Below are 64,955 nucleotides of genomic sequence, written 5' to 3'. Positions count from 1 at the left end.
ATGGTTGCACGAACACCTGGATGTGAAGGTTTGTGCAATGTATTGAAGACGTTGCGCCGACAATTTTGCGGCACAATTGGGCAAAATGTTTTATAGTCCGCACAGATCGCCAACCTTGATGATCTACTACTTGTTTAGCACTGATTTTTCCTTCCATATGCATATTTTTTAACTTTCTCACGATAATCGTCATAATCATGTCATTACTAGTTCTTTCATAGCTGTATCAAGTTTTGAATTCGGCGGTTTTGTTTTATACACTCAACGATTGTTTACAGTAGTTTATACATTGCGCCGCGCTGTTTAAAAAGGAAATTGGTAAATCTATTACGATAATTCGTTACGTAACATGACCACCGTTTCACTTTAATTGAATCTACTTCAGTTAAAGCGTTTGCTTAGGATATCGTACTTGTTTTCACAAATTAGCTCATCGTCGTTACGTTTGAGTAGTTTTTCTGTCATATCTGTGCGAGACTATAATTTATGGACGTCCTTTGAACGAATAGTCATCAATTTCTTTCGTTTCCGGACCTTATTGTATCTTGTTTCTTTTTGGAAACCTTTGTTTGATGTCTTGACAGTGCAGGAAAAGGAATTGCAACGGTCAAATTATCGATACCTCTTTGAAAGCGGCATGTAGTGCGACGAGTGCAAAGGATGGTGTCACGAAGTTTGCACGATTCTAACACTTATGGCTTTGAAGCAGTTTGTTAAATATGTTTGCATGTGATTTTGTCGGCAGTGCTGCTCGGACGCCAACAGCTTGCTAACCAAGGCCATTTTAATGGTCAGTGCTGCTAAAAAGTGTATTAGCAAACGAGGTCGAGACACATCGGACAGTAATTACTCTGTTGACACACAAATTGATGTGAAGTCACCCTACGTAAGCTCTGTAATAGTCGACTTACATGGGTTAAAGGGGGGAAGACTTGCTTCAAAGTGGTCTGTCCTAAATAAAAACAAGGAAGGAAGTTTCCTCTGTCCGCTGTGCTCTAAATGGAAGCCGGCTGGAAACGCCTAAGAAACTCGATCTCAAGGCCAGGTTTGTTTCTAGCAGGAAAAAACAACCTGATTGCCTAAGTAGTCGATAATCTTCCAGAATCCTATAGTGTTTGACGCGACTGTGGTTGCTACTACAACGGAAGTTGATGAATGGGTACAGGTCGAGAACAAGAAACGACATGACGCTATTAAAAGAAAGCTACACCCCCCAAAGAAAGCGAAGAAATCAAAGACTGATCATAATGACAGATCATTTATCTTTCATAGAATTAAGGAGAGTGAATGCTCAGAATCTAAAAGTCGTTTTGATCATGACATTAGGTTGTTAAAACAGCTACTAAAGCAGATTATGCCTCAAGATATCTCCGGTGTCACCTTGCTAAAGGTGTTTAGACTAGGTAGCCAAACGAACTTGAAACAGAATGAAACCAGGCTGCTTAAAGTAATATTTAAATCTCCCAATGAATGGGACTTAGTACTACAAAATAGACATAAACTAAAGGGGTTAGGAGTTTTAGTCCATAAGGACTTGCCGCTCTCAGGTGTTGTGAAAAGACGAGAAGCCGAAAAAGAACTAAAACTTAGGTTCAAATGCTGGCGACAAGGACCAAAAAATTGTAAATTTTCGGGTTGTGAGGCCTCGTCAAAGAACTATACTGAAGCCACTATGGGCGCGGCACGGAGCCATCTAAATAGGCTTCACAAATACCCGGAGCTTGCTCAATAAGCGGTCGGAACTAGGTGTACAGATTGACTCTACCGAGCGGATGTAATCACAGTCACAGAAACTTGGCTGAATTTGATTTTGAAGGTTTTACATTAGTAAGAGCCGACAGAGTCCAGAAGCGTAAAGGAGGGAAAGTAGCTCTTTTCATTAGGAATACTATCCCATCCACCATTATCGACAGTATCCCATGAGAGTCGGACGTGTGAATCAGTTAGTTGCCGCTTGAAATGCAAGGGACAAGAACTGCTGATTGGTTTGGTCTACCGCAGTCCAAGGTGTTTGGTAAATGAGGTCTTGCTAGACGGTCTCAATACTTGGTCACAAAGTGGTCGATGTCTAATCCTAGGAGACTTTATTTAGTGCACTCACGATAGAATGAAAAAATCTGAGAACTGGATTGTCAGAAAATTCCTTCGAGCATGAACTATTTGGTTAGGTTACCATATGTGTTCCAGCGCAACATGCAAGAGAAGCGACCAGGTACGACCCGGATTCTGAATCATCCTTACTAGATCTTGTATTGACCCATTATGAGAATGACGTCACTAACCTCGATTACATGCCATTTCTAGGTAAAAGTGATCATATAGTTCTAATCTTTGACTTCATATAATTGTCAAAAACGAGCACGCATCAGTCCGACGCAGACCTAACCTCTAGACAGAAAATATAGAAGAAATTATGCACTCAGCATCCTTAGTAGACTGGACAATAGAGCCAGAGTCGCCAATTGAAACAGCTTGGGATGTATTTCGAAATTTGTACTTAAAAGTCATCACACCGCGCATCCCTTGTACTACACCAAGGGGTCCGATAAATTCCTCCCCCTTATTCAGTAAAGAGGTTCGCATCCTTCTCCGCAAAAGAAGAATCTGGGACAGATTTAGGTTACCGGGGACTGATGAGGCAAACTATCAATATCGAGAAGCTAGGAATACTTGTGCCTCGACCTTCCGTTAGTCTGGAAGGCTGTACGAAGAAAAAATCGTTAAGGAATCTATAGAATGCCCTAAACGCTTGTATTCGTATATAAACCAAAGGACTAAAAGAAGAGGAAATATTCCAGCACTGTGGGTAGACAGTAATGCTTCATCATCAGAGGAGGTTGACTATGGTAAAGCTCAAGCATTCTCAAAGTACTTTAGAAATGTATACACTGTAGAAACACCCTTCTCGTCAGTCCATACAAATCCCCCACACACACTGGACAACGTGACCATTAAAGAATTCGGTCTTTTTGGTCTGCTAAATAAGCTGGATATAAGCAAATCCACGGGACCTGATGAAATACATCTTAGGTTACTAAAGGAACTAGCTAACTTTGTCGCGAGCCCCTTGAATATATGCTTTAATTTATCAGTAACCCAAGGTTGATTACAAAGAGACTGGAAGAATGCCATAATAAGTCTTGCCTTCAAAACAGGTACGAAACATAAACCTGAGGACCACCGACCTGTTATTAAAATTTTAAAAAAGATCATTCAAAAGAGCTGCTTAAATATCTCGATGAAGACTGAATCCTTTCGGGAAAGCAGCATGATTTTAGAATAGGTTATTCTTGTCTCACTAACTTATTAGGGCTCATGAAAGTTGGTGCGCTCTTAAAGACCACAAGTTACCTATAGACGCAGCCTACATTGACTTCAGCAAAGCTTTCGACAAGGTTCCTCACAACCGGTTGTTATATACGCTAAGAAATGTCGGGATTGGAGGCAATCTATTGATGTGGATAAAAGACTTCCTAGTTGGGCGCCAACAAAGAGTACAGGTGAACTCCAAGTTGTCTAGCTGAGAAACTGTGCTTAGCGGAGTGCCTCACGGTACAGTTTTGGGGCCAGCGCTATTCCTCTTGTATGTAAATGACCTTCATCGTCTCCTATCATAATCAGTCTTCTTATATGCTGACGATGTCAAGATATGGAGAGTGATAAGATGTAAGGGTGATAGCTTAGAACTCCAAAATGACATGGGGAAATTATCTGAATGGTCTCAAACTTCGCAGTTGCCGATAAACACTTCGGAGTTCATTGTAATGCATATTGGTCGTCAAGGTACAGATACATACATGATGAATAACATCGAGCTACCTGTTGTCCAGACATACAATGACTTAAGAGTCATCGTTAGTCAAGATTTAAAAACTACTGCAAACTGCCTTGCGATAGCCACCAAAGGCTTTAGAACCCTATGGTCAACAGATAGGGTCTATAGCCATGTTGACGCTAAGACATTTTAGACTTTGTATACAGTATTCGTGCGTTCTAAACTTGAGTACTGCATACAAGCGGCTAGCCTCTGCTTAAAAAGGACAGTGAGTTTTTGGGAAAGGTTCAGAGAACAGCAACTAAACTGATTTCCGGGGTAGCGAAGCTGTCATATGTTGTTCGACTGGCTAAACTGAACCCTTTTCTATTGTCATATCGATGAACTAGAGGTGACTTGATTAGTTTTAAAATAATTTAGTGATAAATTTACATTTGACACACCCTCATTTTTCTTGTCTTCCAAAATAGAGGATTTATAAGGACACTCCAAAAAAGTTCACAAACCCAGAACAAATTACTTGTCAGCTGACTTTCGCATCGAATCATCAACGAGTGAAATTCATTACCTCAGCTCGTGGTTGAAGTTCCATCTGTCGACTCTTTCGAAAGAAAGTTGGATCAACTAAGGGATCATCATTGCCAGGACTAACACAGGCCATCAAGCCTTCTGTCCTTTCCAAACTGAAACTGAAACAGCAACTGATTTTCAAAAAGTGTAACAGTACCACATCATGAAGAAATATTCATGTTTATTGGAGGGAACCACGTTTTCTGACCGAAATTCGGGGTTTGTATTTACTAATGAATCGTCTGGTCCTTCTGAGAGCTTTAGTACAGACTTACTCGCACAATTTACTTTGGATAAATACTCTGATCAAAGCGATTATTCTTTTTCAGATGACAGTAATCAATATTCATCACTTCTAAGGTAACTGTGTTGCAAGTGATTACTGTTACAGTTATGAGACAACCTGTGATACACAGCAAGGAACAGTTCGGGATAGTGATGATCACAAGTCAAAGCTTATAACACGGAAAGAATGTTCTGGAGTTAGTAATGTACTATCATCTCATTGTGCAAGCTCACTTTCTAACTTGGCTAGAAATCGTTCTAACAGGACAGCATCATCGAAATGTACTCCGGTATTTTATGAAAAACAAACAGATGACAGTGAAAAACGAAGGTCTGGTTCCTGTAACTTTGTGTTTGTAAGTTACAAAGAAGTACTTTAAATATTCCCAAGTAGAGATAGGGCTATTTTTGTCTACATGTATTTGTTGTCTTCACACAGGTGTTTTAGATCGTGTGTGTGTGTGAAATCTGAGTTCACGTTTTGCCTGTGTAATAGTGAAAAACCCAAAGTAGAAAAATGCATACTATTTTTGTTGCATTGTCTGTTAAACCGCCAATTAATTATTTGTATCTAATGGAACATGGTTTTATTGGTTACACATACAACTAGTGTCTAGCGCCACTTGGTTTTCTGTTGTACAGGCTCAGAAATCTTTCTGTCCATTGCCCATGGATCAGTTCTAAAATCGTATCGCGATTGATAAAAATGTATACTTTATAGCCGAATATTTATTATTGCCAACAATTACTTTCTGAGTCCTCCTTAAGAGATTAAAATTATAGGTATGACAACACTTCAATTGTTGAAATTAAGGCGGACTATAATTTGTGGACGAACTAATTAGATATAAGACGAGTCTTGGATTTTAGCACGAAATTACTGCACAGCAGTTCGTTCTGTTCTATTTTACGGTTGTGGAACGTGGCCATTAAAACCAGAAGATACTCGTAAGTTACTAGTATTTGACCACAGATGCCTTAGAAATATTGCACGCATCTGCTGGGATCACCGGGTAAGTAGTAGTGAGGTTAGACGCAGGGTATTAAAGAATGATGGTAAATCGGTTGATGAGGTCATGAATCTTCATCAACTGAGGTGGTTGGGCCACGTGTTACGTATGCCTGAACACCGATTACCAGGACGCGCAATGCTGACTAGTATTGGGGGTGGCTGGAAGAGAGTTAGTGGCGGCCAAACCAAAACGTGACATCAGTCCTTGAAGTCACTAGCTTCTAGTCTGAGCTATATTGGTAGATGCAGACTACTTGGTTAGGGTCCGCGTGACTGTCGTAACCAATGTGTATTGCTAATAAACAACCCAGCTACTCCTATTGCTTAGTATTCTTATACGATGACACTGGACAAGACCCCAAAATCAGAACACGTTGAACAGGAACGAAATTGTATTCAAAAATAACAATGGTAAGTGAACAACAATCACTGGTTTGGATAACGTTCATATATTTATAGTATATACACAAGAAGCTTCTAGATTTTTCTCCAGTAATTTGCCAAGGCTGATTGGTTTAGAATTAGCCAATCAGCGCGCACCATCACGATCATGCACATAACATGCCTTAATCCGGTTTATTTCCCGCTAACACAATGGTTGGAGACTCTAGGTGACATGGCTCAGAATCGATCACAATGGCGTCGGTGTATACACTCTCTGTCTTCCCTTAAACCATGAGATTAAGATTGCTTCATATCTTTCTTTCTTCCTGTACTATATCCTTATATACAATCTTTCTTTTATATATTACCACCATTAAATTAACTATTTCTATGAATTCTGTGTTGATCTTGTTGTGCCGATAAGGTATGGCAACTTGGACCGATGCATATATGTGCCTGGTCCTACGTTGTAGCTGACTGACTGTTACATCTCCAAAGCATGATTGATTTGGCAGAAGTGTGTGTAATTTGTCTATAAATTCCAACCGGCTCCCTTTAAAACACTGCTGTTGTCGCTGAAATAGCAACTGCAAATTGATTGGAAGGGAGAGCCATTTTCTATTTCTGTATGAATCAACAAGGTAATCCCGACCGTTGCTGCTACCTTGACGTGGTGGTCGGGCTTGCTTATCGTGGTGAACCAATCGAGCTATGCTGGCTGGAACAATCGTTCCTCGAGGTCCTACCATACCAGACAGGTCGATTGAAGAGCGGTAAGACTAAAAGCAGCGAACCCAAGGTCCGAAGGCGAAGTCGTACTGCCGACTGTACAGAGGTGTGACGGCAGTAAGGTGTTTCCTTCAGACAACCAGCATGACAGCGATGCTGCCTTCCCACGAGGAGGGGTGAAGTTAGAAAAGGTCGACCCTAAAAATGCACACCTCGCCTTATCCCACGGATTTCCGTCTCCGGCGGTAAGGTCCTTTGAAGAGCGGAGCTAACACAAAAACTACCCACAAAAAGGTCGTGTGTGACCGACCTCAAGCAGTTGTCCCTTGGGCACTGCGGTCACGCTCTCAGGTCATTAAGACCACTTCTAACCCAATTTCCTTTTCAGGTACCCCTAGAAGAACCCTTCCACGGTGTGGGCAACCGGGAAGTGATAACTGCCCTCATACCTCTAACAGCACTCAAGACCACTGTATTCATAATCAATCTCCTTCTTCAATTCCTACTATTCCTTCTACCTTGACTTTCAACACTAAACTTCCTCTCTCGGTTTCCTCCTCAAGTGTCACCATGGCCAACGATTCTAGTGCGCGAAACGCTGTCCTAGGTCTACTAAAACCTCGCTCCAAACTACACATTGGAGCCTTCAACGTACGTACCCTATGCCAAATCGGTCAACAGGCCTCCTTAGCTAAAACCCTAGAATCTCGTACCATTGATGTATGCTGTGTCTCCGAAACACGCATACAGGATCCTAGTGTGGTCATTCACTTGACCTCACCTCGCCAAAATGGACAGCCAACGAAATGCACCCTCCGTGTATCTGGCGACCCGTTGGCTAGTTCTCGTGGACTTGCAGGTGTAGGCATAGCACTAAGTACAAGGGCAGAACAGGCACTATTAGAATGGATCCCCGTTAACAGTCGCCTGTGTGCTGTCCGGCTAAATGGCTCCGTAAGAACTCGGAAGGATAGGGACACACATCGTTGCCTTTTCATCGTTTCTGCCTACGCTCCCACTGACTGCAGCCATGATGAAGTGAAAGATGACTTTTACAGAAAGCTCCCTGAGCTTCTTCAGAAAGCTAAGCGCTCAGACATAGTACTCATTTCGGGTGACTTTAATGCCCAATTAGGCAGCTTAAATCAAACAGAAAGACATTTAGGTGGGTGTTTTAGTATTCCGACTCAACGAACCGATAATGGTGATCGTCTGTTGCAACTATGCTCAGACAATCGTTTATTTTTAGCAAGCACTAATTTTAAGCATAAGGAGAGACATCGTCTAACATGGTGGCCACCTGCACCAAACCAACGATGGACTCAAATAGACCATATTGTCATCAGTCATCGTTGGAGAGGCTCAATAGAAGATTGTCGCTCGTATTGGAATACTTGTTTAGACTCTGATCACGCTTTAATACGAGCGCGCATTTGTCTGCGCCTCAATGGACGCAGGAAAAGTACACTAAGAAGACCCATTAGGATTGAACTGGAGGACGAGAAAGCCAAATGCGAATTCCAGAAACAACTGAGTTCACATCTAGGCAGTTCTGTAAACGAGACTGACCCAAATGCTGCTTGGAAAGACACACGAACAGCTGTGGAAACAGCAGTCACATCTATTAGTCGTTTAAACCATAGGGCTCCAAAAAACCAGTGGATTTCTTCTAAGTCTATTTCACTGATGGATTCGCGTAAACTCATCCCATCAGGCTCTGAACACGACGAAGAGCGTAAATAAATTAGATCTAGGTTAACTAAAAGTCTAAGGAACGATCGTGAGCAGTGGTGGGCAACGAAAGCAAAAGAGATGGAAAAGGCAGCGGCTGTAGGCAACATCAAACAACTCTTCAGACTAATAAAAGAAACCGGAATTAAGAAGTCAAGTGTAAGTGAGACAATCTCGGAAAAAGACGGAACCCTTATCTGCTCTCAACCCAAACGTTTAGAACGATGGGCGGAACACTTTAAGGAGCAGTTTAGCTGGCCTTCAGCTAATGCACAACTATCCACTATTCCCAGAAAACCTGAATGGAACGTTGAAGTAGGCCCCCCGACCCTACTTGAAGTTCAAAAGGCTATAAGTAATCTGAAACGAGGAAGAGCAGCTGGTCCTGATGGATTGGCTCCAGAGGTCTTTAAATATGGTGGTCCAATTTTAGCGATTAGGTTGACTAATATTCTGGCTAAAATCTGGGAAACGGACGTAATCCCATCTGACTGGTCACAATCTCTGATTGTCCCAATATATAAAAAGGGGTCAAAATCATCCTGTGATAACCATAGAGGGATTAGTCTGACTAACATAGCATCTAAAATACTAGCCTCAATAATTATCGGGCGCCTAACTAAGACTCGTGAACTGCAAACACGAGAAAATCAGGCTGGCTTCAGACCTGGTCGTGGCTGTATCGACCACACATTCACCATTCGTCAAGTTTTAGAGCACAGACATGCTTATCGGCGTCCGACAATGATAGTTTTTGACTTAAAAGCAGCATTTGACTTCGTAGACCAAGAGGTTCTGTGGTAGTGTCTGTCATTGAAAGGTGTACCTGAGAAGTACATAAACCTTGTGAAGGCTCTTTACTCGAACACTATTAGTCGAGTAAGAGCTTATAGCGAACTGTCATATGATTTTACAACCTCAGGTGGTGTCCGTCAAGGCTGTCCACTATCCCCGTTTTTGTTTAACTTCATTATAGACCTGTTGCTGGAAATAACACTCTCGTCGACTGAATTTTCAGGAATTGACCTTCTACCAGGAGGTTCACTTATCGACTTAGAATACGCAGATGACATAGTCCTGTTTGGTGAAGACACTGACAAAATGCAGAGTCTTCTGTTGGAACTCAGTAATAATGCCAGGATGTTTGGGATGCGTTTCTCCCCATCCAAATGTAAATTGTTACCCCAGGACTGGCCTGCGTCAACACCTGAACTAAGGATAGGGGGGGAAGTAGTCGAACGCGTGGACAACTTCACTTATCTTGGAAGTCTGATCAGCCCTAATGGGTTGGTGTCTGACGAAATCTCAGCACGGATTCAAAAAGCTCGTTTGGCTTTTGCCAACTTACGTCACCTATGGCGAAGACGAGATATCCGTCTATCAATTAAGGGACGAGTATACTGCGCAGCAGTTCGTTCTGTTCTACTTTACGGCTGTGAAACATGGCCATTAAGAGTAGAAGATACTCGTAGGTTACTAGTATTTGACCACAGATGCCTTAGAAATATTGCACGCATCTGCTGGGATAACCGGGTAAGTAATAGTGAGGTTAGACGCAGGGTATTGGTGAATGATGGTAAATCGGTTGATGAGGTCATGAATCTTCATCAACTGAGGTGGTTGGGCCACGTGTTACGTATGCCTGAACACCGATTACCAGGACGCGCAATGCTGACTAGTGTAGGGGATGGTTGGAAGAGAGTTAGTGGCGGCCAAACCAAAACATGGCATCAGTGCTTGAAGTCACTAACTTCTAGTCTGAGCCATGTTGGCAGATGCAGACTACCTGTTGGGGTCCGCGTGACTATCGTAATAAATGGTTGGAGACTCTGGGTGACATGGCTCAGAATCGATCACAATGGCGTCGGTGTATACACTCTTTATCATCCCTTAAACCTTGAGATTAAAATTGCTTCATAACTTTTTTCCTTCCTATACTATATCCTTATATACAACCTTTCTTTATATACTACCACCACTAAATTAATTACTTCTATGAATCCGGTGTTGATCTTGTTGTGCTAATGAGGTATGGCAACTTGGACCGATGCATATATGTGCCTGGTCCTACGTTGTCGCTGACTGACTGACAACAAGGTAATAAAAAACAAAGTACCACTAATTAACAACCGATGTCGTTCAAAGACACCGATAACAATTCTGTATGCTGATTGTTCGAAATAATTACACTGATTTTCGTTCAGTTACTGGCTGACTTCGGTTTTTTTTTGAAGATTGAAGCTGCAGAAATTTTTTCACCCCGTCTCCGATTTGTTATAACTTGTGGCCTTGTTCCCTATAAATGTATAATGTAATTATATCGCAACTCCGCCTGTAGATCTTCTAGAGTTACTGTCAGTCTCAAGCCCGGGCAAAGGAGGAGGGTTGGGCATGGGGTCGGCAACCCCATCCCACAGAAAAAAATCTTGCTAAGAAAACGTCAACCAGATTAAACAAATCAAACCATTTAAACTCTGCCATGGTTGTTGAAGGAAAAATTATGACGCCTCAGGGTGAAAGCCGAGATTCTTGGGAAGTCACGAGGTCAATCCCTCTTCTAACAACCAGAGCAACAATTGATATAGGTAGGTGGGATGTCCTGGCAATGTGGGAGATCGAGAGGACCAGTAAAATGGTATCGGAAATGGGTAGATACAACTTCTCAATACCCAAGCTAAACAGCAAAGGATAGATTCGAGAGAGATGCTGCTGTACTCTGGTCACAAAAAGGAAAATGATCCGCACACACAGGGAGTTGCTCTAATGCTGTACAAAGACGCACGAAATATACTTATTGGGTGGTAATCTCACGGATCCAGGATCATCAAAGCATCCTTCAAAACAAAGAAGGAGAGAATCACAATGAATGTTATCCAATATTATGCATCCACCAACGACAGCGATGACAACGACAAAGCTTAGTTTTGTGAGAGGCTGAAATCAATCATAGCGAAGTGCTCAGGAGAGATTTAAACTTAAAAGTCGGAACAGACAACATCAGGTGTAAGGATTTCATGGGACGACATGGGCTGGGAGAAAGGAATGAGATTGGTGATGGATTTGCAAATTTATATGCATTCAACAAAATGGTTATAGGCGGCACAATATTACCCCACAAACTCTTACACAAAGCTATATGAATCTCACCGAACTACACTACACAGAACCAAGTTGTCCATACTTGCATCATTAAAAAATTCAGTAGGTCAATGGAAGAAGCGGGAATCAGGAGAGCAGCTGACATAACTTCAGATCACCATCTGGTTGTGGCCAAGATGAAACTAGCAAAATAGCATTACAGTGGTTTAATACAGCCTTCCGTAGAGATACTCACAAACTCAACGAATTCAAGATAGCTCTTAACAACAGATTCCAAGCCTTACAAGATCTACTCAAAGGAGAGGAAACTACCATGGAGAACAACTGGAAACGGACCAAAGAGGCACTAACTTCAGGTGTCAGCAGGTGCTTAGGTCGCAAGAAGCATCATCATAAGGAATGGATCTCTATGGAAACCCTAGAAAAAATTCAAGAAAGGAAGAACAGAAAGGCAGCAATTAACAACAGTCGCACTGGAGCAAAGAAAGTCAAGGCACTACCTGAATACACTGAAGCAAACAAGCAAATGAAGAGGGGCATTAGAGCTGGCAAGCAGAAATACGTGGAAGAACTAGCAATGACGGCGGAAAAAGCTGCAAGAGAAGGGAATATGAAACGACTATATGACACAACGAAGAAACTGTCAAGGAAATATAGTAAACCATAGAGACCAGTTAGGGACAAAGAAGGCGAGATAATCATTGAGATTTAAGAACAGAGGAACAGATGGGTAGAATACTTCAAGGAACTACTGAATAGACCAGCTCCATTGAATCCACCGAACATCGAAGCAGCACCTACAGACCTTCTTATATCTGTCACTCCACCAACGATCGAAGAAATCAGGATGTCCACCACACAAATGAAGAATGGGTAGGCAGCAGGACCTGACAAAATACCAGCTGAAGCATTGAAGCAACTGCAAAGATGCTTTACCTTCTATTCAAGAAGGTTTGGGAGGAAGAACAAGTGCCGGTGGACTGGAAAGAAGGATGCCTCATCAAAATACCGAAGAAAGGAGATCTGAGCAAATGTGAGAATTACAGAGGCATCGGTTTTTTGTCAGTACCAGGAAAAGTTTTCAATAGAGTGTTGCTAAACCGGATGAAAGACGCAGTAGACGCTCAACTTCGAGATCAACAGGCCAGATTCCGTAAGGATCGGTCGTGCATAGACCAAATCGCAACACTACGGATCATCGTGGAACAATCAGTTAAGTGGAGTTCGTCACTATACGTCAACTTCATTGACTATGAGAAAGCGTTTGACAATCCAGACAGGAGATCATTATGGAAACTTCTTCGACACTATGGAGTTTCTGAGGAGATTGTCAACATGATCCAGAACTCGTACGACGGACTACAGTGCAAAGTGGTGCGTGGAGGACAGCTGACAGAGGCATTTCCAGTAAGGACCGGAGTCAGACAAGGTTGTCTACTCTCCCCCTTCCTCTTTCTTCTGGTGATTGACTGGATTATGAAGACTTCGACATCTGAGGGGAAGCACGGAATACAATGGACATCTCAGAATCAATTAGACGATTTGAACTTCGCAGATGACCTAGCCCACCAATCTCATACACACGAACAAATACAGACGAAGACAACAATTGTAGCAGCAGTCTCTGCATCAGTAGACCCCAGTATGCACAAAGGAAAAAGCAAGGTCCTCAAATACAACACGGAGAACACCTACTCAATCTCATTTGATGGAGAATCTGTTGAAGATGTAGAAACTTTCACGTACGTGGGAAGCGTCATCGATGAACAAGGAGGATCTGATGCAGACGTAAAGGCGAGGATTGGCAAAGTAAGGGCCGCATTCTTACAAATGAAGAACATATAGAACTCAATACAACTTTCGGTCAACCAATATCAAAGTCAGAGTCTTCAATGCGAACATTAATACAGTCCTACTGTACGGAGCTGAAACTTGGAGAACCACTACAACCATCATCAAAATTGTACAAGTATTTATAAACAATTGTCTACGCAAGATACTGAAAATCCGTTGGCAGGCTATCGTTAGCAACAGCTTACAGTGGGAGAGAACATACCGGTTTCCAGCTGAAGAAGAAATTAAGAAAAGATGTTGGAAGTGGATAGGACATACATTACAGAAATCACCAAAATGCATCACGAGGCAAGCCCTAACTTGGAATCGTGAAGGGAAATGAAAAGGAGGAAGGCCAAAGAATACACTACATTGGGAAATGGAAGCAGATATGAAAAAGATGGATAACAACTAGAAACAGCCGGAAGGGATTGCCGAGGACAGGGTTGCATGGAGAGTACTGATGGGAGGCCTATGCTCCTCCACGAGGGGTGACAGGCGTAAGTACGTTATTATACCGCCAGTTAGAGAACAATGACTTATCGACGTATAAACCCGTACGAGTAGTCCTGAGTGTTTATCGGTCCTTCTTCCTGAGTAGGCCTGCCTGAAGAAAAAGTTCCCAAAGGATCGATTCGTTAGCTTTTTCATCCAATCCACCAACATATATCGTGGCGTCTTGATTACTCTCTTCCAAATTAATTAGTAGTATAATCGCCCATAAATCAATATACGGGGCTTTTTTAAACTCTGTTCACAACTGTATTTGTAATCAGTGATAGCTCAGAATAAATTATAGCAGCTGTAATCTAGGAAATGATAAGTAGCCTTGCTTGAATTTTATACGGGTTTCTTGTAGACTTATTGTCATAAAATTAATAATTTCCTAAATTTAATACTGATAAACCATAAATTTAATTTTCACATATTTGTCGGTATTCATCAATAATTCTTGTCCCACCCTATCGTTTGGTAGCTAGGATCATGAAATGTAAAGTTAAGCCTTTTTACATTATATTCACGGATAGATGTAATTTAAATGGTATCTTATGATAGCGAATTCGTGCAATTTGGGCTTTAGTAGTGTCCAACATCATAAGTCCTACTATTACTTTGTGAATAGACGAGTTACATAATTTATAGTTTAAAAACAGAGTTTGCTGATTTACCTGGGAGGTTAAAACATGTATTCGTTATCTGTTCTTTCTTCCATGTAGGATGATAAAGGCCGTATTACTTTTTCTAGGCAGTATGAGTGTCTATGTTCCCTCTGTTTCATTTCTCGTATAACGAAATCCGAAAAATATAAGACCAGGTAAGTTTAGGGAGATTTTTCAAACATTTTACTCTATTACTTCAAAGTAGCATGATATCACTAAAAAACCATTATTATTCTTAAGTGTTCTTCAGTTTTAATGCTTCAAGGATCTTATCTTCCCACTGGTTTTATGATAATCGATTAGTTGCCCGATTTCCGAGAATGTTGAGGTTATTTATATTTGCAGTAACTGTATAAGAATGTATTATTTCCGAATTCAACTAACTTATCTGTTCACAATTCATTTGTAATCCCTTATTAACTGGGTTTTTATGAATTAGGATAGGAGGGTATCATTTATTGAGTTTGTGATATTCATAAATTCTTACTGATATGTATCATTCTTGCAAAAAGGAGTTAAGTCCCTTTGGCCTAACTTTATGGTGTGAGTGCTTCCGTCACTAAAATAACATTTCGAGTTAAGCAGGGAAACCTTGCATCTGACTGATTGTCTTTAGCGGTAGTTTCTTTACATTGTTTAGGCTGACTCGATTAGTAGAGAATACTTTGCTATGCTATGCCGGTACAATGGGATAAGTATGTTCAGTCTTATTCTCTGAATATTATAACAAGAGAATCACAGTTTTTAGCATGTAGTTTTATGTTTGCTAACTTACTGTGGTGTGTGTTACTGATGTTGACATATATAAACAGTATGTATCGTCAACTGAAAGTGAAATGCCTGGCGACAGGTTAGGAAGATCGAAGAGAAGCGAACGAGAACAGAGAATGGTTAGTGTGAAAACAAAGGAACAATCAAGTCTGAGACAATTGATTGACATTTTGCAAATGAAGTGTTCACTGTATGGTTCTCAAATTTTACCAAGAGATTCTGCAATTTTGTATTCAGATACATTCAGTTGTCCTCACTTGTACTCTCGTGGACTTCATTACCACCATTACCTTGATGGATGTTTAATCTTGTAATTATTGATTAACTGTCTAAATCTTGGGAATTTGAAATAATTTTCCCTATATATTTTGAATAGTCTTCAGCAGTGACGTCCAGAAAGAGGGATTCATTATATTTGAAAAACGTCAAATGTATGTGGCTGTATCGGAACAATTTATGCTTTATTTGGAACACCAGCAATAAAATCCGGGTTTATGCATCTGACGAACTCCAAATATATGTTCTGGGCTCTACTGCAGGTTATTTTCCACGATACAATCAAATTATAAGTAGGGATGATATCGAAACATTTGTTCAACAGCCCATATTTTAACAGAGATCGAACGCTTCACTCATAATTGTTTACCAGAAGAAAGACTTAAAACCCTTTTGAACTAATAATAAATAAAATCTGACCTATCATGGAACGTTTATCAGATAATGAATCCGATTCTCGTGTTGAGAAATATGCGACCACTCAAAGCCTTCAGATTTGTTTATTTTGAGTTTTCATTGGTTGAAATTCTGTTGGAAATGAGTTAGAAATAATACATTATTCAGGTGGATTCGACAGTCAGCGAGAGTACTATTGTATTTTCTACTTTTGGGCAACTAAGACTATTTATTCGACTGACACAAATATCAATAGTTTTATATTGATATTTTCGGTTAAAGCAAAATACATTTGATAAAGTGGAAACTGGTTGACTTATCATCTGCATTTTTTATTGTAAGTTCGTCATTTGTTATCTGGTGAACTGTACTATCTTAATTAGGCATTCTTTACACAATTATTGGGTTTGTTTTCGTTACACATTCAGTCAGTCGTCTTGGTGTTCTGTTTTCTGAAGTATATTCGGTTATCGTGAATTACGATTTCAACCACTGTAATAATTCTAGTATTTTGCCAAATAGCTAATAAAAATAATATTCACTAGTGTTAATCAGTTAAATATGGATTCAACTATGCTAGGGGAGAGATATTTAATGACCGGGGCCATTTGTCAATGGACTTCCTTATATGAAGCTGAAATTGGAGACTTATGGAGTGAGATTGCAATCCAGCAATGGTTTGCTCACTCTATAGTGCCGTGCTTCGCTAATCGTTCACATCGATAACCGTTATAATACAAATCTTAACGGTGCACAAAATTAGAAGGCAAAGAGAAGCGGCAGCTACAGTTCTATTGACAAATGACGCAGGCCAGAAAGTTATTAGCACACGAGTAAATATCAGCGAGCGAAACAAAAATGACACGCATTGGAGATGGTGGGTAAGCCAACTCGCTCTTATCAAGCGTTAATCAATATTTATAGTCAGACAAGAATAAATGACAGACATGTGATAAATAGGGTAAGAAGTGTACACACACCTACGCTCATATAAAAATGGTCAGGGTTAATAAGTGAATAATTAACAAGGTGAAAAAATGACTCACGATGGATAGGTGAATTGGCTTGTCCAGAATCTAGAATAAAGTATTGAGCTTAACCTATCAACCGACACTACAACTCTAAGGTTTGGAGGTTGTGGATGTGGCTTGTTGAGTATCTCTAACCAGCAAAGAAACAGAATTTCAGTGATCTCTGGTTTTCAATGTTATTCTGGAAGATGTAATTCAATGGAGAAAATATCCACACAAATTATTGATCTGAACAAGCAAGCATTTTATATTCAGACTGACTAGGGAATATGAGAGCAGCAAATCATTTGCTTCGAAAACCGACTGCTTAAGTTTACTCTTGATCTTATATAAGACTATGTAGAGGTCTTAACTGAGTGATTGTCATTTTAAAAAATAAATCGGCTTATCTATTTGGGTAGAAGTTGCCTACTTCTGATGTCTTCAGAATAAAATCAAGACATGCATTATGTACACAAAATATGCTATCATATAATCAAGAAGTGTATTGCACTCATACTGACTAGTGCATTCAGAGAGAAATATTCTACGACTGATAGACTTCATACTCTGGTTGAGATAAACTCTATAGAGCAAGGGGTTTTCTTCGAAATTATCTTTTTGGTTGAAATAAGGAGCGGTACGTTTGATGAAACTTTGTTGTTATTGCGTTTTATATCATAAGCTGATCAGATCTTTTTAAAATCCTTGAAATCTTTTCAGAAACATAAGGAAACAAAGCAAAACTGTGTTAGACACAGATTATCATCCTGTTAATTTAAGAAGAAAAGTATCAACCAAACAATTTAATACTAGTAATGGACAAACAGATAATCGATCATCATCCAAAGTTTCACTTCATGGTGGGTGTTCACCTACCTCAGATTTGTATAATATAACAGAATGCTTGATCAGTGAATGTGTTCGTGACCATTTATTGATCAAACCTGTGATCGCTAAAAATGACCATAACGTAACTATAAGCTCAAACAGTGATGCAGTGAATAACGCTGAATGTCTACACAATTCGAATGATAAACTGTCGGCATGGGGATGTTGGTTGTTAGAGAAAGAAAAACAGAGACGAGAACAAAGAAAACAGTCAAAAAAGAAACAGGTAAAAATGTATTATACATTATTTCTATGGGGAAAATTACTGCGAGTGATGATGATTAGCTTAAACGAGAAATGGCCTTGACTTCACAGGCTGTATGACTGACTTAGGGCAAGCAAATCATGTAACTAAGCACTAACAATCTACAGATAATATCGAACATTTCGTTTTTCCAAAATTTAATTTATTAGGAAAGAATAGCTCTAATCACTAATTGAATGTTAAAAGGAGAATCACTGAGAAAGAAGTCAAGGAGCACTCAGCGTCCGGTTTGTGGATGTTTCTACGGTTCCAGACAAACGAAAGAAATTTCTGAGAAAATCTGTTTTTGTACGCAGCTTAGTGATTCTTAATAAGATATTTAGTTACAAATAAAATATAGTGTACCCAAAAGGCGGGATACAACTCTTGACGAACTCGAATGACGTAATATAAAGTCTTTTCCTTAATAACTAAAGAATAACTACGTTTATATACTCAAGATATTAGTATGTTAATGTCTTTAACTATAGTTTGAAATGAGACTGTCGTATAAGATAGAACATTTAACATGTTTGATGTTTTTGCGCTACATATTTCGAACAACCTGGCCACATATATTTGTAAAGGCATTTTATACGAGGAGTGATAAAGGTCAGATAAATGAAAGTTCAGATAAGTGAAGTGATAATTGTAGATAAAGAAGAAAGAAACCAACAGTATGGAAAGAATAGAAAATTCTTGCACTACCCTACTGTTATAAAGGTAAGATACTTGTTATAACGCTAGGGTTTCTTGTTATAACAGTCCTTTCACTTTTTACACGTATGTGGGACGTTAATTTACCTCAGACGAATATCTAGACTACATCCTCTCCCAGTGTCTTTTCTACAGGACTTCAACACAACTCAAATCAAGAACACGAGATTAGCCTGACTAGAACGTCAATATATTTCCACACCAAAATCCGACACAATCCAACAACAAGAACAATGAATAATCAGGATAGGGGAATATATAACATATAAACACCTGTCATCTTATCTAGTGTCTGACTCAGCAAAACAACCAATCATTCTCGCCCACACATCACCTACGCCATGCAAACGACTCAAAGATCACCACGGCGAATTCGAGGTTACGGCATATTGTTTCTGTGCACAGAACGGGGGTTGAGTCTGAGAATAGTCAAAACTTCTATAGAGCTGATGTTTATCACTTTTCTCATAAAATGCCTTGACAAATATATGTGTGACCAGATTGTTCGAAATATGTAGCGCAAAAACATCACACTTTTCAGATTGATTCTATCATTTCACTGTTCTGTTAAAATGTATAAAATAGACCGATTGCTTTAATTGTTCTGCTTTGTTTTTTTTATACTATTTGGACTTGTGTCAATCTATTTATTTACTCTGAAGAAGCGACTTACATTAAGTCACGAAACGTCAGAAGTGTAAATTTCTACTTATTGGGATATCTTAAAGGTCGAATCTATATTTGAATACATTTGTTAATTATTATTATTATTATTTTTCATAACAATAATGGTGATTAATTTTGAACAATGTTTTAAAGATTGAAGAAATTCAAAAGAGGAATCAGTTATTGGTGCAAAAAATAAATCGTAGAAGGTTTGTTGAACAAAAATATAAAGAATGGATTGAAGAAAAACAAAAAGAAAGAATAAAAATAAAAAAACTTTTAGAGATAGAGAAGAAAAATGAAGAATCAAAAAAACTACAAGAATTACTTGAACACGTAAGTTATAACTTTTATTTATCCTTTTTAACATATAGATACAATACATTGACTAACATTGACTTGTTAATACTGTCTTTGACTAAGAATATATTTTACCTTTTGTGACTTTAGATTAACGATTTAGTGAAATTGATATATGTATTAAATAATTCTGTGTGTTCACTGTACAGACTTTTATTCGAGTCTGTATTTTTGTAAAATAAGTGTAAGTTATTCTCATTTCATTCTTTAGCACTTGACCGATCAATTATAAAACGTGATCATTTGATATGTCTGTTAGAAATATACCACTTCATACTATAATTCATACAGATAACCTGAATAGGATGTATTATGATCAACAAAGTTGGAACAGAAACAACTATCTGCCAGTAATATTAAATACTGATTACATTTTACTGTAAATTGACTTAGTTTGATTTTTACTCAATGATGCTTTACCTGTGAAGAGATCGGGACGCCGTAGGTTTAACCTCTTATAAATTTGTAGGTAGAGAGTGTTGAAGAGTCTCGAAATAATTGGAAACAGTTGACAAATACCCACAGAACTTTAGCGATTTTTACAGCTGATAAGTCCGTTATTAAAAATATCATACTAATTAAGAGTCAAAGGTCATAAATATCCATGAATTAAGAGTTTAGTAACCAATAGTCTCCCATACTATTGACCAGGTTATGGATGTATATGAAGTAAAAATAAGAAATGTTTAATACATATCTCCCATCACCACTAAAGGATGTAATGGTGTTAGGATAGTACTTCATGTTGTGTAAATCAGTGTGATTGAAGGACATTAAGAATGAAAAATCTAAACAACAAATCATCACACCAAAGACTGTTCACTCATCAGTTTTAAATGCTTCTGTGTACATTCAGATTCTCAAAATTATGGAATAAATAACAAGAAAGGTGAACGGTTTCCAGTAGTTGAACCCAGTTAAGCGAAATATCAGTATTTTGTCTGTTCTCTTTTTAAAAGCTTTCTCAAATCTATCTAAGTGCTTTACTCTACTGAGCAAAACTAATTCAACACACTTGTCACTATAACTCGAGTTTTCTTGTTATGAATTTGCAAGACTGATTTGATCGGTCGATATTTCTTGGTATACCATCCAATGCGACTGACAATATCTGTCTCACTGCCTAAACGGTTGAATTTATCAGTCATTGCTCTGCAATACAACTACGGATATTCTTATCAACATTAGTTAATAGTGACCATATGATTACTATTTAGATAAGAAATTTGGGAATTTTTTGTCACGGTAATGATGGTGATATTGATAAAAAGTGTTTAGCTTGGTCTGCTAAATGTTCTCCAACTAAAGTTTAATCTGACAATAAATCAGAAAACCAAAATAGCAAAAGCCCGAAGTTCACCTTAGTTTTATCAAAACAATACTTATCATAGTGGGTCATGAAGAAAGTTACATTTCATAGTTTACATCATTGACAGATTTTATTGAGACAAATATTGAAAACCATCATACGCTTGCTGGTGACTAACTTATAGTGATAATTCCTGGAGTTCTAGAGAGAAGATACGACTAGTAGAGTTCAGTCGTATCGAGCATGAGACAACCATTATCAATAACGACGGTCATAAATATCGAGGATTAATTGAAGTTAGACAAACCACTGAATGCCGGTTCAGTGGTCTGAAAGTTAAGAGCTTGGCGAGAGACTTAGAGGTCTTTGATTCCATCCTCGGTGAAGTTGTGGATGTGCACTACTGGGAAGTCCCACGCTTCGACATAAAAGCTGTCCAGTGCTTCGCGGTTACCTAAGAATCCGTGATGTAAACTACAAAATGATACTGTCGAATGGAGTCATTTCAGTCTTTTAATTTACCGGTAATTTTTATAGTCACAGTTCTGTATAAGATAAGTGTGGTGGTTTGTATAATAGTTGTAGAAAGATTAGATGCTTGGATTTATCACTAATATGATATTATTTCTACTCATTTGTTTTCTGAAGTATAAAGGGATCATTGTGTACATGAAACGCTCTTCTGCTATGGTCTCTTGAAAATTCTGTAGGTTGATTTGGTATTAATAAAAAAACTATATGCCATTAGCCCCACTTTAGTTGCCTTAATGTGTTAGAAAGAACTAAATTTCAATTCAAATTTGTGACCATAATAATCTTACAACTATTCAAAGATCCTATTTGTTCACAGTTTACTGATTACACATCTTAAGTAGTATTTTGAAAGGACGTAGTTTTTGTTTTGTCGTAACTCAGACACAAAAATCCAAATTGAAATATAAAGAATGGTGTAAAAAGAAGACTGAAGAAGAGTATAAGAAAATCGAATATATAAGACAAGTTGAATTCAAAAAACACCTAGCTAATCAAACTCGTAAAGAAGCTTCAACTGTAGCTTATGACCATTGGTTAAAATCGACTGGTTGTAAGAAATCCGCTCCATACTATTCACATGGATATTCTGATGGAAAACTTATAGGTAGATTTAATTTTATTTATCATTTTTTCTTGAAATTACATAGTGATTAATAGTTATAGGTCACAATGCTCGCTTTTTCTGAATCCGTTCGGATAACCGAATGGTATTACTAGTTATCACACAAAAAGATGCGGCTGAAAGCGAGATACATTATTCTACGCTTGATTTATCTTTTATGGTGTTGTATCTCCTTCGGTCTGGGTAATTTGGGATGAGGTGAATGGGTTGGTTTGTGGGGGACATCGGTTCATGAGGGTTTCAGAATCTTTGTAGTGGTTTCTGAGACATTTTTCATAGACGGTAGGACGATCTATTTCTTAGTTTCTAGAATTGATTTTTTGACAGTGTTATATCTGGCCGACTGGTTAGGGAACTTTCGATGACATCTCTGAGGTATGCATTCTTTTGAAAGACGGAGACGAGATTCTCCCATTTTTCGAGTAGTGACAGTGCAGTAGTGGTTTCAGCTCTTTTATATATTATCTGTGCACAACTCTTTTGGCTTCATGCTGAGTTATTGTCGTTGAAGTCAATTATGTGGTCAGTAAGGCTTTACTTCTTGCCTATTTGTTTTTAAAGCTGCTGTGTTCGTCCTGTTGGTTAAGGTATCTGAAAATAAGATTTTGTTTCCTGATCCCTCTTCTCTTGTAAATTTGATGTCATCGAAGATGTTAATCAACTGATGAATATTTTGAAGTCTACCTCACTTCATGATGATGGATGTATCATCTACGTAACGTACTAAATCCTTCGGTTTGATTATTGGTAGAGCTGTATTTAGCCGTAATATTATATATATATGATCTGTCTGTTAACCTGAATGTTAAGTTGGAAATATGTTGCAAGAAACAGATCTATAAGTTCGACCAAACTTAGGCGCTGTATCCTGTAAGTTGTTTGTAGATGCTGAGCATTTGTAATATGGTATCTGTGTAAGATTTGTTCCTACTGAAGTAAGTAAAGCCATAGAACTAGGGATCATTATTTTGTCATTCCCTATTTATAGGTTTTTGCTGTTTCCTAAGAACTGTGTTGGGCAGTTGAGAGTGATCGAATGAATTCAGTCAGATGTTACACAATTCTGTAGAGTTCTTTGAACAAACTGTAAGTTCGTGTCACTGGAACTGACAAGATTGACCGTAATGGGATTTATTGGCGGTGTGACTGTCATTTGCCGTCGAATCGAGGGATAATTTAGTTGGATTTTATTCAACACTGAACCTGCTTTGTCCTTCTGAGACAAGTTTATTTAAAGGTCTGTTGACTTGAATGTCCAACTTTTTAAAGGGATTCCTTATTAGTGGTCGGTATACATTGTTGTCTTTGAGCAGACGCTCAGTTTTCTTGATTTGGTCGTTATTTTATAACTACTGTTGCCTCCTGATACTAAGATGATGTCCCTTTAGTCCTCCAACTATTTTTAGGCTGTTTGCGCCTGTGTAGTTAATGTAGGATTAACCTTTTTCTGTATAATTAGAGTTACTGAAGTTAGACTGATTTCTTGTCGAATTTTTTAAATTTAGTTCTAGTGTCTTTAGTGATGATTCGAAAGCTGTGCAGAATCCTGTTTTCGAAGCGTTATTGACTAATTGTTAAGTGCCCATCACTAGACCTGATGGCTAGGGGCTCGACCTATCGATGCTCAGTGCTGAGGAGTCTCATACTGGAACAAACCGTGTGTCCAGTGCTCTGTAGTCTTTAATGGTGCCCAACCTGAGGTTAATATGTGACAAATATCATACAGAAATTAAACCGATTTCCCCAAAATCCCATAATAATAGTTAGCTTATGCATCAAAAGCATAGGGTTACGGATATATAAAAGGTTGCACTGATTGAAATCTATTAATACAGGAGAGAGCAAGTAAACTTAACCATCATTATTACAATGACAAGACAATATTATTGATAAACAATTATTTTACATAGCATCCTGAAGTTAATGCTTTACCTGTTTAGAGTAGATAGACAAAACAGTGTAGAATTCAACGAAGGATTTCAGAGAAATAAAGTTGGACGAATCAGTTTTAGGAAGATAATCTAATCACATTTTAAATCAACTTGATGCCATGATTCTTGTAGTATTGTGTGCTACGGTATTCATGAAATAGTAATTTCCTAGAATATGCAATGGAAGGATTAACTGACGAGTTTAGGTAGATCTTTACGGGTACATAGATAGGAATAATTGATCGTTAGCATATATAACTTTATGTCCAAAGGCATGTTTTACGTTTTTTCTTTCTATACTTCAACACAGACTATTACGATCGAACAGCCAATCCTTCTCCAAGTTTTGTGAATCCCAATCCATGGATTAATCCTGCAGATTAAACTTTACAGAGCTGATACAAGACAACAGTCCAGAAGTTATACCGGCCAATCTTATCAAAGATCCTATTTACTTTGTAATTCACTAAGTTGTAATAATGTACATTGTTGAGTAGATTACTTTCGATGTTTCACCAGTCATGATAAAATCTAAGGGGAGGGTGACCGTTAGATTTTGTCAAAACCAGCTGAGCAGTATGAAAATTTTATGGTTCCTTAATTTAGTAGATATTAGGTTAAATCTTCCACAATCCTTACTCTTAATTACAATTACATATTGTAACATGTTCATAAGGAAGTTGCAATTTTTGGACGTGTTCGAACCTACCAGTTGAGTATATCTCTCATATATTTGATTCCATATATTTTCAAGACTTGATTATGATACTTAGAGGATATTATAACTTTGGGTCGGATTACTTAGTGTGCTGATACATTCTGACAGATGGTCAGTGTTAGGTAGTGGAAAGTGTTATATATTGTGGCCGAGTGGATGCCCAGTTACCACTTACTATTGTTATCGGGACACAACACCTCCCCTTTTTTGAAAAATCCGGATTTTAAATTTTCTGAGCCTATCCTCCCCCACGAAATAGTGTTGGATCCTCATATACCCAAGTTTCTTTCAATGAGATTCCATTTATAACATAACATAGGGAACCCGCTAAGATTGACTGGGATGGTGAGGATCGACATTTGATGTGAGGTCAGAATTTGATTATGCTGAAAGGTAGTCATCAAGCGTATTGCGAACACCACTGGTAGATAGTGAATCACTATGATAATCAGCGTCCATCAGAACTACACTAAGTTCTTGATTATCATTTGATGCATGGACACATTTTCTGGGAAAGCTTGAGAATCTAGATCATTGAATTCGGCAGAAATTTCTATTGCAGAATGTTGAGCTTCGCTCGGTGCAGCTACATTCGGTCACGGCGGTTGCTGCGACAATTTCATGGGCATTTAGCATGGCATCATCTTGATGAGAGCTGGAAACGTCACTCTTCGAACATGCTGTTTCAGGGATAGTGGGTTTTGAATCCACTACCGGGCACGTTTCTGAAATGGACAGTAATGAACTACCGGGCGTGTTTGAGCGACTGCTGTTTCGTCTGAATTACGGTTTACCGAGGATTCATGGAGACTGCGATCATTTCCCAGCTCTATGTGTAATTCCGAGATTAATCCATCCACTCCTGATGCAAAGCACTGGTGATTCAGAAACTGTGTGCGTAATTTGACCATGAACTCCAAGTGTCGCTCAAACAGCAACTGCAATCGATCGGAAGGGATAGTCATTTTTCACTGTATGAATAATGACCAATGTCGTTCAAGGACACCAAAGACAATGCTGGATGCTGATTGCACAAAATAATTACCTGATTTTCGACCAATTGCAAATCGACTTTTTTTTACCCCGTCGCCAATTGTTATATCTTGTGGCCGACTGGATGCCCAGTTACCATTTACTATTGTTATCGGGACACAACAGGAAGCCTGAAAAATTATTGTCAGGTATATTCTGGCCAACCTTTATATTAGTCAAGTAATATGTTCACTTGTAGAATTCTTTTGAGATTTGAATATATCCATGATAATGTATCTTTGTCGATTGGTACTTAATTTTCTTCCTCACACGAATGGCGCGTTAGCCACTTTTTTAAATAAAATACTTTCCTTTTGATTTTCGATTTTACATTTTGAGAAAATAAGGGATCAGGAGAATTAGTCGTTAATAATGCAGAAGTCTTAGTTACGATCGTAAGGTAAAGAAGTTAGGTTCTATAGAAAATTACACCATAAACATTGTATAAAGCTTAATGTAGTAATGTGATTTTTCTCAACAAAATCGAATACTTTCAGTAGAATATATGTCTCAGACATCAGGAATACTAGCTGACTTCTAAAAAACTGTTACCATGTGAATAAACCCTTAGATTATGATAAGGTTTTTACTGCTGTAAGAGGTTGCACCTAATATTAGTTGATTTTGTTGGGGAATTCTTAGAACTTCCCGTGTATCATATGGTCGTTATTCAATGTTACCATTAATTCTGGACTCTGGTTGGTATGGCATGCAGAAATGAGTAAACTGGTTAGCAAATAACAAATGTGTTGGAAGTTGACGTCTGTGTAGAATAAATCATGCTGAAAGCGAATCAGATTGCCGGAATTAATATGGATGCACAGCCTTGAAATCGAGGTTTACATCTAACAGCATCGCCAAGAACTTAGTAGACCAATTACTCAGCTGGTTGGATATCCTTAGTCACATCGGGACTACAAGAGGAGAAAGCAGCTAAATTTCCATGAGTTATCTCAGTTAAGAAACACAAACGATTAGCGAAAATTGAATTAGATAACGAAACTCCAACTCATAAGATTAGTGCAGTACCTACACAAACACGGCTATATATTAATCCAAAATGGACTGAAGGAAACTCTCATCAATTATACGCGTTTCCTAAATCCAGTTGAGGTACAACATACACATAACCAAAGAATCAACTTTTGACTAGCGGAATAGTAATAAATATTGATATTCTACACAGTCATATGGTATGGAAAAATTTATTTTTCGATCATGTGTGAATCAAGATCAACCATTTCGAAATGAGTTATTGTCAAGCTGAAAAAAATGACTGGGGAACTAGGTTTTCTCTTTATTTAATAACTTATCGGATCCACAAAGAGGAATATGCCGTACTTCGAATTTTACACTTTTGATATTCATTTGTCTTGGTTTCATTAGAATAAAGAATACAATTACCGTTTTATACAGTTTTTAATGCATAATAGTCAACTAAACAAAGAAATGTGAATGCCAAACATTATTTTGTAGCAGATATATGTAAGATCTATTTAGATAAACCTCCATTAAAGTAAACGCGAGTGGATTAAAATCAATGATGAAAATAGTTAGAGAAGTCGAATATCACATGAATCATAATGAACAACATGCGTTTATGTACACATGTATGGTGTAAATATACTAATGTAAAGAACGTAAGTTGAAGTAAGAACAGCGACAAAGTCAGAGTGAATTATTCACAAATGAAACCGTAAGTAATCCGTAAAATAAACAAATACATTAAGCAGAGTAATTGATAAGAGTTAACACTAAAAAACTATGTATTTATAGAAATATTTGTATGCTGAAAAATACTTTTGGAAAGATTGACCAGGGTTAGTAGTGAAAACAGATCAAAGTGGAGAGGCTGTCACATCTGGGATGAAGTTCCGCACTCGAACAAAACGACAAGGAGGGAAATGTTGGTTGGTTAGTTCTAACACGGTGGTACTTTCACCTGCACTGGATCTGATTTGGAAAGAAACCATTAGTAATAACAAAGTTAATAATGTCGTTAGGATTATAATTACATACACCTCATAACAGTACAGAAAGAGAAACTAATGAAAAAAGGGTTAACAACGTAACTAACATGAATAATGTGTTTATAAAGATAGCTATGACTGAATACCTTACAAACTTAACGATTATATATCATAGTTACAGTATAGCGTATATAGAACTTATGTACAGTATACTTGTTGTTTTTTATGTAGTACTAAAAAGAATTAATAAGAATCATTTTTCGACTGTCTGAAAACATAGGATTGAAAATCATTTGATATTAAACATACGAAGCCTCATAATTACGACGGAACAGTACTGGTTCCATTTATTTCTTATCCATTTTAATCCATTTATTAACCTTGTTTTATTCCCTAGTATAAACTGTACCTCACAAATCCCACTTTGTTATAATATCCATATATAACTAACTAAACAATTGTCAACCAACGTCAAGATCAGAATTTTCAATACGAATGTCAAGACGGTTCCACTGTATGGGGCAGAAACCTGGAGAACAACGAAAGCCACCATCCAGAAGATACAAAATGTTTATCAACAGTTGTCTACGCAAGATACTTCGGATCCATTGGCCAGACACTATCAGCAACAAGCTACTGTGGGAGAGAACAAACCAGATTCCAGAGGAGGAAGAAATCAGGAAGGAGCGCTGAAAGTGGATATGACACACAGTGAGGAAATCACTCAACTGCGTCACAAGTCAAGCCCTCACATGGAATCCTGAAGGTCAAAGGAGAAGAGGAAGACCAGAGAACACATTACGCCGTGAAATGGAGATAGACGTGAGAAGAATGAACAAAAGTTGGATAGAACTAGAAAAGAAGGTTCAGGACAGAGTGGGTTGGAGAATGCTGGTCGGCGGTCTATGCTCCATTGGGAGTAACAGGCGTAAGAAAGTAAATAATATATAACTGAAGAAAATAAAGTTGTACATCCACGTTTTCAAAAATGGAATTCTCAAAAATATTTAGCCCGTTAGGTGAATTTAATATTCAGTAGTAAGTTTAAAATCCATCTGCCCAATTTAATTTGAGAAGTTGGGTATAATTATTAGCTCTCTCTCATACACACACAAAATGGCTTGAATTCAGGTATGTGAATCTGCTACTTGGTTACTGAATTGCTAGTATTATCATTAGTCAGTAATCTGGACGCTGTTGGCTCGAAGTCGGTTACTAATAAGGACTTTATCCAACTTCTTAATCACTGTTCTTGAAAAAACTCGACTACTTATAGGTTGATACAAGCTGGATAAAAAAAGTTACTGGAATCATTTTACTTACTTATCAAAGGTATGGATAACATATGAATCCCATAGAAGCTGATTGTGTAGGCAGCCTCTTTTGTTACCGATTTTAAATTTCTACAATTCAAAAATATATGTAACTTAAACAAAAGTATCCATTAAAGGTAAATGCAATTAATTTCAGCCATTTAGTAAGAATATTGATTGAATAACTACTGAAAGTTAGACAATACTGCTTATTAGTTTAGTGCTACAGTACAGGATTAAATAAATCAACGAAAGATTTTGTTTGAACATTGGATGAGGATAATTTTATATAAGAACAGATCCTGTGGTTTATATGAAGTAACCTAACAGCCATTCTTATATACAGTTATTCCAAGTTGACCGTACTAGCGAAAAATATCGATTGATTGGGAAATGTAATGAGATCTTGAGAGTGATTAGTGCCTGAAAATTTTGGTAACAGTGATGCACTGAATAGTGATACATGAAAAATACCATTGACTGATCTATATGCATTAAAGATGCTCTCACTAAGACAGATGTTTATATGGAAGATTTCCCATTTTGTAAAACGAGAGACTGCGTACTGACATACTCTGGAATTTGTACGGCAAGTTTACTAAAATAAGGGCGCGCGCAAAACCACGCGGACCAACGTAATGTAGATGTACATTCCACTTTGATGAAACAGTTTGATATATCTAATTGTGTAAATTCAAATTGTGTGGTATTTCGCATAAATAGCATAATATCGATCTATTATCTGTAATCTTCTACAACCAACTTGATGTGTGTTGCTAACTCGTTAAACCTTTTTACATACTACTTCCGAATTCCTGCAACGAACAGTTTGATATCCAGTTTATTCTGGTTCTATTCCTCTTGTAGATCGTCAATGAATTTTCATATGTTTGGAGAAGCAAGGTTATAGTAAGTTGGTTAAGGCCAATATGCTACCCCTCTACTAGATCTTCCACAAAAGAACTGTAGACATTCTGTAGTTACACTTGGAAACCTGTATCCCTGCGGTTTCTACGCCTTGTAAATTTCCTCATCCAGATTCAAAATAATTCCTTAATACTTTGATTTTCTTCATTCTCTACGTGAAATAGTAACTCCATTAGACTGTCATATGCAGTTATATCCACAACCAGCACGAAATCTAATGTCAACTGATGGATATGCGAAGCAAGATTTTCAGTTTAACGACTGGGATAAAGTACGTACCTGTTATTGTGAAAAAGATACACTTTGGTTTGTATGAACAAATTAGCAGATAACTTGAACGCAAATAGTTATTTAGCGGGAAAGACCTAACATCTTCTGTTATAACTTGTGGCTGAGTGGATGCCCAGTTAATGTATGACGTGATAAGACCGCCAATCAGAGAGCAGCGAATTGTCGATTGGAACAGTGACACACGAAAACCGTACGAGCAGTCTAGAGCGGTTATCGGTTCTGCTTCTACCTAGCCCAGCCAGTTAAGTCCAGAACACCATTAACAGCCTCTGCAGTATGAATCCTTGTATTTCAAACATACTGAGTTTATATACCAAACAGACTGACCACATCGTACCCATAAAATAGAAAATAACATTTGTGCAAGATTTAGCCAAATGTGGCTGTGAATGTGGGAGGCAGCAATTAATAGACTAGGGATAACTCAAGAATGGTAAATTGTTTGATAATAGTTTAAAGTTCAAGATAAAGCTCATGATAAGAGGAACATGGATACGAATAGTTTAGTTATTTTGCAATTATACGATAAAAAAATATGCATAATTTTGGTTCATAAATAGATCCCAAAGTTACCATTCACTATTGTTATCGGGACATAACATCTTAAAATCTTTACACTTTTAACAAGTAGTGTTGGAGTGATAGCTATTTAGGTAAGACAGTGGGTTATTAACTCATCCATTCTCTCTCTTTCTCATTCACACGCTCTCGTCTTTCTTATTTTCTTGACAAATGATGATTTGGATTGAATTAGTCTTCAATAAATACATATTCGACCAGTCTAGATGCATAACTTGCAGGAAATGATCATAGTTAATTATATAAACTTTGTACAACCCTAAAATATGAGGGAGAACTTAGTAGCCAATTAGCTTTCACAATCATTGAGTTGTAGGTTTGAATACTTAACATAGCCTTATCTACTTCGATGTGAACTACCAACCATACATCAGGTGATGACTTAAAACCGAATACATTTAACTTTGATAATCTAGTTGTATCGTAGAAAAGGAATAACAACATATACTACGCAGACCTTCAACTGTATTTTTCTTACAAAAAATGATACACAAACTTACTATTGTGAACGTAACAGTTAACTGTGGAATGACAGGACCCAAGTGTTGGCGTCTCCGTATTGAGGGTCGATTTTGTTTATCAGGAAATTGATGTAAAGTGCACACAATCTGCAAATAAACAAGAAAGAAGTAACAAAATTATGGAACGGATACACTAAACCAGTTTATAATGGTTAATGAACATAATGAAAAGTAGTTTTTTATAGTATGTGTGGTAAAGCTTGGTCGTAAAAACCAAATTCAGATATTTAAGGGATATTTTAATGTAGTATTGCTTGTTCGGAGTTTATAGTAGGTTTTTACAAGTCAGTGTATTAAATCAACTCAACCTTGGTAAGGCATGTAGTCCCAGTTGTTTAGGTACGACTAGCGTGTAGCTTACAACCTACTTGTGTATATAGGGATGCAAAGATGTAACATATTTAAATATTTAATTCAATTTGAAATGGCTTGGATTATTCCGTTGTTGATATTTTTGAATGAAATTTGATAAGTCTTGGGTCTCAGTAGCTAAGTGTATAATGCGATGTAGTTTGAAGAAAATAGTGCTGGGTTCGAGTGCCCGAGTAAACATCAACTCTCGGTTGCAAGTGCATCCGGCTAACGAGTCCCGAATAGGACAAAATGCGCGTTCTGGATTCCACTGACAGCTACATCCCATTTATTATGTGTAGTTAAACATTACGTTGCAAGTTCAATATGTCCCATGGTTTGGTCTGATGACTGGTACTTCCGACACTTGTTTAATCGAATTATTTTGAGAAATAAGAGCACCGCTACTTGCAAGTCGCCACTGGACGTGTTATATGCAATAGAAGTGTCATAAATGGTATTTACATGAGTGGTGATTTCTTGACTAGGTGAAGACGAACTAGACGGAGACTAGAAATTACTCTATCAGCATAAACTTGTTTACAATAGGAATGGAGAAGCGATTTGACAGTTAAAGCATTCGATTTACAACTGGTGAGACAGGTTCGAGCCATGTTCCATTAACATTGATTTGGATAGACAATCAGTATCAATAGTCCTCAATAAAACATTGTAGCATTAAGACGAGTGCATACACACATGCACTTGGTTGGCAGGTTACAGTGACAACGGCAAGCTCTCCATGAATGATAGCGAATTGAACCTAAATAATAGTGAAAAAGGAAACTAGATGATTACGTCCTTCTTTAGGGTATTTTCGTTGGATTAACTACTACTCAGAGTTGTCCAAAGATAATGGAATAACAGATAACCATTGTTGATTTATACCGGTAATAAGAATAATGATAGTCAACTTACAGAATCATGATCATACCATTCATACGTTCCCTTCAATAATGTACCAGAAACAGCTGTTTTCATAACTGCTTCGGAATTGGAATTATTATTGTTATTATTCCCAACTAAACTGACATCCATAGATGATGACAAAGACTGATGTGATTTACTTAAAACTGCCACAATTGAAGATGGATTTGATGGTGCAGTGAACATGCTGATTTGATTTGATGAAACATGAAAACGTATACCACGATAATAGACAACTTTAAATACAGGTTTATAAGAAGAGCCTATTTCCGGTTCTCCTGTTCTCACATAGGTTACACGACAAAGATAACATCCTCGGAAAACATGACATTAAAAGAGGAAAAAAGAGACAAAAGATCAGATTTTCACTGGCAGTTAGTTGCAGTTTTCCTGCAAAAAACACATTATGGACAAATGTAAAGAAATGTTACAAAAGCAAACTATAAAGTGTTTACTGTGTATATGATGTGAACCGAATGAAAGCTGATATCAGGGAGTAATACACTTTATAAGTGCACATGGAACAATTTTTAAATTTAGAATGGCGAAATATTTCATTAAGGAAGATTAGTTTATCAATAGTTTATTTAATCAATGTACATATTATTATTACTATATTAAGCATTTAAAACTACTTGTAATTCAAAAGGTTGGGGAATATTAAATTTTTCACATTCGGTGCACTACTACTTAATAAACAAATATTTTTTTCAATTATGGTGATAAATAACAATAACATTTGTAATTTGAACTCAGTGAGTAGGTAAGAGTGGTCTATATATGCGGTTTGAGTCATAGTTAACTTGTTACAAAGCCAACGATAAGGCTTGGATACTCAAGCTGAGATTGGTGAAAGAAGAATACGTTCTGGAAGTGATTATAGAATACAGAGACTAATATGCATAATTAGGGTGGTACAAAAAGGATATAGAATAATACTAATCATAGTGAAAGGCAGCATATTATTAAAGTGTGTGGTTTATTTTAGACTGAACAATTCTGATAAAGTTGTTAACAGTGTAGGGCATAACACCTTTCTTTTCAAAAAAAAATAAACTAATGGTGAGTGAATATATGAACACATAATATTAACTATAAATTTCGTAAGTCTATAAAATTACCATTATTGTAAACAAAAAGCTTAACAGATTTAGACAGATAAAATTGGGGGGGGGGAGAGAATGAATGGAATAACTGCAACATTTTATACATTTTGGGAAGATAGACGCTACATATTTGCGATAAAAAAAAATAAAATAAGCAATTTAAATATCGAAAAAAAAACCGAATTTGCTTTTCTGTTTAATAATTAATATCCAGCAGTGTTACTGTTTCTGTGTGGTGTGTGCTACTGATGTCGATGGACATAATTAGTATGCATCATCAATCGAAAGTGAAATACCTGGCAGCAGAAGGTTAAGAAGATCGAAGAAAAGAGAACGAAAACAGAGAATGATTGCAGTGGAAATGAAGGAACGGTGAAGTCTGAGACGAATGATTGACATTTGCAAATGAAGGATTTATTATATGGTTCTCAGATTTTACTAAGAGATTCTGCAATGTATTAAAATACATTCGATTGTCCCCACTTGTGTTCTCATTCACTTATTTATTTTAACACATAAACATTGGTACAGAGTGGCACCAGATATAAATGCGCCACACAAAACAATGAGAATGGGAAGGGAAAAGAGAGAGCGAGGTGCATATGAGAAAAAAGAAGAAACCCAGTGCTCATAAGCGGGACGTTTCGCGAAGCCGCAAGCGGCTTTACTCCCCATTTTCATGGCGTCATGCAGTTGCAACCAATGCTCATCTATATTCTTCGATGGGATGGTGGCTAGCCTAGAAGCTAGCTCGGTTCGATACTTACGTGCAACGGAAGTTGCAATCAATTTACTGACATCAATCCGTTGATGACGATCAGTTCGTTGGCCACTGAAAAGTAAGGTAATATTGGCGCAGACCAGGGCATTTTTAGAGTCCAGGTAGGTACTCCAAAATGAGCGGCAGTCTTGTACACAACCACGCCAGCGGTAGCTGATCGCGATGTGATCAATCTCAGTCCAGACTTGAGATACAGAAGGAGGACGCCAAGTGGCAGATCGACGATGACTGTGCCGAAGTTAGTGCTAGCCAGAAACAGGTTGTAGTCTGTACATAGTTGCGGTAGACGGTCCCTGTTATCTTTCCCGCGACTAACAAGTCCCAACCGGCCATATAAACGACTCTCTTCTGTGCCTAGACGCTTGGCCTGTGCATTCAAATCTCCGGCTAGTACTACAATATCTGTAGAACGCACTTTCTGCAGAAGAACTGTTAACTGGTGGTAGAATTCATCCATGATTGCAACCAGGCTGCAATCTGTCGAAGCATAGACGGAGATGACTAGAAGACATCATTTCTCACGCCGATTTCTTCTCACTTCGATGGAGCTTCCTAATCTAACAGCACATAACGGACTGTTAATAGGGATCCAATCAATTAGTGCTGCCTCAGCTTTAGCGCTTAGAGCGACACCAACGCAAGCAAAACCAGACGAAAATGCCACAGGGTCCCCGGATAAAAGCACGTGAAACAAGCTTTTCGAAGCGACAGATGGAGAGCGAATTTGTAGTACTTCACCAGAGTCTTGAATAAGGTCTCGGATAGACAACAAACATAGATATTAAAACTTTTAAAATACATAGCTAACCCTATCTGTTGTCTGATCTGCATTATTGTGCAAACGTTGAAAGAATTCAGTTTGAGTAGCATATGTGGTTTCAGAAAGACTGCTTCAGTATTCGTACTCGGTGGTAGCATTCAATTTTCGATGTCAGTGACTAGAGATCGTTTAGATAGAATAGGGGTTCAACCCTTGGCGAACTGGTGCATAAGTTGAAAAATGGGAGTACATGAAGTGAGAATAGAGAAAGATAAGTGACGTAGCATATAAGAAAATGATAATACTAATAATAACAATAATAATAATAGTTATAATAATGAAAATGAGTGTCATCAAGTGAATGTGAATTGTCTGAATTCTAATAGAAGTGAGCATAGTGTTTTGTGAAGTAATTGTCATCTCATTAGACTTGTGTGAGGGCTGTGATACTGCCCAGGTGCCCAGACCGAAGCAGGTGGTTTTCTTAGGGAGCCACACCCCGAGCCTTAGACCTAAAGGTCTGATCCACAAGGCAGTGGGGCATCGTAAGGAGATGCAGTCCCATGGATGCCGGTGACCAATAATCGGTTTATACGCTGTTTATTCCATCAGGATCCTGGAGCCCAAGTACACCATTGGTTTGAAATCAGGGTTTTCCAACGCCCCTAGGTGGACGCGCCGTGTCCACCAACCCGGTTAAAGCGCCGGCCATTCGCTTTTCGTCCTCTCAATTTCGTGAACAACACCCCCGCCACGAGAAGGCAGTGAGTAGGACTTCCCTGTCAGAGGCTATATACGCGTGGCTGTGTGAAAGAATTTCGAGAGGGAGGGTGGCCTCTCCCCACTCCCGGCCGTACCAGGGCATTTGGGGGCTCTCGTCTACTACACCTGACCTGTAGTGTGTATTATAAGACTGTATAATAATAAATTCGCTTTTTTGAAAAAGAAATTAGTATGAACAGCAGATTTAAGTCTGCTTGTTATAATTGGTAATTATGTAAAATGAAGTAGTGGTAATCGCAATGATGATGTCTAACTGGACTCCTTAGCGGATTAACAAGTGGAAGCATTACACGAACTACTAATATTTAAAAATGTTGAACGATAATATTAGGGTCTGGTAAATATTCGATGGAAGGAATATATGTGAGATTTATATGAGCTAAGTTCAATTCAAAAACAATACTACTCAGAAAGAAAACGAAAGACATAAGACATATAAATCATACCATGATATAAAACTTGTGGTCGATAGATAGCCATTTCACGCCATGAAGTATAATTCATTGAGGATAAATAACTAAGTTGATTATTACAACCGATATTATTATTGTTATATGTTAGCCACACTGGCCATAATTTGAAACAAATATCTCTCCATATTGAATTATCATTAGCCAACAGATAGAAACCACGACATACCTGTTGATAATTCAAAAAAAGAAGTAATAAAAACAGAAGTTAAGAAATAACCATTCATAGTACGAAATAACAAAGACTAGGTTTAAATAGTATGCAATTAAATAAGTTGGAATACACAAGATTGGACGTAAAATGCTTTATGTAACAGGTTAGTTTTACCAACACACAGATAGATAGTTGATGTCAACGTATTCGCTTTAATAAAAAGCACCAGAAGTTCTTGTGTTCTATCTTGTTTAGATTTGATTCACATTTATTAACTGAATAGCTGAAGGAATCCGAACGGTTAATCTGTGCGCTTACGAAGTTTAGGAACGATCGCATAGTCTCAGATAAAACCACCAATCAAAGGCTTACGCAGAAGCGTATCTTAAATGAAAATAACGATGTAGAGATTACAGTGAATCCTGTTGCCTCAGCAGCAGGACCTACTGATGAAAATAACCTATCCTATGTCAGCTAATACTCTGAAGGGTGCTAACTTACCACTTATGCCTGCAGTGACCTCAGATAACCAATCTATACCTAATGTAGATCCTAATCTGATATCTTTCATTGTAACATTAGATGTTCATACCCAAATACCTAGCTCTAACGTGAAATTTCAAAATACTGTTAAAATTAAGTCTATATCATGTAAGAAAAAAGTTTATACGAACTGTCTGGTTCCAAAACTAATACCAAAAATATTACAATGGCTCAACCATACAAAAATATACTTTCCGACACCATGTTTTACTCTACAAATCGTAAGGGTGGTTATAAGGAGACACTTTGTGCAAACGACGTACAAAACGGGCACCATAACCATCATGTAAGCAGGCCTAATATCAGACAGACTTCAAGAAATCATTATGTTTCAGGGTTATTCCCTAAATTTTTGTACTGAATCTGCAAGATATAACTTTTCTCACCACTTCCACGATAGACAAGATGGACTATTAGGTTACGCACCATTAACCCAACCCCAACGAGTACGTAACTTCCGCAAATGTCTGCCAAGTCATTTTAGCAAATAAGTCTAACTTATCAAAATAATGATTTTTTTGGCCTTCAGAAATCTTTGATCCTTTTAGACCTACAGTTTGTTCAAGCTGTAGTCCATATGATCAGACACCCATAAACAAGCAAAGTCCAGTCAACTCTAAAATACAAAACATTGATAAGGACGTTCTCGGTTTTTTTTTACACTTATCAATGCACAACCACTTCTAGATCAAATTCCGGCCTTAAGAACTTTAGCTTCACCAACCAAACCTTTTTTCATACTTTTTTTCATACTTCTCATTGAAACATGGTGCTTCGGAATTAAATATCCAGAACTATCAACTCTATCTCAGTAACAAAGAAACTAAGACTAGGGGTGGTTGTCTTACACATGCCTTGGACTCCCTAACAACTAATAAAGTTGAAGACGGTGTCCTGAGTAGTTTACTTAAATCGGTCTGGATATCAAGCAACACTGAATCATAGTCTACTAATAGGATGTATATACAGAGCTCCCGATAATTCGAATAATATGCATGCATCTGCTCTAAACTACAATGCTAAGGTTATTACAAGAGATTCCAATTATCCTGGAATAAACTGAAATACTGGTAGTTGTCAGTCATGTAATGATGAATTCACAGCAATCATTAACACCACATTGTTTCTGTGTACTTTATTTTTCTTTGTTACGGCTTAACTTTAACCTGTTTAGTTGACCATTTAGTTTTAATATAAAAATGTCCTAACAAGTATATATGTGGTGAGATTGTTCGAAATGTGTTGCGCAAATATATCACATAATTCTGATAACCTTCGTTTTCTTATTGTATTATCGAACTTTGTCAAAGGGACTAATTGTTTTAAACTGTATTAATTTTTTATTTTGTATACTAACAGTGTTAATTTACGTTTTAGAAACAGATAAAGTTTAACAAGCCAAATAGCTTACTTGTTCTGACTTTGGCTAAGCCAAGACTCTGTGCTCGATAGTCTAGGGAATACTTTAGAATTACAGCAATAGAAAATTACTTTCTACAATCTAATACGGATAGATCAGAAAATAACCTGACATATGTATTATGGTAGACCTAACTAACCTATCGTAATAAATACTACTCTTTTTGTTCCGTGTTCTCTGTTTTCGCTTTACTTTCTCTAGTTATAGATGATTATAATAAATTCGGTATGAGGCAGGAAATGACCTTAAATGCACCGTTCATACATCAACAGGATATCCACTTAAGAAGAATTAAAAGCACCTGGCTGACGCATTTCATTGCCATTATACATGTAATAAATGTACTACCTAAACAATATTTGAACTAGTAGACTTATAACAATCTTATATCACATGTTTGTTCTCTACTTTTAATGTTATTATTTACATCAAGCTGATTATGATTGTAAACTGGCAAGAATTCTGTAATTACTATTTTCTGAATATATATACTATGATTATTACCTGACATTTATTTTCCTACATGAACATTACTAATTACTTTTTCTCCGAAAACATCGTTTGTCATCACATAACAAACTTAATGTATGGGTTTCAATGTAATCACTTGTTGTTTCTCCAAAGAAGCATATAAAAAGAAAAATTCACAAACTATGTTGATGATTCTGTTTGAATTTAGAAATAATTATCTTAAACATAGGTTATAAACTTTTGGTAAGAGCGTTTGAATACAGTAGACGATTAACACACGTAATCAATTAGTTAGTTTCTTGTAATACATACTAAGATGGAAAGCAGATGGCTCAAAATCTTAAGCAGGCTGCAAATCATAGGATTTGTCAGGAAAATATCTTAGAACCAAGTCAAGATGTAATGACTCATTTCGTTCATGATTTCGGTTATTTTTGTGATAAAAGATAGCCTCAAGATATGTATATTTTTCTATAAAGGTACTTTATTTGATTTCAATGTTAAATATATCCACAAACTAACAGTTATGTAGGGCTCCGAAGTTCATTCGTAGCATAAGCAAATAGTTCACTGGTAACTTTGTTAATAAATACCGGGATGAGCAATAACATTGAAACACTTGTATATATTTGTTTGATTGAACATTTATTTTTTCAGTTATGAAATTATAGTTTCTTTGGTAATCTAAAACAATTATTTATTTATGATTCCCTGGAAAAATGGATGCAATCTATCATTCAATTCTTTAAACCTATAATTTTAATTTTCTGATAGATCCTTGGAGATTCTAAAAAGCAAAAAACTTATTTTAACAAGTATAAGTTTATGTACTCAGTTTTGAACCATATTCCAAGTGTTAGAGATAATGATACTACTCGACTGACAAAAATTGAATAGGTAGGTTACAATTAAAGTTTGTGATCCAGTAGATAGAAATCAAATGGTTCAACTATTAATTAAGCTATTGATCCGTAGATAATCAGAAATATAAAATTAAATATCGTTCTTCACGGTATCTATTAGTAAGAGCAGTCTGTAAAATTTGAAAATCCTATGCTTTTTTCCAAGTTCCACCTACAATTATTTCGCTGAAGACGTTACTACGCAGGAATTAGGACTATAGGTGGCTTATTGGATGAAATGAGTTAAAAAAGTCAACTGTGATATCCTACTCTGAATAGCTGGGTACTTACATTTCTCAGATATCAAAGATTCAATTTTCATATAAAATCTTAGGTTTTAAAAGCACACATAAATAATGAGTGTTAACGAACACTAAGACCTGAAAGGATGAATTTTAGATGTTTGTCATTAGTCATTTAATATTCTATTATAGCGTAAAACACCTCTTTGGTAGAAAAGAATTCAACAATACTGTAATAACAAGGACACTATCATTGCTACTATACTTCCGGATATTTTCTATGCATCTATTTAAAAATTAACTACTGTGAACTTCTTGTGCTATAATTCGACTGCACGTAATCATGAATAAGCTACGGTAGTCATGATCCAGTTACAAAAAGATAGAAACAGTCAGTCAAAAACAATGTAGGACTTGGAACAAATGCACACCGTGTCTCACCAGTGACTAACTTGCGGGGGGATTTGCAGAGTCTTGGTGGAAAGCTGTAACTCGCGGATTTCAACCATGACAGGCGTTACCGTTGTTACTACATGACAGTAGTGAGATATTACATATCAACATAAGTTATAGATGTGAACCACAGATTATTACACAGTGGTATCTTGTTTGCCCTGCTTAGGACTATAGCAAATTAGCGAAGAGAACCCTAAAAACTAGGTGAGACAGTTATTCAATGCCTCCTGATTTGTAGCTGAAGTCAGTCTGTTATGAAGAAGAACAATTGGAACAAAAGTTTAAAAAAAACAATTATTTAGAAAATCCTTGGAAATGTTAAGTGATATTTTTACAACGATGAAAATAGGCTTTTCAAAAACTTACACAAGATAAAACACCTAGAACACGTATATTTAGATGGCTGCCAATAGCCCATCGAATTATCCTCAGAAGCAGTTCGAATGGTAAAACTGATATATGTGTTGACTTAGAAGTAAAAAAAGAGGGGTAGAAGGTAATGATAATGACTGAATTAAAATTCAACGATGTCAAGTGATTTTAGAAAAAAAAGCAAAATGGCATCACAGTTATATAAATAAATTAATAATGATTATATATATATATATATATATATATATATATATATATATATATATAATTACTTTGGATTCATAACAATAGTGGTTAAAATGAAAGGTTGCTAAATAAAAAGTCATATTAATAGATGGATTAAATGAATTAAGTACGAATATATTCCATCGTGGTATTGCAAGAGCGAGGAAACAGACTAGGAGTTTGATTCTTAAACATTGATTTAGCTTTGATCGTTCAACAAAATGACTTTAAAGTTAACATTAAGATCTTTCTTATCATCACCAGAATTCAATTGAAAAAACTACTCATCAACAAACTGGTGATTATTGACCAGTGACAAATGGAGAAAACGTTTTCTTGGTAGGAAATAACGAAATACAACATCAACAGAAAGAGGAAAGATACTTGCAAATGATATTCAGAAATGCTAAAACTGTATGATATGGTCGGAAAAAACTCAATCAATGTGTGAGGACGGCTCCCGGATGAACTCAAGGAAGCTCAGAAAGACATTCCATCCAGTCATCTTTTGGGAGAATATTCCAGAATCTCGACGTGTAGCTTCCTGATTGGGCAAATGCTAAAAACCACTGTATGCGGGTTGGATGTTATATAGCAAGATACAACAACTGGCGACAGGGTCAAATGATCAAGATGTCATTTACCTTTGAACAAGTTGAAGCATTGGTGGGGTGTCAAGAAAACGTTACGAGCAGTTCCAGATTCGTATTCTAGAAACTCTAACTCAACAAATGAACCTAAGTCAAAAGGGATTTACAAATAATTCATTCAAATCCTATGTCGATCATATCATTAATATTATCCACGAGTTTCATTTTGATGGTTTGTCTGGTGTTACATTTGAACCGTGGTTCAAGAAATATGAAGATATTTTTAAGGTCGACTTAGAAAAGTTTGATGATGCCGCAAAGGTCAGAGTACTACTTAGCAAACTTGGCATAGCTGAACATGAACGCTACACCAACTTCATCTAGGAGACCTTTCTGTTGATGCAACGGTCGTAACTTTGTGGCGAATCTTCGGCGAACAGTCATCTTTGTTCAAAATTCGTTACCAATTCACTTTGCATTGTTTGTTTGAATCTTCCCATTGATGTTTAGGACTGCAACTGATGAATCTCTTATTGATATATGTGCATCATCTGCGGATCACCACGATATTGTCTTAAGTCACAAGCATTATAAGCAAAGACGGATGATAGCTAGCAGTGAAACCCCATTGTGCAAGTTGATGACTGTCAGGATTCATTAGCTAAGTGGATAACGCGATGGCGTTTGGAGAGAACGGTACTGGGTTGGAGTCCCGGAGTGAACATCAACTGTGAGATACAGGTACATTCATCTGATGAATCCCAAATAGGACGAAACGGGCGTCCTGAATTTCACTGCTTGTCTTGTTTTTGTATGTAGCTTGTAGTCACTTGAAGATGCTCGACAACAGAACCAAGATTCTGAGTAAACCTAAACAATGTTCAAATATAGCGCTACAAGTGTAGTGAATGAGAACACAGGTGAGGACAACCGATTATGTATTTAGCACAAATTACAAAGTTGCTTGATAAAATACAAAAACCATACTCTGATACTCTATTTGTCAAATGCTCTTTAATTTTCTCAGGCTTTATTGTTCCTGGATTTCACACCAACTACTTTCTGCTTCTGTTCTTCCCTTCTCGATCTTCTCAATCTTCTGCTGCCAGATATTCTATTCCTGGCTCACGATATATACTACTTATGTCGATATAAGTAACCCACACCACACAAGAAGTGGCCAGTGAATGTCAGAGAATGGTGGACTAGAAACATGACACCTCTATGGTTAAAAACAGAGGCCGGCAACCATATATACAGGCAATAAATGGCCAAAACAGATCCTTTCCAACAAAAGCAGGGCAGCCCAAACAAACGGCCTCCATTCTCGTGCTGGTTATGCCGTGAATGGCATTACAAGAAGTTTTGTCGATATAAAAACTACCGTTGCACTAAATGTCAGCATAAAGGACATGAGGAATCCTGCTGTGAAAGGAAGATGTTTCGTCGTCGCTCACCGCGATTTTATTCCAGGAGACATAAACCTCACGCTTCAACCAGCCAAATAATGGTAGCACACATACGAACAAAACATAGTCGACGAAAATATGTAACCATCAAGGTCGACGGTCACCGTGCCCGCCCGCGGCTCGACACTGACTCCAACATTGCACTCATCAGCTGAAGAACAATGCAAAACCCTCGTTGCTCCCGACAGCTGAGTTAGCTCATAGTACATCTGGAGGGAAATTCAATATTTTTGAAGATGTATGCTGTACTGTTTCAAAAGAAAATGCTAAGACGAGAGCAACATCATACCTCATAGAAAGTCCAGGACTAGATTTGCTGGGTCTAGAGTTAATAGAAAAGCTACAGTTCATATTTTCAGTCGCGTGAGAACTGACGAACCAGTAGAGAAGAACCTGAAGAACTGTTTTGGAGAAACGTAGTTAAATGTTCACGAAGAATTGGGGGATGCAAGAAGGCAAAAGCACTACTAACCCTAAAGCCGAGAGCCACAGGAGTTTTTAAACCAAAACGTACGGTACCCTATCCAGAGCTATCTATTGTTGAACAGGAATTAGAGCGTCTGTAGTTTATTTATTTAAACACATACATATTGATCCTCGACTGTATAGTGGTGAGTATCTCCGCCTGTCGCATTTGTATAGAAGTGGAATCATAGAACCAGTGAATTATTCTGATTGGATAATCCCAATAGTGATTGTTAAAAAACCTAATGGAAGCATCAGACTGTGTACAGATTACTCAGCAGGACTTGAAGCACTTGAAGCCCATCAGTACCCTTAGACTTTACCAGAGGACTTATTTGTGCAACTGAATGGGGGGAAGTATTTCGCAAAATTGGATTTATTAGAAGCTTATTTACAAATCCAAGTAGCTGAAGAGTCCGAGCATTACCTGACTGTAAACACACATAAAGGTTTGTTCCAGTATAACAGACTTTCCTTTGGAGTAAAGATAGCCCCTTCAATCTTCCAACAAGTTATGGACACTATGCTGGTACTGCGGCCTATCTAGATGACATACTTATTATGGGTATGGACTATGTTGACTTCGAGAAGGTGGGTATGGCATAGCGGATTATGTTTTCAGACTACGTGCTGAAAAATGTGATTTCTACATGGAGCAAGTGAGCTATCTGAGATTCTTAGTCGACAAAAACGGAAGAAAACCTGATCCAGAAAACGTCGAGGCTATCAAAATCATGCCTTCACCGATAGATGTATTAACTTTACGTTCCTTCTTGGGAATGGTTAACCACTATGATGTTTTTTTCCAGATCTGCATCGTCTGCGTGCCCCACTGAACTGTTTACTAACAACACCAAATGCATCGGGTCAACAGAATATCAACCATTCCTAAAACTAAGATAGCTCCAAGCGTCAAACCTCCTACCTAAGCATTATGATCAAGCCCTTACCATTGTGGTCGCAGCAGATGAGTCAAATTATGGAATTGGAGTAGTGATTTCACATATCTACCTAGATTGATCAGAGATAGCGGTTGCCCACGCTGCACGATTACTGACGACGACAAGAAGGGACTATAGTCGGATGGAGAAGGAAGCCCTCTCTATTATCTTTGCTGCGAAGATGTTTCACAAGATGTTATTCGACAGGCAATTTACGGTACTAAAAGACCACAAACCTCTACCGGCAGTTTTTAGATCTAGAAAGAGTATCTCTGTCTATACAGCAAACCGTCTACAACGATGGACAAAGACACTGATGTGCTGTGATTTCAAGATAAAGTGTCAACCGACAACGGATTTCAGGCAGGGAGATGTTAGATCAAGATTAGTTGGTTTCCATGCAAAAAAAGAAAAAGTGCTTTCAGCTGCCGTAGAAGTTGAGGCCGAAGTTCGTACAGTGTTGGCAGACGCAGTTTCCCGAGTGCCCAAATTAACCTGAAGGCTAAGTAATTAATATAACTTATCTCAAACGCGAATGCATAATCTATCAATATTTTGGACATTCTTTGAGCGACTGTTAGAGAAACTATTATCAGCTACTTAAGAACACTAAAAACTTTTGTTAATGAGGAAAAATTGCATGAATGAGCTTAAACTCTTATTGTTACGATTATACCGCGATATAAAGTTAAATATAGTATCACGAAAAAATATTTTTCACTCATCTTTAGCAAAGAACAGTTATTGAGGAACTTGCATGTTTACGCAACTTCGTAAATAATCCTTAAGGTGAAAAGCTAGTTAGTCACACCTCTAATTAGTTTGTAGAAAATCTTTAGTTGTCACCCATCCATAAGTAAGAACACCTGTAAACTTTGCAAATTACACCCAACATTAATCTTTTTTACGCCGCAACATACTCAACAATTATTGGGAGGCTATTTGTCAAGTCGTGTTTAGTTAGAATGTTGCTCGTCATCCCCGATTAAGGCTGATTAATCAATTTAGAAAAATTCAAATAACTGGAGAGAACAAGTTAGTAATAAACATAAATGGTAAATTTGTCCTACTATTTGTCTTGATTTCGTTTCAACCAAGTGAGTCAAATATGATGTTATGTTGCACCAATACAAGAAACATCATTGGTATTGAAATACTTACGGAGCTACACTTGTGCATCGGTTGTAGATAGAAACCATTGTACCCAGAATCGTGACGTATGCATTTTGTGAATGCATTACACAAATCGGCTTCTTCTCTAGATATTTTGACTGTCAAGTGGAATAAAATAAAAAAGTTCAGGAAACGAAAAGAAATTGTTTTAGCGAATTATGTGGGATTAAAAGAAAAAACGTGATATGGTCAGTGCTGGATGTTAATTATGTGTTTTGAACCAATAACGACAACTCCTAGCTTCGATTTAGACAAGTGCATACAGTGCCCCCAAATGCCCTGGTACGGTCGAGAGTGAGGAGAGTCCGCCCTCTCTCTCCAAATGCTCTCACATGGCCACGCGTATATAGCCTCTGCCAGGGAAGTCCTACTCACTGCCTTCTCTCGGCGGGGGTGTTGTTCACGAAATTGAGAGGACGAAAAGCGAATGGCCGGCGCTATAACCGGACACGGCGCGTCCACCTAGGGGAGTTGGAAAACCCTGATTCCGAACCAATGGTGTACATGGGTTCCAGTATCCTGAGAGAACAAATGGCGTATGAATCAATCGTTGGTCACCGGCTACCATGGGACTGCATCTCCTTACGATGCCCCACTGCCTTGTGGATCAGACCTTTAGGTCAAAAGCTCCGGGTGTGGCCCCCTAAGAAAGTTACCTGCTTCAGTTTGGGCACCTGGGCAGTATCACAGCCCTCACACAAATCGAATGAGATTTATGAGGCGCATATGTATCTGGTGCTTTCTTGTACCAATATTTATGTGTTTAAATAAATTAAATAAAATAGTGCATACAGTTATTATCTTTCATCCCCGACTACTCAAGAAGATAAATCTCCTAAGGAAGATCTGTTTGATATAAACGAAAGATTTGTTAAACCACATGCACATAAATATATATACAAGGACCTTTTATATAGAGCAAACAGTTGACGGATTAAAGAAATTACTGGTTGATTGCCAGTATGTGGTTTTTAAGGATATGACACTCTTAACAAATACAAACCATGAACAGTATATGTTCAAACCGGGAGTTTAGCCTTTTAAAACCTAATACTGCATTTCGTCATCAACACAGATTTCAGACTAGAAGTTGCAATATATAATACCCCAATCGGAAACACTGTTGAATGAATATCTAACTAGAATACAAATAATTGGAAACCGAAAGATTCTTATTTTCTATTATTAATTCCCGCATTACGAATAGTGAATAAATCAGATGTCAGAACTAAAATCCTCTGGGAAACAAAGAACTAAGCAATCGATAATACAATGACTGGAATGTAGTTTGTGCATTGGAAAGGAGTGAACCCAAGAAATAAATGATCAGTGTAGCAGTCAACAGGAACTCTGTAAAGAAATCTTGTGCTATTTTTGGATCCATATAGACAAGACTGTTCAAATCCATGGAGATACAAATCTTTATTACTTGAATGTTCGCTTTGTGATAATCATACAAGAAAATAAGAAGTGCAAATCCAGGGAATCGTTAATTAAGTACTTGTAGTATCGGTTGATATGTGAAGCGCATATGCCTTATTCTAACTTCTGGACAAGTCAATTCATCTATCCATCACGAGTCATGTTTTCACCTTGTTAATTATTCACTTATTAACCCCAACCATTTTTATATGAGCGTAGGTGTGTGTACACTTCTTACCCTATTTATCACATGCCTGTCATTTATTCTCCCGACCGTTGCTGCTACCTTGACGTGGTGGTCGGGCTTGCTTATCGTGGTGAACCAATCGACCTATACTGGCTGGAACAATCGTTCCTTAAGGTCCTACCATACCAGACAGGTCGGTTGAAGAGCGGTAAGACTAAAAGCAGCGAACCCAAGGTCCGGAGGCGAAGTCGTACAGCTGACTGTACAGAGGTGTGACGGCAGTAAGGTGTTTCCTTCAGACAACTATCATAACAGCGATGCTGCCTTCCTACAAGGATGGGTGGAGTTAGAAAAGGTCGACCCTAAAAATGCACACCTCGCCTTATCCCACGGATTTTCGTCTCCGTCAAAAATCCCCCACAAAAAGGCCTTGCGTGGCCTGCCTCAAGCAGTTTTCCCTTGGGCTCTGCGGTCACGCTCTCAGGTCGTTAAGACCAACATTAATCGAACTTCCTTTTCAAGTCCCTCAAGAAATACCCTTCCACGGTGTGGGCAGCCGGGAAGTGATATCAGCCCTCATACCCGTACCAGCACACGAGACCAAGACGGTCACAATCAAATCCTTCATGCACCTGCTAATAACTATCTTATCTCCACGACTAACCCTTCTCACGTCCTTTATCACCTCGCACCGCTAGGGCAAACGGTTCTAGTACGCGAAACGTTATTCCTGGTCTTCTGGAACCACACTCTAAACTACATGTAGGAACTATTAACGTCCGAACATTGAGCCGAATAGGACAGCAGGCCTCCTTAGCTAGGACTTTAGAATCTTTCAACATCGATGCGTGCTGCGTCTCCGAAACGCACATACAGGATCCGAGTAGCGTCATTCATTTGACCTCACCATGTCATAATAATGAACCAACTCGATTCACGCTTGGTGTATCTGGAAACCCTGATGCTGCCTCCCGTGGCCTCGCTGGCGTAGGTATAGTAATAAGTCCTAGGGCAGAACTAGCTCTTTTAGACTGGATCCCAGTAGATAGTCGTCTATGCGCTGTCCGACTAAACGGATCAGTAAGGACTGGGAAAGATAGGGAAACTCGTCGTTGCCTCTTCGTCGTCTCTGCCTACTCTCCCACTGACTGCAGCTCAGATGATATAAAAGATGAGTTTTACAGGAAACTTTCCGACCTTCTCCGAAAAGCTAGGCGTTCTGATGTAGTAATAGTAGCAGGTGACTTTAATGATCAAATAGGTAAACTAAGCGAAAGACACCTGAGTGGATGTTATGGTGTCGTGGCTCAAAGAACAGATAATGGCGACCGTCTGTTGCAGCTATGCTCAAATAACCGCCTGTTTCTTGCAAATACTAACTTTAAGCATAAGGAAAAACATCTTTTGACATAGCGACTTCCGAATTCGTCCCAACGTTGGACCCAACTAGATCACATCGCTATCAGCCACCGATGGAGGGGTTCGATATATTTCAGGAACAACTAGAAAAACAGTTAGGCAGTTATATAAGTTGTGCCCACCCCGAGGCAGTGTGGAGTGACATTCGAAAAGCTGTGGAAACAGCAGTGATATCTGCTAGTACGGTAAACCATAAGGTTAGGGAGAAACACTGACTCTCAGCAGCATCTACCGCAGTGATAGATGCTCGAAAACTCATCCCATCTGGCTCTGAACATAACGAAAAGCGGAGTCAGCTTAGGCGCAGGCTAATAAGAAGCCTACGCAATGATTGTGAACAGTGGTAGGTAGCGAAAGCAAGAGAGATGGAAAAGGCAGCGGCAATACGTAACAGCAGACAACTGTTCAGACTTGTTGAAGAAACCGGTATTAGGAACCCAACTATCAGCGAAACTATCTCAAATACAGATGGACATATCATTCATTCTCAATCCAGGAAATTGGATCGATGGGCAGAACACTTTAGGGATCAGTTCAACTGGCCTTCAGCCACACTTCGGTTTCCTACGATCCTGAATGGCAAGTAAATGTAAATCTACCAACTCTTTACAAGATTGAAAAAGCTATAGGAACTCTGAAGCGAGGGAGAGCAGCAGGCCCTGACAGGTTTACCCCTGAGATTTTTAATGATGGTGGTCCAGTACTAGCAGTGAGATTGACTGAGGTCTTAGGTAGAATCTGGGAACTGGACGTAATTCCATCTGACTGGTCCCACTTACTGATTGTGCCAGTCTATAAGAAAGGACAAAAGTCCTCTTGTGACAATCACAGAGCGATCAGTTTGACTAATATAATGTTTAAAACATTAGCTTCAATAATACTTCAACGCTTAACCAAAGCTCGTGAAGAGCAGACTAGAGAAAACCAGGCTGGTTTTCGACCTGGACGTGGTTGTATAGACCAGATATTCACTCTACATCAGGTCCTAGAACATAGACACACATTCAGACGTCCCACAATAGTAGTATTTCTTGACCCTAAGGCGGTATTTGACTCCGTTGATCGTGAGGTCCTGTGGCAATGTTTTTCGCTGAAAGGAGTACCAAAGAAGTACATTAACCTCATAAAGTCTCTCTACTCGAACACAACTGGTCGAGTTAGAGCTTATGGCGAACTGTTATCAAAATTGATTACCTCAAGTGGTGTTCGTCAAGGCTGTCCACTGTCGCCATTCTTGTTTAACTTTGTCGTTGATGTGCTTTTAGAGATAACACTTTCATCATCTAAATCTCCAGGAGTTGAACTTTTACCGGAAGGCTCACTTATTGTCTTAGAATACGCCGATAATAGTTATATTTGGTGAAGACGCTGACAAAATGCAGTCTTCTGACCACTATAAGCAACTATGCAGGCATGTTCGGAATGCGATTCTCTCCCTCGAAGTGCAAAATGTTACTTCAGGATTGGGTTGCATCGATACCTGAACTAATGATAGGAAGTGAAATAGTTGAGCGTGTTGACCGCTTCACTTATCTTGGGAGTCTCATCAGCCCTTGTGGTCTGGTGTTTGACGAAATCTTAGCACGGATACAGAAGGCTCGTCTAGCTTTCGCCAACTTGCGTCATTTATGGCGTGGGCGAGATATCCATCTAGCAACCAAAGGACGTGTTTACTGTGCAGCAGTTCGTTCCGTCCTACTTTATAGCGGTGAAACATGGCCGGTAAGAGTAGAGGATATTCGTAGGCTGCTAGTATTCGATTACAGGTGTCTTCGAAGCACTGCTTGTATATCCTGGGACCACCGGGTAAGTAATGCAGTTGTTAGGAAACGGGTACTAGGTAAGGATGGTAAGTCGATTGATGAAGCAGTGCAACTTCATCAGTTGAGATGGCTGGGACAAGTGTTACGAATGCCCAACCACCGACTGCCACGACGTGCAATGTTTTATGGTGTAGGAGTAGGTTGGAAGAAAGCTAGGGGCGGCCAGACCAAAACGTGGCACAAATCCATGAAGTCACTGACAAGTGGACTGAGCCATGTTGGTAGATGTAGACTACCTGGTTGGGATTCGCCAGATGATAGCAATCGATGGTTAGAGACCTTGAATGGCATGGCTCAAAATCATTTGCAATGGTGAAGGTGCACCCACTCTTTGTGTTCTGCCAAATTCTAATCTTCTGAATTCCTCGTGCCTCTATCTTTTTGCGCTTTTCAAATTTATTTCACTGGATTATACTCCTTGAATAACATCTTCAGACCCCAATCTTTCACATTAATGCTTATACTCTAACTACTTCTACCACTATGGGATTTGAATCGACAACTGCATCTCTGTGCTAATGTGTACGTACGTACGAAGTTCTACGTTGTGACTGGCTGTCATTTATTCTTGTCTGACTATAAATATTGATTAACGCTTGATAAGAGCGAGTTGGCTTACCCACCATCTCCAATGCGTGTCATTTTTGTTTCGCTCGCTGATATTTACTCATGTGCTTATAACTTTCTGGCCTGCGTCATTTGTCAATAGAACTGTAGCTGCCGCTTCTCTTTGCCTTCTAATTTTATGCACCGTTAAGATTTGTATTATAACGGTTATTGAGGTGAACGATTAGCGAAGCACGGCACTACATACTGAAGAGAAACGGGACAGGTGTATTTTATAGAAAAGTATCAAACAAAGTAGTGAGAATGAAAACTTGGTATTTTCAACTGCACATGATAAAATCCGACCTAAAATAAAGGGTTACAGTCACTGGAATTCGTTCACCGTACTTAATATCTTTGACTAAAAGGACTGTATTAAATCTTCCGAATCTACTATTACAGACATTTGGCGAATAATTAAAGCAGCTACCGTACAACTAAACATTTCATGAAGTTTTCAGATTGAATTTGTGGAGATTGTTGGATTTCATTGAAATTATTAGCTGATTACTGTTAGATCGTCATTGAAAATGTGGAACCACTGGAAGGCCATTTAGTCATAGTGTGGGACTCCTAAGCAGTTGTATTTTAATATGACAATGATAGGATACAATTTCACTAAGCCTACTTCAAATTCGATTTATTGATTGTGCCTTGTCAAAATTCTAGTCTATTTGGGATTAGTAGTAATTCGTCAAACTATTTCAAATTCATGTCTAGCATTGCTGTAAACAGGGATTCTAATAATCTCTTAAGATTTTATATCTGCACGTCACCGGGAGAAGTGGGAAATCATTCAGAATACCTCAGGACTTGGTGTTTACCACATCATTTCAGCACACTTTATGAGTACTATTGGTGAGGAAGCCTACAATTTGTTAGGGAGTTTTGTATTTCTAAATCTAATCTACACTAAGTCACGAAACGTCAGAAAATCTAATTTTTCTACTCATTGGGATATTACAAATATATTATTTATCTAATCTACATCCGTTTGACAAAATAAAAAGATTACTAACCGATCATTTTCATGTGAAAATGCACAGTTCAGCAAATTAGTTCGGGCTCTAAATAAGACGATCAGAGATTTCCTACAAATGTTTTCGATGGAGGACTCTCAGTGCGATTTAAGTGAACAAATAAAGATCTAAATTCGCCACCGCATGATTGTTGGGATAAATGATCCTAAACTGTAGATGCAACTTTCACAAATTACAAAAGTAAACAAACCCACTAACAGGATTCAACCCTTCCAAAAAATCGTAAGTTACCATTCTAAGCTTTATATATTCACTTCTCGAAGTATGTTTGTGATCTTAAGTGGTTAAATATTGAAGAGCTTTATGTGGTTCAATTTATTAATGCACTCGACTATTGTGTTCCTAGTGGTAGTCCTTTTGTTAGACTTTTTCCCTTTGGTAAACATACAGGTAAAATTCTTCGTCTGCCCAATACTACATAGAATACCGTTGCTGTGTTTCCTAGGCCTAACATTTTGGCGTGGGTTAGCTATTGGTTTCTGAAATCTTTCAAATCTAGTTTTAACTATTTGATTCAAATCTCACTTTTTAAACCAAGATTTGTGCAGCCGTATACCATTATCTCTCATAGATGTGGTGTATCTCTTGGTACATAAACTTCTACAATAATAGAAATTTACTAGTCAAGGTATTCAGTTATATAGTTTTAGCTTTACCAATCAATGAAAAGCGATCAATACACACAGCCGCCATTACAGTCAGTCTCAGTAACCGCAGTCGGTGATCTATGGTCAGTAGATGTGATGAGACCGTTTACAAAGACAGCGAGTGGTAACCATTATTTGCTAGTAATGACGGGACATGCTACACGTTGGGTAGACGCCGTACCCATTGCAGACCAGCCGAGATAAATGGTGGTCGAAGTAGTAATCCGGTATACTGTAACGTGTCACGGAATACCGAAGATGATCTCGGAAGTTACGCTTGTACCAACCGGTTGTTGAGCACTCCGTTTACTTGATAACTCAAACTAATTCGCTACATTTTTTCAAAGTATTGTTAACTAACACACTGACTACTCATTTAGTCTTTAGGTGTATATTTCACCGGCGTTGTGATACAAAAATTCTTTTTCATTTGATCAGTAGAAAATTAGGTCATTTTCTACAGTTAATATTTAATGAGGTCTGATCTTGTAGCCTTTCCATCTGTATAACACTACTAAATACATATGTGTGTGGGTAGAAATGTAGACGGTAGATAGTTGGATTATTCTGCTTCCCATTATCACAAGACAAGACAGTCTTATGTCATTTGCACATCGATATTTCCAGCCCTAAAACGTTTTTATGAATTTGAAATAGTTTAACGAATTACTACTAATCAAAAATAGACTGAAACTTTGACAAGGCACAATCGAAAAGTTGAATTCGAAGTATTTGTCCAGCAATCCAAGTTTCGCAATGAAAACACAAACATGCAGCCAACGTGTAGTAGATGTGGTGACAAATTAATACAGTTACTGCACAATCGAAAATTTCATATTGTTTTAGTCTGTTATAATGATACGACACAATTTTATCCTAGCTGAGATAAATCCCAAGAAAACTCGACTGCTGAGACTATGAATGTGAGTCTGCGCCGGAGAAAGTATGAGTTAGGTTATCTAGCACGCAGCAATTAGTTGTTTAAACTGAGACCTAAACGACGGACAAAGATAAAAACACTTATACATTCTATAATTCGCTTCGGTAGTGAAAATCCTTCGCAAAGCCAAGGATCGAGAATGAGAGGCCGAATCACAGAGCTAGTGAGAACTTGAACATATGGTAGTGCAAAATTTGGGTTTAATTTCTTCAAATCTAGTCCCATATTATAACTCTCACCTTAATTTTCTAAACATGGACTCCCGAATATGTTGATTCTACGGTAGTGCTAGATAATACTACCCTACTTATTTCTTGAAAGAGGTAACGCCATGTCAAAATACGCCTATACTTAGAGAATAATGTATTCGTGAATAAGTCTTATGTTGATGAGATTCTCATTCACAAGTGTATGTCGGAAGCATAGAGTTGAGAGTCTGTTCACTATCTAAATGTGATTATGCATGTTGAATGAAAATATTTGAGTATGATCAAACAAGTGGTTTGTTTTAGTTCAGAAAAGCCTCACAGAGAAAAATGAATATATAAACAGCTCACATATTTGTACGCTTACTTAGCGGGTTATGTCGATTCGATCCATTTATACATTTACTATAGAGGGAACTGGGTGCTTCGCTATCATTATGAATTGCACTATGAATGGAAGAGTCGGAATCTTCGTCCCCATCATCCTGATCATCTGAACAACAACCTGAAGACATAACCAACACAAACACCAAAACACTGCAGGCAGTTGTAACGTTTAGCCCTTGGTAAGTGTGTATCTAGTCTGGAGGTAACTTGTATGGTGGTGGAGTGTTAGGAGCAGCAAATGAGATAACCTAGGAGAAAAAGGAACAAAACAAAAAGTGAGCTAAAACTCAATACATATAATTCACTTGCATTTATTAACGAAAGCAGCTGATAAGATCACAGATCGCATGAGCACAAGACTTCGGCAACTTGATAGTCGACATATCGACAGTTTAAAGCCGCGCTAAGACTATACTTGTGTTCTGATTGGCTCTTTTTTTTAAGCTCCCTGCAATGTCCCACATTGAGGCATCATGACATTGTTAATTGTTCCCTTTGAGTAAATGATTATTGCCACCGTCTTCATTCTGAAACAACACACACTTATTTGTTTCAGTCTGTAATGGTTTCATTACACAATTCACATATGGTGATTTTGAATACTCTGTTGAGTAGTTGACAAGGTTATATTTCCGAAATTAAAAAATAAGACGTGCAAGTAGTAAGTGGTGAAGTACAATGTATGTCACAAGACATCACTAGTTCCGTTAGTGTGCCAATGTCTATTGCAATATTTGTGAGTTGTAATCGACTATTGGTTTACATGCCTAGAAATTTTATGTTGTAGCTGTAAATAAATCCCCAAAATCAATGGCCCTGTAAGTGTTCGACATTGGATGCTAACCACATTACTTTTAGTGGACTCATTTAGTTGAAGGCTCTCGGTCATGCATCCGTATCAGATCACGTCTTGGAACGGCGTGCACAACACTCCTGCGATGATTAGCCAGATTAGATCAGTCACTTTTCGATATATTGATAGCCCATCAAATATATCTTCCAACCTCCTTGTTTCTGGCTCTTGATTCCACTGGGTGGGCGCAATTCGATTATAGGTGTTACTGGTAAAGTGTTGTCAAACTACAATACTGGTGGTATCTTCAGCGATGAGCCCAACGTGATCTGGTACACCAACCAACAAACTGTGAGTCTGTTCTTTTTCGGAACTTCATAAATCATTGCTGTGCTTTATTTTTTTATATAGTGATATATTTTTCGTATTTGGGGATAATTTTTTCCTCGTTCATTCCTATACTTTAAACTCGTCATGACTGATCAGACTCCCAAGCTCCTTAAGATTAATACTCTTACACCACGCTCGTTTCAACTAATGCCTTTTTGGCCGGACAGTAGCGAAGTATGGTTCTGCTACACAAAAGTCGACTGCTACGAGCACGGCATTACTAATTCACGTGCACAGTTCTTCGCATTTTTTTAAGGCACTACCGCGCCATTTCAACAGGCACGTCACACCTAGTACATTCACTAGTGATGTGTTCTGAACCTTACGAAACGCTAGAACGATCGATTCTGAGACGCGGAGAGCTAACCGATCGACAAAGGTTAGACCAACTGCTTAACATCGCCTTGCAACATGGTTTCGCGACCGACATGTTTCTAAGAATGAGAGAAGTTATTGGCCAAATGACTTTCGATGAAGGCCTATTCAAACAACTTTCCCCATCTAAACTTCCTCAACAGGCACAAGCGGTTCTGATCTCGTTTCAAAACAACGCCGTAGACGAGCTGGCTGCATCTGCCGACTACATACTTGAAATCACGAAGGCCTCTAACGCCGAGGTATTCTCAGTTCAAGAAAAACCTCAAGAAAGACAGAATGACATTTCGGGTCTATATCATACACTGACACGTTATCTTAGATTTCGTAATGACCGTAAACGGTCGCAAACCCCGCGAAGAAGCATTTCACGTAGGCAATCTGTCTCCAGACGATGAGAGACAGATAACCCTGACTGGTGCTGGTACCATAACCAGTATGGAAAGTCTTCCAGAAATTTCAGGAAGCCCTGCAATTGTCCGAACTTCAAATCCACTGACACGAAAAAGAACTCGGGAATCTTCCCGGCCGACACGCGTTAACGGTAACCGTAGCCGGCGAACATAGCAGCCTTTTATACGTCACAGATGAGACCACGAAAGTTCGCTACCTCGTCAATACTGGCGCAAAAGTTAGAGTTCTTCCTGCGAATTCTAACGACAGACTTCACGAGTCTGTTTTAAGCTTACAGGTGGCAAATGGAAAGCCAATGGCTACATTTGGAAAAAGGTACGTTTACCTGAACGTGGGTTTACACAAACACACCCACTGGATTTTCGTGGTTGCAGATGTTTCTATGCCAATCATTGGTATAGACCTGCTACAACACCACAATCTATTCATTGATACGTGCAAACGAAGGCTAGTAGACGGAAACACTAAGTTATCTGTTTGCGTAACTCCTTTTTCTGGTTGCAGATTATCTCCGGTCACAATTAGGCACACAATAGACCCATTGTATCAACCATTATTCGGTAAGTACTCTGGGATATACCAAGCGCAACCGAAAATTCCGTGTGTAAGCAGCAATGTTACGCATCACATCACGACTACAGGACCACCTGTGTTCTCGAAAGCACGCTGACTGGCTGCCGAAAAGCTGAGGTTGGCTAAAAACGAATTTGACCACATGATAGATTTAGGAATCATTTGATTGTCAAATAGCCCATGGTCATCTCCTTTGCACATGGTCCCTAAAAAGGACAGCAACGATTGGCGTCCAACTGGTGATTATCGGCGTCTGAATGCGAAAACCATTTCCGATCGTTACCTGTTGCCTCACATTTACGATTTGATAGCTACCTTGAAAGGTACAACTGTCTTTTCGAAAATCGACTTGGTTAAGGTCTATAACCAAATCCTTATGGCTACTGATGATATTCCAAAAAATCGCTATCATCACTTTCTTCGGACTCTACGAACTTTTGCGAATGCCTTTCGGTCTAAGGAATGCTGCCCAGACTTTCCAGAGGTTCATCGATGACGTTTTTAGAAGACTCAACTTCGTACACGTGTATGTTGATGACTGTCTGATAGCAAGTCCGGACAGAGAATCACATTTCCAGCATCTGGACATTGTTTTTGAACGACTGCAAAAACATGGCATTACTGCAAACATTCAGAAATGCCAAATTGGAACTGGCTCGTTGGGTTTTTTAAGACACACTATTGATGCTCAAGGCATCCGACCCCTTAGAAGCAAGGTGGCGGCCATTCTGGATTACTCAGAACCGACCACGATTAAGCAGTTGCGCAAATTTGACGGTCTCGTAAGTTTCTATAGACGGTTCATACGGAAACGCGCATCCCTTATGAAACCGCTAACCGACCAACTTCGCGGAAATACGAAATCAGTTATTCTGGACGACACCGCTCGAAAAGCATTCTCCACAATAACGAACTTATTGCAAAGGCAGCCATGCTGACACATCAGGACGCTCAAGCGCTCATTAGTATCGCAGTGGACGCATCCGACTCAGCAATCGGAGGAGTCTTACAACAATGGATTAACCACTGAATCGAGGTACAGCACGTTCGGTAGGGAACTCCTAGCTATGTATTGTGCTGTACGACATTCTCAACACTCTATCGAAGGCAGAGAATTCACTCGTTTGGCCGATCATAGACCTTTTACTTTCTCTTTAAGCTCATTCTCAGACAAGTACTCACCTCGAGAGTCTCGACAACTGGACTGCATCCCGCAGTTTACTTCAGATATACAACACATTTCTGGAGCGAACAATGTAGTTGCAGACGCCTTGTCTCGTATAAGTTCCTTGAACAGTTTCCAAGGAATCGACATTCTGGAACTCGCCCAGCTTCAAAAAGAAGACAGTGATCTTCAGCACGAGTTATCCTCAACAACCCTTAAGCCCCCAAAATGCCCTGGTACGGCCGAGAGTGGGGAGAGGCCACTCTCACATGGCCACGCGTATATAGCCCCTGCCAGGGAAGTCCTACTCACTGCCTTCTCTCGGCGGGGGTGTTGTTCACGAAATTGAGAGGACGAAAAGCGAATGGCAGGCGCTTTAACCGGGTTGGTGGACACGGCGCGTCCACCTAGGGGAGTTGGAAAACCCTGATTCCGAACCAATGGTGCACATGGGCTCCAGTATCCTGAAGGAACAAATGGCGAATGAATCAATCGTGGGTCACCGGCCACCATGGGACTGCATCTCCTCACGATGCTCCTCTGCCTTGTGGATCAGATCTTTCGGTCAAAGGCTCGGGGTGTGACCCCTAAGAAAACCACCTGCTTCAGTTTGGGCACCCGGGCAGTATCACAGCCCTCTCGCAAATAAATGAAATGGAACATTCAACCGACAATTATATTCTCGTTCACACTAGAAACAAAAACAAGTTGCATTACTACTATTATTATTATTATTATTGTTATTATCATTATTTACCATATCGCCAATTCACCCCCTTTTATCCTCAATTTGTGTAACCTTACTTTTCGACTTATGCAGCAGCTCGCTCTTGGTGGAAAATCTGTCCTATCTAAACGATCTCCAGTCACTGTCTGGTTGAAAGTGAATGCTTCCACCGATTATGAATACTGAAGCAGTCTTTCTGAAACCACGTACGCCGTTCAAGCTGGCTTCCTTCAACGTTCGCACACTAATGCAGATCAGACAACAGATAGAGCTGGCTATGTCTTTAGGAAGTCTTAATGTTGACGTTTGTTGTCTATCCGAGACCCGTATTCAAGACTCTATTGAAGTATTACAAATCCGCTCTCCATCTGTCGCCTCGAAAAGCTTGTTTCACGTGCGTTTATTCGGGGACCCTGTGGCATCCTCGTCTGGTCCCGCTGGCGTTGGTGTCGCACTAAGCACTAGAGCTGAGGCAGCACCAATCGATTGGATCCCCATTAACAGTCGGTTATGTGCTGTTAGATTAGAAAGTTCCATCAAAGTGAGAAGAAATCGGCGTGAGAAATGATGTCTTCTAGTCATCTCCGTCTATGCTTCAACAGATTGCAGCCCGGATGCAATCAAGGATGAGTTTTACCACCAATTAACAGTTCTTCTCCAGAAAGCGCGTTCGACAGATATTGTAGTACTAGCCGGAGACTCGAATACACAAGTCGGGCGTCTAGGCTTAGAAGAGAGTTGTTTAGGTGGCCGATGGGGACTTGTTGGTCGCGGGACAGATAACGGGGACCGTTTGCTGCAACTGTGCACAGACCACAACCTGTTTCTGGCTAGCACTAACTTCCGGCATAGTCATCGCCGGTGTGCCACCTGGCGTCCTCCCTCTGCATCCCAAGCCTGGACTCAGATTGATCACGTCAGCTACCGCTGGCGTGGTTGTGTACAAGACTGCCACTCTTTTTGGAGTACCTATCTGGAGTCTGATCATGTTCTGGTCTGCGCCAATCTCACCTTACTTTTCAGTGGCCGAAGGATTGACCGCTATCAAGGGATTGATGTTAGTAAACTGGCTGCAACTTCTGTTGCAAGTAAGTATCGAGTGGAGCTAGCTTCTAAGCTAGCTACCATCCCACCGAAAAGTATAGATGAGCATTGGTTACATCTTCACGACGCCATGAAAATGGCGAGTAAAGCAGCTTGCGGCTTCGCGAAACGTCCCGCTTACAAGCACTGGGTTTCTTCTGGCTCCTTACAATTGATCGAAGCCCGTCGATCTACTCCGGGTGACCGTGAGTATGGCCACAAACGAAGGCTGTTACGCAATGAAATTGGGCAAAGCTTGCGTAAGGACCAACTCCGCCTGTAGCTCCTCCGGGGGCTACTGCCGGTCACAAGCCCGGGTAAAGGAGGAGGGTTAGGCATGGGGTTAGCGACCCCATCCCGTAGAAAACCAACTCGCTAAAAAAACGCTAACCAGAAAAAAATTATTCAAACCACTTAAACTCTGCCCTGGGAGTAGAAGGAATAGTTATGACGTCTCATGATGAAAGCCGAGTTCCTTCGGAAGTCATGAGGCCGATGCACCTTCTAACAACCAGAGCAACAATTTTTATAGGTACATGGAATCTCCGTACAATGTGGGAGACCGGAAGAGTCTTCCAAAGTGCTGCAGAAATGAGAAAATACAATCTGGAGGTGCTTGGAATCAGTGAAACACATTGGACGCAGGTTGGACAACAACGACTATCTTCAGGGGAACTTCTGTTATACTCCGGTCATGAAGAAGAAAATGCCCCACATACACAAAGAGTTGCATTGATGCTATCCAGAAAAGCACAAAATGCACTTATTGGATGGGATGGGAATCTCATGGACCAAGGATCATCAAAGCCTCCTTCAAAACAAAGAGAGAGGGCATTACAATGAACGTCATCCAATGCTATGCGCCTACCAACGACTACGATGAAGACGCTAAAGATCAATTCTACGATAGGCTTCAGTCGATCTTCGAGAAGTGCCCAACCAAGGACCTGACCATTCTGATGGGAGATTTCAATGCCAAGGTTGCAATGGACAACACTGGATATGAAGACGTCATGGGACGACATGGACTGGGTGAAAGGAACGAAAATGGTGAGAGATTTGCAAACCTATGTGCCTTCAATAAACTGGTCATAGGTGGCACCATATTCCCACACAAAAACATACACAAAGCCACTTGGATTTCACCGGATCACACTACACAGAATCAAATCGACCATATCTGCATCAACAAAAAGTTCAGGAGGACGATGGAGGATGTGAGAACCAGGAGAGGAGCTGATATAGCATCCGATCATCATTTGCTGGTCGCCAAGATGAAACTAAAACTTAAGAAGCACTGGACAACGGCGCGGACAACATCACAAAGTTTAATACGGCCTTTCTTCGAGATGCTGACAAACTCAACAAATTCAACATAGCCCTCAGCAACAGGTTCCAGGCCTTCCATGATCTACTCAATGGAGAGGGAACTACCATGGAGAGCAACTGGAAAGGTATCAAGGAGGCAATCGTTCCAACATGTCAGGAGGTTCTGGGCCACAGGAAGCACCATCACAAGGAATGGATCACTGTTGGTACACTGGATCAGAGTTAAGAAAGGAGGAACAAGAAGGCAGTAATGAATATCAGCCGAACAAGAGCAGTAAAAGCCAAGACACAAGCCGAATACACAGAGGCAAACAAGCAAGTGAAGAGGAGCATCAGAACCGACAAACGTAAATATGTGGAAGATTTAGCAATGATAGCGAAAAAGGCTGCAAGAGAAGGAAACATGAGACAACTGTATGACACAACAAAGAAACTTGCTGGAAATTACCGTAAACCAGAAACACCAGTGAAAAGCAAGGAAGGTAAAGTAGTCACCGATATTGAAGAACAACGAAACAGATGGGTAGAACACTTCAAAGAACTCTTGAATCGACCAGCTCCATTGAACCCACCCAACATCGAAGCAGCACCCACAGACCTCCCAATCGATGTTGGCCCACCAACAATTGAAGAGATCAGCATGGCTATTAGACAAATCAAGAGCGGCAAAGCAGCGGGACCAGACAACATCCCGGCAGAGGCACTGAAAGCAAATGTAACAGCAACTGCAAAGATACTCCACATCCTCTTCAGTAAGTTCTGGGACGAAGAACAAGTACCAATAGACTGGAAAAAAGGACTTCTGATCAAGATACCAAAGAAAGGCGATCTCAGCAAGTGCGATAACTACAGGGGCATCACTCTTCTCTCAATACCAGAAAAAGTCTTCAACAGAGTATTGTTAAACAGGATGAAGGATTCCGTGGACGCCCAACTTCGAGATCAACAAGCTGAATTTCGTAAGGATAGATCGTGTACAGACCAAATCGCAACTCTACGTGTCATTGTGGAACAATCAATCGAATGGAATTCATCACTCTACATCAACTTCATTGACTACGAGAAGGCATTTGATAGCGTGGACAGGAAAACACTATGGAGGCTTCTTCGACACTACGGCGTGCCTGAGAAGATAGTCAATATCATACGGAACTCCTATGATGGACTAAACTGCCAAATCGTCCACGGAGGACAACTCACCGACTCATTCGAGGTAAAGACCGGTGTTAGGCAAGGTTGCTTACTCTCACCCTTTCTCTTTCTCCTGGTGATCGACTGGATCATGAAGACTTCAACATCTGGAGGAAAGCACGGGATACAGTGGACAGGCAGGATGCAGCTTGACGATTTGGACTTCGTAGATGATTTGGCTCTCCTATCACAAACGCAACAACAAATGCAGGAGAAAACGACCAATGTAGCAGCAGCCTCAGCAGCAGAAGGACTCAATATAAACAAAGGGATAAGCGAGACTCCGATACAATACAAAATGCACCAATGAAATTACACTTGACGGAGGAGCTTTGGAGAATGTGGAAACCTTTACATATCTGGGCAGCATCATTGATGAACACGGTGGATCAGATGCGGATGTGAGGGCGCGGATCGGCAAAGCGAGAGCAGCATATTTACAACTGAAAAACATCTGGAGCTCAAAACAATTGTCAACCAACACCAAGGTTAGAATTTTCAATACTAATGTCAAGACAGTTCTACTGTATGGGGCGGAGACGTGGAGAACTACGAAAGCCATTATCCAGAAGATACAAGTGTTTATTAACAGTTGTCTACGCAAGATACTTCGGATCCGTTGGCCAGACACTATCAGCAACAAGTTACTGTGGGAGGCAACAAAACAGATTCCAGCGGAGGAAGAAATCAGGAAGAAGCGCTGGAAGTGGATTGGGCGCACCTTGAGGAAATCACCTAATTGTGTCACATGACAAGCCCTCACATGGAATCCTGAAGGTCAAAGGAGAAGAGGAAGACCAGAGAACACATTACGCCGAGAAATAGAGACAGACATGAGAAGAATGAACAAGAACTGGATAGAACTAGAAAGGAAGACCCAGGAAAGAGTGGGTTGGAGAAAGCTGGTCGGCGGCCTATGCTCCATTGGGAGTAACAGGCGAAAGTAAGTAAGTTGCGTAAGGACCGAGAAGCCTGGTGGTCGATGCGTGCTAATGAGATGGAAGCAGCAACTGCATCTGGTAACTGCCGGAAGCTCTTCCAACTCATCCGAGCCACTGGCAGCAAGAAGTCTGGTGTGAGTGAGACAATCTACGAGGATGATGGGATGCGAATCACTAACATCTGTCGACGTCTTGGACGACGGGCGGAATTCTTCGAAGGGCAGTTCAACTGGCCTGCTGCTCCGGCAACATCAACCAGTTTGTCCTGCCCCCCATGGCCGGTGACGACTGATCCACCAAACGAGGCAGAAGTCCGCAAGGAACTCCAACTCTTGAAACGTTACAAATCACAGGGCCCAGATGACTTACCTCTGGCTCTTTTTAAAGATGGTGGTGACTTTCTGACTAAGGAATTGGCTGTATTGTTTGCAAAGATTTGGGAGCAAGAAAGTGTTCCAACATCATGGAATGAGTCGATAGTCGTCCCTATCTTTAAAAAGGGTTCACGTTGTTTCTGTAACAACTATCGGGAAATAAGTCTACTTCCGATTGCGTCCAAACTATTGGCTTCTATCATTCTTCGTAGGTTGTTTAAAACCCGAGAACGATTGACTCGCGAGGAGCAGGCTGGTTTTCGTTCTGGTGGAGGATGCATTGATCACATCTTCACCCTCCGCCAAATGTTAGAACACCGTCATACTTATCGCAGGCCAACAATCGTAGTGTTTCTTGATATCAGGGCTGCCTTCGACTCGTTGGACAGGACTGTTCTCTGGGATTGTCTATTGAAGAAGGGTGTGCCTGAGAAGTTTATTCACATCTTAAAGGCCCTGTATACGAACACCTCAGGCAGAGTGAGGGCATACAACCACCTTTCTCCCTTGTTCCATTCGAGCAGCGGGGTTAGGCAGGGTTGCCCGATCTCACCATTCCTCTTCAACTTTGCCATCGATGACATCCTGGAAACAGCTCTGATGGATGTAAGTAATAGCGGTGTGGATCTGCTGCCTGGAGAAAGACTTCTCGACCTTGAGTATGCG

The 64,955-nt window shown here is 39.1% G+C and overlaps 2 protein-coding genes across 4 annotated transcripts; one reads left to right on the top strand and one right to left on the bottom strand.

Annotated features, from left to right (window-relative positions):
- Positions 1 to 4,508: 4,508 nt before the first annotated feature.
- Positions 4,509 to 24,805, top strand: Smp_150580 (Nst1p-like protein; the record flags this gene model as incomplete). Its single annotated transcript, XM_018797596.1, has 7 exons — positions 4,509 to 4,705; positions 4,737 to 4,986; positions 14,636 to 14,733; positions 17,755 to 18,148; positions 19,703 to 19,885; positions 22,134 to 22,356; positions 24,616 to 24,805. 7 exons carry the CDS (start codon positions 4,509 to 4,511, stop codon positions 24,687 to 24,689), a joined length of 1,419 nt encoding a protein of 472 aa, XP_018652623.1. The 3' UTR covers positions 24,690 to 24,805.
- A 2,652-nt stretch (positions 24,806 to 27,457) lies between these two features.
- Positions 27,458 to 55,355, bottom strand: Smp_053060.1 (hypothetical protein; the record flags this gene model as incomplete). Of its 3 annotated transcripts, XM_018797593.1 has the most annotated exons (9): positions 27,458 to 28,008; positions 29,349 to 29,428; positions 31,636 to 31,743; positions 32,926 to 33,248; positions 36,811 to 37,003; positions 41,389 to 41,490; positions 46,246 to 46,355; positions 54,915 to 55,182; positions 55,244 to 55,355. In XM_018797593.1, 8 exons carry the CDS (start codon positions 55,060 to 55,062, stop codon positions 27,894 to 27,896), a joined length of 1,179 nt encoding a protein of 392 aa, XP_018652622.1. The 3 variants fall into 3 exon arrangements, with proteins under 3 accessions (XP_018652622.1, XP_018652621.1, XP_018652620.1); XM_018797594.1 differs by lacking the exon at positions 55,244 to 55,355 and having other exon boundaries at positions 27,894 to 28,008; positions 32,926 to 33,212; positions 54,915 to 55,062; XM_018797595.1 differs by lacking the exons at positions 27,458 to 28,008; positions 29,349 to 29,428; positions 31,636 to 31,743 and having other exon boundaries at positions 32,806 to 33,248; positions 54,915 to 55,355.
- Positions 55,356 to 64,955: the final 9,600 nt, after the last annotated feature.

This window comes from Schistosoma mansoni, chromosome 5 (genome assembly GCF_000237925.1).
Source record: "Schistosoma mansoni strain Puerto Rico chromosome 5, complete genome".
Lineage (NCBI taxonomy): Eukaryota > Metazoa > Platyhelminthes > Trematoda > Strigeidida > Schistosomatidae > Schistosoma > Schistosoma mansoni.
The sequence above is the reverse complement of the archived record's forward strand: the minus strand, read 5'-3'. Positions and strand labels throughout refer to the sequence as shown.